This window comes from Canis lupus, chromosome 30 (genome assembly GCF_048164855.1).
Source record: "Canis lupus baileyi chromosome 30, mCanLup2.hap1, whole genome shotgun sequence".
Classification (NCBI taxonomy): domain Eukaryota; kingdom Metazoa; phylum Chordata; class Mammalia; order Carnivora; family Canidae; genus Canis; species Canis lupus.
The window spans coordinates 32,673,666-32,736,887 of record NC_132867.1 but is presented as its reverse complement, the minus strand read 5'-3'; the positions used below and the strand labels follow the sequence as shown (position 1 = coordinate 32,736,887).

The 63,222-nt window shown below is 39.7% G+C and overlaps 1 protein-coding gene across 2 annotated transcripts; it reads right to left on the bottom strand.

The window, feature by feature from the left end:
• Positions 1-19,505: 19,505 nt before the first annotated feature.
• SLC5A3 (solute carrier family 5 member 3) lies at positions 19,506-52,751 on the bottom strand. 2 transcript variants are annotated; one of them, XM_072806847.1, is made up of 2 exons: positions 52,251-52,751; positions 19,506-31,120 (listed from the first exon to the last, which is right to left on the bottom strand). In XM_072806847.1, exon 2 carries the CDS (start codon positions 30,780-30,782, stop codon positions 28,626-28,628), a length of 2,157 nt encoding a protein of 718 aa, XP_072662948.1. In that variant the 5' UTR covers positions 30,783-31,120; positions 52,251-52,751; the 3' UTR covers positions 19,506-28,625. The 2 variants fall into 2 exon arrangements, with proteins under 2 accessions (XP_072662948.1, XP_072662949.1); XM_072806848.1 differs by having other exon boundaries at positions 52,378-52,751.
• Between the last annotated feature and the right edge of the window lie 10,471 nt (positions 52,752-63,222).

Genomic DNA, 63,222 nt, shown 5'->3' with positions numbered 1-63,222 from the left:
TTTAAAGGAGCATCTACTCCTACTGCTCCCCTCTGCATATGTGACACCATCACCTTTTAGACTGAGAAATACAGTAGGAATCTTCTACAACACCAACCTTCCCTTTCTCAGAGCTGATGAAAGAATGAAGGTGAACATCTGAAGGTACAAAGTAGAGAAAAATCTATGGGCCCCCAGGAAACCAAAGCAAATCCAGAGCTGAGAATGAATTTCGGAACTTTTAAAACCTGCCCCCACCCCCTTCTTCCCCAACTCTGAGTCATGCTTCAACCGCTTCCAGACACTGCCTGGAAACAACAGGTGGTGAGTGAGGCCAGAGCCTCCATCTAGAAATCTGGTCCAGAAGACCCAAACTTCCTAACCACCCCAGCATGGCCCAAGGAGCAACAGGGGCATCTGGTTAATTCCTTTTTGGTCTAATTTCACATCACCTGGGGTACACCTTAACAAGTATTTGGAATATAACAAGTGTACTTGATTTTTTGGCATAGACTGGTCAGAGATTGATATAATAATAAATACCAGGTCCTAACACTCCCTCTGGGGAGGCTCCCCAGATAACTGTGAGGCAGCAGTATCTCTCCTATCTATCCACTTTTCTACACATCTTTATTTTGGGCCCCCTTAGCATGCATTTGGAGGAAGGTGGTGAGGATGCAGAGTGATAAAGGCAATCACCCAACAAGATGGGAAGTAACTGCCACAGACGCTTATCAGCCAGGCCAGGTAAGCCCAGCTGTGCTAGGCTCTTATACCTCTTTGGCTGGTTCCTACATGAGCAACATGCAGTCAAGTCCCTGATTCAACTGAAAACTCCTTGTGACCAAGACCACAATAATCACCAGAACCATCCTGATATCTAGGAATACTACCAGGATATACATTTCCTCCCTATTTAATGTAAGAGCAACAAATACATAATACCAACAGTACCACAATGCGATATGGGTTCTTGGAGGGCATCGAGTTCACTCGTTAGCCAGCTAAAAAAATTGGCTTTCACGTACCAACCTCCGGATTCAAATCAGCAGCTCACCAAAATTACAGATACAGGCCATGCCTCCAGGGATGTCCCAAGAGTTAAAAACTTTTGAATGCTAAATTCATAACAAACAATTCTACAGTTTCTTTTTAATCAGTTCGAAAAATTGAGCCTTTCCAGGGCCAAGCACATATCCACTTAATACATGTTTGTAACACCTTATGTGGTTACATGTGACGCACACACAGACCTAACCAAATGAACAAAAGCCTGGTACAAACATCACTGAGGGTAGTGACCTGAGGGCAAGACTGGCTGAAGTCAAGAGAGTATCAGACTACACTTCAGCTCCACACTACAGACAACTGACATACCACTCAATTTTTTTTTTAAGATTTTATTTATTCATGAGAAACACAGAGAGGAGAGAGAGAGAGGCAGAGACACAGGCAGAGAGAGAAGCAGGCTCCATGCAGGTAGCCTGATGTGGGACTCGATCCGGGGTCTCCAGGATCACACCCCGGGCTGAAGGAGGCGCTAGACCACTGAGCCACCTGGGCTGCCTCATACCACTCAATTTTTAATCTTTACCCAGGTAATGCCAAAATACATCAGCCCCTCCTCTCCTTTTACCAAAAGACACTGTGAAGAATATTAACGAGTGATACAAAAATAAGTTAAGGGTCATAAAAAGTTGATAAGCGAAGCCAACTTCTTACTAAAGGGCTCTTCCCATTAGCACACTAATGTATGCTGCACATCTCTAGAAGGGATCAGATTGTGTAAGGGACTTCACATGTAAATGCTCGCTCACTTGCTCTCGCTCACATATACACAACATTTTTTGATGGAGCATATCTGTATAACTAGTATTTCAGAGACTGCACTTTGGAAAACACTACCTTAGACAAATACATACCAGACATTGATTAATCCCAGAAAAGCAAGCTTAAACCATGAGCCTCCCCAACTGGGAGGGAGGTTCCGTATCTATGTACAACACACGAATATAGTACACTTTATGAATACTCCTCCTCCTTTGCTGAGGAGTCTGAAAGTAAAAGAGCCAGAAATAAAATTGTTAAATGTAAATGAACTAAGTGACAGCAAGAGTCCTTGGTGGGGCACATGCACCTTGTCAGGAATCAGAATGTAGGGCTAAGAGTTGTCAGAAGTTGTGGCTTAGTTCCAAAGGAGTTCCTCCACAATCTGAATGTATGCCATCCACAAGAGAAAAACAGCACCACCCAACCCCAGCACCACACACAGACGCCTGACAACTAAATTAGTTTGTACAGTGGTCCTCAGAACATGGTCCTCAGACAGCGGCATTAGTACTACCCAAGCACTTGCGAGAAGTGCCAACTCTAGAATGCTGGTCACACCAACCCTCAGTAAATCCTGCTTGGAAAGGGGGCAGAAGAAAGCACCCTTAGTGCACATCCCTGAAAGCACAGGCATGAGGGAATGGGCTTCTCTCCCTGCTCAGTGCTTTCCAACTGAGAACCCCACTAGTAATTCTTAGCTAAATTTTATATGCTCCACTCTAAACAAAAAGGCAAAAGCATTCATAGCCCTGCCGTTAGAATGAAGCCCCTTTGTGGTTAAGCTAAAAAAACAAAATGTTACACACACCATCTCCATCCCTCTCTGTGATGACTGTGGAAGAGGAATCGCCACTGTGCATTTCACGTTGCCTAGCAACACCGCAGGCACTCTCTTCAGAGGTGTTCTCAAGAAGCTGAACACTAGCACAAAACAAGGGGAAGCAATCAAAAGATGAGATCTGCAGTATGTGCCACCCCTTGGCAGAGGTTTCAATGCAGTAAGAAAACCTCGGTGTGAGGCATGACTGCATGCAGACCTCTCCTGTGGACTGCACTTGCACAAGACCACCAGTCCCACGTGGATAAAAGCAGCACCATCCAATGCTCTGTGCCGTCCACAGAGCACATCAAGATGATCTCATTTGATCCCCACGACAACGTAGAGGGAGAACGACCACCTGAGTTCAGTATCCAAGGAAGCGTCAATCAGAGAGGCTAAAGACCTGTTGAAAACCACACAGCTGGCAAGCACCAGAGGGAGAGCAGAGTCTTCCACTCTGGGGCTTTTCCACTATACTAATAACTGACTTCCATCTTCTCTATCACTACCTCTAGGAAACTCAATAGCAGATCTCTCCTCCAAACCCGAAACCCTGAGTGTAAAAAATAACATCACCAGAGGTCAGGTGACGTTCAGGTCAATTCAACAAGCAAACAGATATCAAAGAATTTCTATTAGGATAGTGATCAATCACTACAGAGTCAAATCTTTGATGTGTTTGAGGAAGTTGCTATATATACTTCTTGAGAAAGAAATCTCAGAGCAGATTATTGTGATTATTGTTTGGATCTCATAAAACCATTTCTTGATTGTGGGTCAGGCGCTGGTTATACTCTTTGCTCAAAAGAAGTACCTTTTGCTTGTTACCTGCGACCCACATTATTGACAAAGGATGCACTGAGTATGTGGACAGTGCATTGCTCACTGAGGCATTTTAAAGGCAAAGCTAGAGATGTCAGGGGAAAACAGTGCTTAGGTTGACAAGAAAAGTTTGCCACGCTCAGAAGCTTATAAACCTGTTGCTCCTTTCGTGATTTGTCCTCATACTCTGATTATGGTTCATTACCAGCCAGCTTTACCGTAGCTCACTTAAATGACAACGCCCCTAGAGGATGTCCCTGCACACCGTGAGGCACAACAGAGATCTCCTGAGAAATTACAATAATTTCTAAGATAAACTAACCAAAGACATTTTTCAAGATTTATGAAGTAACTTACCCTCCTCTAACGTGCCGCTGATTGTGGGCAGAAATCCTGTAAGGCAGAGCTCGGTCGCCAAGGTTTTCCAAGTGCCTCACTATCGCCCCTCTGTCCATCAGGGCTTCTAAGGTACGTTTCAAAGCAGCAGCAGTCTCTGGCTGTTTTTTTGTTTTCATTTTTAAAGAGAAGAAAAAAACAGAATCACTATATGAACTAGAACGATTAAGTCTGGTCAGTTCCAATCATAACAGCTCTACTGGTAGGGAAAAAAAGCAACAAAATAACTGTTTTGCTAACTTAAAATTTAAAGAGAGAGACATTTAGTGTAAGGATATGAGATAGCTCACAGATACGAAGGAAAATCTGAAGAACCAGGACTCGGAGAGTTCAGGAACCAGAGCAGCTCCAGGGATCTGGGAGGCAGGAACTAATAAATGGCTTCTTCAGAGCACCTTGGCCAGGATGAATCCACGCCAATCATTGTCAGTCCTTGTATCCCATGACTCAAAATCCAAATTCCAGGGCAAGAGCATCCCATCCTTTTGGCAGGATACTTTGATTGACCATCCCACCAGAACCATAGCCAGTGCGAAAAGGGGTTGTCCCCAAAGAAAAACAGGGAGATTATAACCAAAAGGGGAAAAGGATGACTAAGACCCAATCTCTGCTCTCTTGGAGCTTACAATCTAATAAAGGGATTAACACAAAAAGTCACATCAGAAGACCAGAGGGCAGAACACAGGAGTGACAGAGGGACTAGAGAGCTTGTGAAAGGCAGCACACTCAGCTGGGAAAATGACTGCATTAAAGAGAAGTTTGAGAGGAGCCCTCTGATGAGTGACAACAGGAGATGCAAAGAACCAATGGAACAGGATCTGAGTAAAGGAGGAAAGGCAAGAACTAGTACAAGTGCCTGGAGGAAATGACTAGAAGGAGTTCGACTGGATGAAGATCAGGACACAGGAGGGCTGAGAGGCAAAAGGTTGGGTGCAAGCATATAAAGACTAAATACTTGTTTAAAAAAAAAAAAGAACAGTATAAAATCCCACCACGCAGAGATAGAAAAGTTTGAACTTTGGTGAATTCCTTTCCAGATGTCTCTCTTTACATATGCACACAAAGATACTTTACAGGGTAAACCTGAAAGCAGCAAGTTAGATTATGTGGCAAACGAGGCGGAGATGTGGCCAAGGAGGGGCCCCAAAATCCAGTGGCTGAGAAAATGGTATGGTTACTAACAGCTAAAGGGAAATATGCAGGAGCTGGCTGGGGACAATTTTAAAGGATGAACTTCACATGCTGGTTCTGAGCTGCCCAGAGCTCCTCAAGGTTGACCTCTCAAGATGTAAACCTTAAGTTCAAAACAGCAGTGTGGGTTAAAACTGCCCATTTAAGAATCATCTGCACAGGAGGCTGTCCGAAGCCCCCCCTACTCCTACCCCAGGAGTAGGGGGACCATGGAGGGAGGGTGCAGGGGCAGAAGACATAAACAGAACCTTGGCGAGCACGACTGTGTGGGGGCTGACAAGGGAGTTCCAAGTCAGAGAAGCAAACGGCAAAGACAGTCCAGCAGCACAAGGAAAATCAGGCCCAGCTCATCCCAGAAACTAGAAGACTGAAGACTCCAGAAAGACAGGGTGGAGGATGAAAAGAAAGCAAATGTCACAGTATGGTGGTTGCACGGTCACACAGGACGGGGTAGAAACTAGATGGCAAGTTTCCAGGCAAGTTTCCAGGGTAGAGGTGGGACAGCAATGAAGAGAAAGAAAAAGCACCAAGGCCTGAGGGGCAAACTAATTTGAGCAGGATGTCTTAGGAGGCAGAGGACAGGAGCAAGTTGGTAGTTAAAGAGGAATGACCCAGGCAAGGGGATATAATGTAAGATGTTTTAAGTAACAACAATGGCAAGTCTGATTTACTGTGTAACTGCTGCGAGCCTGGTACTGGTCTAGTGTTTTATTGTTACACATTTAATCTTCACTGGGGAAAAAAAAGAGCAAAGGTTTACAGATTTGGAAATTGGGGCCTCTGGGACATGCCATGACTTTGAGAGGACAGGGGCGGGGCAGCTAGTACGCAGAAGAGCCTGATGCAAGGGAAGGAACACGGAGGGAAAAACCAGGGGTGGGGGGTAGGGGTGGGGGTGAGAGGGGAGGGTAGAAGTTGCCAGAGGACCCCTCAGCAAGGAAATGGGACACTTCTCAAAAACAGAACTGGAGGGATGCATGCAAAGAGATCACGGAGTGCTTGAGTAAACTTAAAGTTACCTTCCAGTGGCTCATTTCAGATCTAGTAAAAAGAATACTGGAGAATCATGTGAAGTGTGCACTCCAGTAATCAAAGAAAATATACCATTCCTATAAATTTTCTTTCCAGTGAATTCTGTCAAAATGCTATGAATGCACTATTAGTTTACGGTTTATAAATAAAAGTTTTACTTTCATCTCACACTGTAGCCCACTAGGGATTTTTTAGATTCCTACTGAAAATTATCTTTATGTATTTAACCAACTTTATGATAAAATAGAAATTTCCTGCCAACAATAAAAATAGGGGCCCAAATCACTTCACATCAACACTAACCAGATAAAAAGTTTATGGTAATTCTCCTTACAACTGTATACAAATGTCTTTTTATATAGTTCTAATCAACATGGAGACTAAATTCATATCACATTTCATTAGTTCACAGACATTTCCGTATTTCTGCAGAAGCCTCATTACTAACAGCAGGGTAATATTTCATTTCATTAATAATGCCATTTCTTGACCTGGTGTTGCACTAATTAACTTGTGGTAAAGCAGACAAACTGTCTTTCCAAATGAAGATGTGGGGAAGGTTTTTTAAAAAACCCAAACTTTGATGGATTACAGTCTTCTGATTAGCTATCCAAACCATAAATTTTAATTTCAGTTTTTCCAGATTAAAAAAGAATGTATCTCAATAACTCTTGTCTTTGTTTAAATTCCAACTAAAGTGCTTACAGTTTGAAAAATGGTGTGACCCCCCTCTGAAGAGCTTCTGAAGTAAAAACTTTCCTTCTTTCCAAAAAATGGGTAAAGCCACCTAACAAGAATGTAACTCTAGGAAAATATCAAACTACATTTTGCTTGACTTTAAAGGTCAAGATCAAATTGTAGACGGCTGCAAGGGCCACATTCATTTCACTGTAATTTCACAGAACCCAAAAGTTTTAAAAGATGGAGGAGCAGATATATTTCTTGTTTATTAGGGAAGCTTAACTTGTCCCATATACCTTACCTCATCACTCTACAGCATGGGTCTAGCAAATAAGGGCTCGTGAGCCATCTGCCTCAACACCTGTTTTTGCAAATAAAGTTTTATGTGAACAGAGCCAGCTCATGCATTTACATAGTGCCCATAGCTGCTTTCATGTTAAAGGCAGATCTATATCAGAAACTGTATGTCCTGCAAAGTCTAAGTTATTTACTGTCCAGCCAACCTCTGCTCTCCATTGTCATGGATTAAGGGAGACTGGTAAGGCTTCAATCCACTAACTGTAAAATGCACCACGAATAAAACCATGAGTCTGGGCAACTGAGGTCTGCAGACAGAGAATGCCTTCCTGGGATGGGTCAGCAGGTAGACACACATGGCACCAACCTAAGTGAACAACATCAGCCTGGTTGTTCAAATCGCCACAGGATTCACAGAAGGGACAACGGATTCACAGAAGTGACAACAGATTCACTATTCCAACCACAAGCTCCTAATCTCCTAATCAATCCAAGGTGCCAACTTCAACTCTAATCTGGTGAAACCTACAGCTCTATTAAAATAAAATTCTTAGGCTTCAAAACAAAATAAGACGTTCTCCTCAATCAAACCAGCACAATGTTCAATTCATAAGAATATATGGTCTACGGAAGTACATGATCTGGCTGTCATAACTCCCATTCACAAGGTCTCTGAACCATTCAGTCCCAACTATTCTAAGAAAGGTTGTGTGTTCTTCTCAGGCTTCTCCTGTCTCATCTGAAAGCAGTTCCCTAAGACTTTCCTCCAATCCACCATATGGCAAGGAAACACAATCTTGGCAAGGCACAGACGGAGGGACTGAAAACGTTTACTTGGAAAAACTATGGAAGAAACAATGAATGAATGTGAACAGGAATAGGAAAGCTGGGTTCCAGTCCCAGCTCATTCACAAACGAGCTACAACCCTGGATGAATTGTTAATATGTACACTCTTAAACCTGTGCTGCTGTTTTCTTGTGTGCAATATCATTGGTTCCCAACAAATTTTCTGCCTTTACAAACTTCGCATAGATAACATTTATATGTAATTCTCAAAATATCCTAGGGGCACACAAAGTTTGGAAAAATCTCCCTCTTTTCTCTTCTGCACCCCTCATCCTATTGTCTTCATCACCCAGAAGTGCTTAGACCACCCAGGTACTCTTGTCATTCTGTTTCTTTCTATACAGTATTCATGGCAATCTGTAAATACTCTTTCATCACTAGAATGTAAGTTGCAAAAGAGCAAGGACTTTTGTCCATCACAGACTCAACTATATTCCCAAAGTCTAAAACACTCCACATATCAGGGAGGCAGGCACTAAAAAGAGTAGTTAAATAAATTAATGTATCAATTCCACCTCCCTTGCTTGCTTATTGCTTTTCTTGAGGAATCTTAAATCTCCTAGGATCTCTACAATTTGAAGCGCCTTTCATACTAAATGTAGCTCACTGCCACTTAGTAACTGTAACACTAAAGCAAGCAAAAGGACAATACCAGTGTTTTCCTATTTATTTCCTATTAGTGTCAAAATGCTATTTATACTAATACTGTAGTTTTAAAAACTCCAGAATTCATCTCACAGAAGTGAAACTAAATATTCATGTATTTCAGATAGCAAGTTCAAACATATATACAAATATAAATATTAAACTTAGATTGTTCTAATTATTTGCTGATACGATAAAGTACTATCCAAAAAATTTTACACTAAATATACTTGAAAAAAATTCACACTGAATAAAACTACCAATCTTGGTCTTATTATTAATTACTGAAACTACTGATATTCAGGATGCTAAAGACGACTCAGGGAAAATCGAACAGCGAACTTCATATATTTGCAGGACTACTCTGAAAAAATAGGTACGTCATATTTTGATCAGACCTTGAGATTGAGACAGGAATCAAAGGGTAAAAGTTATGGAGAAACAGAGCCTCAATGTGTAAGCTGCACATTTCTGAAAATTCCAGCTATATGAATGAGTGAATGAGTGAGATGGGCTGCCACGTGAAGAAGCGAGCCTCCCTCCCAGTACTAGAAGTGCAAAGATAAAGGAGGACCATGGAACCAGTGCATTGGGTGGGAAGCTGGACTGGCTAACTTCTAAATTCCTTGGCAAGATTAAATTCCAATACTATTCTGGCACCACTCATCATTCTGAAGGACATTCTGAAGTGAAATTGGGTTTTTAGAAAAACTACAATTGCGTGGTGGTGAGAAATACACTGATGAGGCTCGGTGCTGTTGCCAGGCAAGGCTCAGTGCTGTTGCCTGGATTTATCTTAAGGTACCAGCTCTTTAGCCCATGACTGCTCCTGCAACAATTCTCTGACAGGGTCCCTAGGAAGCCCAGGCTCCTCAGACTACATTCTGAAAACTGCAGTTCTAGAGATTCTAATGGACAGTTCCTATACTAGAGACAAGAGCAAAAGGATAGGAAAGATAAAAGGAAGGACATCTCTACTTGCCTGCAAAATAAAATCCCCCTGCAGTAAGGTTACTTACGCTAAGAAGTCATGGGAGTACTATAAACACCACCACTGGTCAATAACCAACATTTTATCTAATTAAACATACATCCCAGAAGAGAAGCTTGTCAACAAAATTTTCTTGTAAATTAGACTCCGGCAACACTGAAAATTTTAAAGCCTGTGGCCCTCAGATGCACTCAACTATCGCTACAACACCTGCACAGTCCAGCAATTAAGAGTCACACAGAACACACACAGAACAGCATGCAGCACCTACCTACACCTCACCTTTTTCATTTCACAGGAGGTGTGTGTGTGTAACCCCCCAGGAGCAATGAGGAGTGAGGGAAGGCAGAGCCAGGTCAGAAAACTGTCAAGACCTGGGATAATGTAAATGTGAAAGCCTTCGTCCTTCTCTGCCACAACCTAATTCCAGAATTTATCTCCCTAAAATTTTTTCTTTGACATTTGCATCTTCAAATAGAATGTCCCTGGAAATTCGGCACTAAGATTCTGACAGCAATTGAAAAAGAAAATATGTGACCACCTTTCAACAGCAGAACAGGCTTTAAGGAAAGTCTGTCACTAATAGACCTTGGAAGAACAGAATGAACAACCAACCTATCTCTCAAAACATGTAAAGTGCCAGCAGCCCTGCCTAACAACATCTGCAAAGTCCAACTCTGAAAATGGTTCCAAGGGAACTGGTTTATAAAATATTTTTATGTTTGGAGAAACCCTTCTGGCCCACATTTTGAATCAGGAATTGCAGTCCTCCAGGTAATTACTAATTACTCCAGGGTTAAAAATTACTAAGCACAAAAGCTCTTTTAAAAATTAGTTAAGATTCAGTGAAGACAAATCCAGAACACTAAAAAAACAAAGTAAAGCTACATAAATGCATATTCAAAAATGACTACATAGTATATACTGTTGTATACTGTATAACTTTGGGTTAAGTGACCAGAACAGTAAATTTTATAGGCTTTTCAAAGGTCCAAGGTAGAAAATGCTTCTAGAAGCAGAACTGCACTGCTCTACTACTTTGTCCATCATATTTAGAAGATCATTTATAATAAATAGGGATTAACTGCTGAACAAAGCCTTAACAGGCTCTCAAAAGTGGGGAAGAGGGAAAAAGAGAAGGGAACCAATATCCATACAGTGTACTATGAAAGTAACAAATAGTAGAATGCATTGAACAACTTTTTTTATAAGCAACGGTCATGTGATCTGCACAAAGTACCTCAAATTTTTATAAGAATTTTAGATTAAAAACTGTACATTCACAGTTTAGAACGGTCACATGACCACTGAAAGTTAGAGCCCTAAGAGTGGCTAAAACGTAGAGCAAGTGAAAAGCACCCACGAATAGGATATTCAATTTACATGATCATCTTTATGAAATCACCTAGAAATCTTTAGTGGGAAACAATTTTAAAATAGTTTTAATGACACAAATCAGTTGTAAAAGAGGAAGCATATTCCCTGATGTCTGGAAAAGGAGGGAGAGCAAACAATGTACATACCATATTCTATGGGCATCAGAAATACAGGCTGAACCTGATGAAACTGCCATTTGAGGGGATCAAGTATAGTCATATACAGACCATGTCTTAAGGCTCCACCTAATTTTTTATCTGTAAACATTCTTCCCAAAGGCATCTTCGAGCCAAGTATTTCTTGGCTGCTTCTGGTGAAATGCACCTCCAAAAGGGCAGCCACAGAGATGCCACAAAGCCCCGGCCCTTTAAAAGTCTGAGATATAAACCTGAACACAGATATGTGTATATAAACTAATTAAAAAGGAAGTCAACACACAGACAAGACTGAAGCAAAAAGCATCAATGTTACAAGAACTCCAAAGAGCAGCTACTTGTGACCAGGAGGCTAGAAAGGGCGGATTACCGCCCCAGCTGGGGCAACAGGCTACCTCCTGTGCTTCTGTGGCTCAGTGCACCTCAGCGGACTCCGACCCTCCAACTCTGTCCCTGTGGGTCTTATCTTCCAGATCTGACCGGATTCTTTGTCAGGACCCTCTCTCCCCCTCCACTCCCTGCTCTCCAGCTCAGGGTCTCTGGGAGGGCTCATCCCCTCCAGGCTTCAGCTCACCAGCAGGTCTGGACTAACAGCAGGGAAGAAGAACAGAAGATTCGGATGGAGTTTATATTCGGGGCACAATCAATGGGCACTGTGTGTGGTACACACAGAAGCCATCGCTGGTGTCCATTCAAGGCGACTTTTTTTGCTTAGCACGTTAAGAGTTCAGTTTCCTCAAACCCTCAACTATATATATACTACTGGCAAAAATGTGAACTTTCTGGAGGACAAATGGCAGGATGTATTTGTTTCAAATGTGTATATCTTCAATCCCACAGCCACTCCTAAGAATTTACTCTGAGAAAACTGCCATACCCATGCACAAGAACTTAGCTATGAAAAAATCTCACCATAAAGTTATTAGGACAGTGAACAGAAATGTAGTTGTCCCTTAAGAGAAGACTGGCTCACTAAATTATTTTCCCTGAATAAACCAGTATGATACAGCCGTTTAGGAAAAAGGATGTTGATCCTTATATAAGACATAAAAACATTTTAATAAAATTAAAAATCAGCATGTAAGGCCAATCCCTATTTCTTTTTTGAAAGACCAAAAACAAAAACAAAAAGAAGTACTTATATACACATACATGGAGAAAAGGTTTGGATGAACATACAGCAAATTGTTACTGCTTTTCTCTAGCGGTAAGATGAGAGGACTACTCTTTTGTTTTTTTATACTGTGCTTTATTATCTGATATTTTATTTTATTTTATTATTTTATTTTACAATGAGCAATAAAAAGGTGTTTGAGAAACAAACTTCTGTTCGGGAAAATTCAGTTTTGATTTATTTAAAAAGGATTTCTTCCCCTAAGTCTATGCCAACTGCTTGCTGTCTTACTATGGATGCCATAATTTGCGAATTTTGTGCAGAAGTCCTAAACCCATGCCTCAAACATTTAGAACTAATTTGCTCCATATCCATACAGATTTTTAATAATATAATAATCAGACAGGTATCAATGGATAGCTTTCAGTGTTAGTGAACAGCCTCACCAGTTGTACTTCTAGCATCATGAGCTGTTACATTGGCTACTCTATTCCTTGGTAATCAGAAAAACCAGAAATCTGTGTCAGGAGCCTTGAGATCACTGGTTCTAGAATCAGAGCCAACCTAGGAGATGTAACAGGACAGGACCAAGTCTGGCCCTGAGAACACACTGGCCAATAAATCAAGGTTATGAGAAGAATAAGAGGAGCTTGGCCACGTTCTATGGCCACGGAGCCAAGACTGAGATTCTTGAGACCTGGGAAATCAAACACAAAAATGTATTCTTAATGAAAAAAAAAAAAAATGTATTCTTGGGGGCATGTGATGAAAATAAAAAGAACCCAGGGAAGGACTGAAGAAGAAAAAAAAAAAAAATCAGATGAGAAAGAGTCCAATGACCACGGAGTTCAGCACAGATTAATGTGTGCCAATAACAAAGGGCAAATAATATAGCAAAGAGTCAAATTTCATAGCATAGCTGAATTTGCCATTGTAAAGGCAGCAGGATGACCAGTCAACTTCAGCTGCAAAATGCAGTAGGCATCCAAAGGACCCCTGCAGCTAGCCCACAGTGAGACACTGATACGAGCCTCAGTATCAAAAGGTTATAAATGAATAAATTTAAAGAACTCACAGAGCAAGAAGAAAAGTCATGATAACCTGAGACACAGCTTTGTATGAATTTACTAGTTGTCAGTTACTTATGAGTCCACGTTAACAGGAATTCTGTGTAGTTCAACTGTAATGCAGTTTTGTTCCTTAACCAATTCACTTGCTTCCCAGGTCTCAAGTCAAAGAGTATCAGGTAGGTATTTATTTAGGGCCAAATCTAGAGGCTTCATTGTATACAACCATTTCTTCCATGATTTGGGTAAACCAAAGGAGAAGGGCAGCATCACCAAGACATCCTCTACAGCACACTGGAATCATCTGAGGAACTTTAAAAACGAGATGCCTCAGTCTCACCTCAGATACTCTGATTCAATTGGCCTGGGAATTTAAGAATCCTGGGCACTAGCGTTTTTTTAAAGCCCTCCAGGTGCAGACAAAGGTGAGAATCACATTCTAGTATGAAGTTGGCTGGCTTCTCATCATCTCAAAAATGAGTGATTTGAGCTGAACTGAAGTTTATAAAGGATTTTCAGCAATGATCTCCTACAACTCCAATAAACATAAAAGCTCTGCTTTTTTTCACAGTGATAATGGAGCTCTCCCTGAATGTGAAATGGAGAAATGACAACCCCAATAGGTGACTACTTGTGGTTACTACTACTTCAACAGCTGGAAACAATGCCAAAATTAAGACATTCGTGCTTGCTATTCTTTAGACACTTCAAAATCCACACTCTTACTGGGAGATTTCCACTTCTATCTTGCCCATCCCCCCTCCAGATGCACATACAGATGAATTAAAGATGGGAAACAGGAAGATTGGCAAGAGTCCTGGTTACTATAGCAGCAAGTAAATGAAATGCCAAAGCTCATGAAACTGATAGTGAGAGCAGGAATCAGGTATACATCTTCGAGCTACCTGTCTTGCTGACTGCCCTCCTTCATGCACGATTCAGTTCCCTGCCTTCGCCTTACATGCAGTTCAGCCTCTTTAGAAAGGAGGAGGCTGGGGGGGGGGGGGGGGAGGGGGGCACACTACCATGACACAGAGACCAGGGGAGGTAAGAACTGGCCAAAGATTTAGTGAGTAGAAGCAAAGGGGTTATTTTTTTTTTTTTTTAAATCCTATTTACGTCCTGTGAACCTTCTAAACATCACTGTATGGGTTTTTTTTTTTTTTTTTTTTTTTTTAAGAAACATGTTCATTGGCTAAAAAGGAATAGTTTTCAAAATATGTATCAATACACTCAGAAACTTGGGCTTTGGCAAGAGTCAGATTTGCATACCCTACTAAACAACAGACCAATAGCGTGTCCAGCAACCAGGCCATTGCAGTGGTACTTAATTCAAGTGGTGACAGGAAGGCACTTGAGGGATTGCACTCCTCTGAAAAGCAGGGAGGAGCAAAGTATAAAAGCACAGTGGAATTAAAGGAATAAAAACATCCTTCAAGATTCAGCTACTTCCTGGGAGAAGTGCACCTTTCCTTGCAATCCCAGGTCTAACCCTCTCATTCCACACACATCTTTTGAGTGTAATTACTTAAGGAGTGCATCCCCTTCCCTAACTAAGCTTCTTCAAGGTCTCATCTTACTCATCTTTACTAGGTGCTAGAGATGCAAAGAACCTGGCACACAGAATGTGCTCAATAAATGTTTGATGAATACGTAAGTCAAAGAACAAATGGAAAAATGAGAGATGAGAATTGCTAACTCAACTTAATTCACTGAAAAGGAAGAAAGATTAACCCAAGTCATAAAATTCAAGGAGAAATAAGATCTTCAACTGCAAAGAGGAAGACAGCACCATTTTGTTTTCAAAAGACAAAGATGCATAATAAAGCTGAGGCACATCCTGTTGGTTAAAAACAGATGCACAGTCAAGGAACTAGGAATAAACAGGTAAAAAGAAACAAAACAAAGACAGCCAGACTCATCAAGGCACTTCTAAACTTCTCGATTCTTGGGACATAATCAAGAATCAATGGACATTCTACTCCTAGTGTACAGGGAATATTATATATCCAAACTCAGACTTTGAAAAGCTTTGAGAATTTCTAGAGACTGAGTCAGCAAGTCATACCGTCTCTATGTACTATGTAGAGACAAAAGGATTATACGCAGTCTGCCAGGGGGGAGGCCAATGAAATTTCATAGTACAACTGGAAGGAGAGTGCAAGCAAAGAAATGGTAGTCCTCATTTTGTCATGTTTATTTCCCACCCCTACCCTCTAATCTCAGTGTGTACCCTGGAGTACTGTATCAACCTGGAGATCACATATAAAGGGATATCAACTGGCTCAAAGTTGTCCAGAAAAAAATAAGACTGACAGGTAAAGGGTCTGAAACCCAGGTCCTGGGCTGCACACTGAAGAGAATGGAGAAGATGAAGCCTGATTTTGAGACTTAAGTGTGTATTTAAATACTCAAAGAGAAGGAAAGATAACATTTCAGAGGCAAGACCTGAACTATCAAATTACAGAGGCAGACTGGAGGTAAGAAACCCCTTTAAAATCAGAACTTCCTGAAAACAAAATGCACATTCTGGGAGAAGGGACTGATATAGTTCCAGTTCCTTGTGGGTGGTGGTTACATGGGTGTTGGCTTCACATGTACAGCTGATTTCTATCATTTGTGGAACACATATATGCCAGCTCACCTACTAAGTTTGTTTGTAACCCCCAAATGACACTCCCCACCACTTCTGCGGTCATCTGAGGACATGAATGTATAGACATGGTAGAAAATGTGCCACCCCATACACACATTCCCAGCTGAGGTCCAACAGCCAAGGATCTGCCTTGTTTCAGATCTCCCATGATAAAGCAGGTGCCTTTTTTGCAGCCTAGATAGAGCAATGTTTTTGAACTTTTGTGTTTTTTGAGTGTATAAAATGCCCTCGAGTGAGGTGAAGCACCGTCTTAGTGTTCCTAAGTGCAAGTAGGATGTGATGTGTCCTACTTGCACTTACAAACGTATTAGATAAGCTTCATTCAGGGCAGGAGTTAGGATGCTATTATAGGCTTTGAGCTCAATGATTACGAATCAAAAATACATATTAAATATGATGTCTTTATGAGAAACACACATAACATGAAGTTATGTATCAGTCAATTAATTAAAATGTGGTGAGACCAGCCAGAGGTTCACAGAAACCTAACCATGTACTTCTTCCTCAAGGGGCAATGACTCCATATTCACTAATTCAGTGTTAGAGGCAACTTTACAGAATGTAATGTAACTACCAGAAATAACAGTAACTAATAATACCACTTTCACTATGCTGCACACCTGTTCATGCTTCATGGATGTTAAATTTCACATGCAAAAAAAGTTTTGATAAGTAAGCTTCATGTATTATACAGAAGATAAAATATGCAATTTCTAAGGTCCCTTTCGAAATGTTAACAAACACTAGCTTTGCACTTACAGAGATAAGCAGAATTTTAAAACTCAACTGTGCTTCTGGCTGTCAACATGCTCCTTCAGGGAAGGGCAGAAATAATGGGCTCTAAGCTCTGAATTTCAACTTTCAAATTTTAAGTGAAGAGGGGTTATCAGGACTTTCCAGATGTTGGAAGATTCAACACAAGCATCTAATCATGCTCCCTCCTAAAAACCTCCTAAAAACCTACTAGTAAAGAATTTTTTTTTTTAAAGGTACAAGTCTGAGTAAGATGAGAGAAAACAGCAATTCAATTTTAGAAGCAAGCAAGCAGATGGAAGAAAGAAGCAATATGGAAAACCGAGAATCAACCATACTTACACTGGAGAATTCCTCAAAAGATCTGAGAACTGGCAACACTGGGTACACCTCTGAAAGTGGGGGTGAAGTGAGAACCAGAATAAGGTTTGTCAAAAGTACAAGGAAAACTGGATTCCTAGATGTGAGTTTAGAAGTTTATCCTCTGGAGTGGACAAAACGGATAGAAACCTAGGGACTGAAGGACAAACACACAGCCTTAAGTGAGGGTTCCACACCAAAAAGAGATTAAGAAAAAAATGCATACTGAATGAGACCCTTGTGTTCCTTCTTCACTTACTTAGTTCCCAGAATAATGATCCAAGCCCTTTTATTCTCCAGTCAAAAACTCAAAGAATATTCTTCGGGGAATCTGACCTGTTCAAAAGATACCTCAGAGTCATCCAACAAACAGCCATTGAAGGCCAGCCAAACAATGAAGCTGACAAGCTCCACCCACACGTTCAGTAGTCCATCCTGTTAGATATAAGCTGACAACCAAAGATCAATATACATTTGAGAAAAGCCTTTATTGTGAGAGCCCAACACAGGAAAAACTGGAGTAAAACAACTGTTTTCTCTTCCTGCAGTGTTTATCTTGAGAGATGAAAAGATACAGCAGTCATAAAACAAGAGACTATAAGAAAAGAAAGATTGAGGGAACAAAGGATTACTGAAAAATTAAGTATCCGAGAAATTCTTTTCTAACAGAAAGATTGGGCAATAAAGTTTAGAAACACCTGCAGAAAGTGCAAAACAGACAAAGACAATTAAGAAAACTAAAAAACAAAAGCTGTATGAAATTAACTGACCCAAACCATGTGGTCTAGAAGTTGAACAAAAGGGGTTCCAGAAAGGAGAAAACAGGGAGAGTCATCATCCTAGAAATGAAAGATACAGGTTTGCCAAATTGAAAGAGCCCACTGAGGGCCAGGACAATGAAAGGAAAACTTTCAAGGCCTGTAATAATGAAATTTCAGAACACTTGAGACTAAAAGCTAGGAAAGAAATGGTCTTATGCTTACAAATCTCTGAAGAAAAACTTTCCAATCTACAATTCCATATTTGGCAAAACTTTTAAAAGGTATTTATGGACATGCAAAAACTTTAATTCTAAGGAGTTGGAGAATTGAAAAAAAAAGTTAATGTGTCAATATCATCCAATTTCTTGCAGCTGGAAGGGAGATGCATATAATAGGAGAAAGCTAAAATGAACTCTCTAGCACACTCATTTAGAATTTGGAGGCATCAGTAGGTATGTATGAATTTCCTACCTGTTTACTGAAAAGCACCTTGAAGAATGGGCACACCTAGCTCTGGTTTCTAAATCCTATTCCCTACTAAATGCCTCATCCTGATGAGGGCAGGGGAGGTACAAGCTAACTATGAAAACATCTCACTGTTTTGGGAAATAAGAAAGTGTGCATGATGGAAATGTGTCATGAAGGACACAAACTGGCCTGCAGAATGTCACTGGCTAAATCTGGAAACATTTGAGCAAATTAATGATAGTAATGGATTATAATCCACTAAATGAGTTCATACTGATAAATGGGGAAAGAGGGACAACTCTTTATTTCAGTATAGCAAAACAAAAACAAAACAGTTTTGCATAATCATAGTAATAACTGCTCAGGCAAGAAATACCTATGGATGCTGAAATCAGGGGTTCAAGCTTGATGAAGAATAAGTTATTTACATAATCTCCAATTATCTCCCCACAAATTACTTATTAGTGAAAGGAAAACCAGTACCCCTTGACAGTGGAGAAACCTGGCTGACATGATCTTAACCAAGTATCAAAGTTAGTGTCAACAATAATGGGACAACACAAACACAACATCACACACCTCCCAATGTGAATCTCTGAGGACATATTACTGCTTATGCTGTATTCCCACCAAAAACGCATAGTGTGAATCCAATCACAAGGAAAGAAACCCAGATTTGAGTACGGGCATTCAGAAAATGGCCTCTAACCTTCAATAATGTCAATTCAATGAAAGACAAAGAAAAACTGAGGAAAGCACTGCTGCTAATTAAAGGGGGGAGACCAAAAAGCTTCTGAACTTAAAAAAGAATTCCTATAAAAAGGTATTACGGGAACAGCAACATTTGAAGCAAGGCTTCAGATTAAAATACTGTATCATTGTTACTTCCCAGATTTTGATAATTATATTATGATTGCATGAGTGACTGTGCTTGTCTAATAGACTTCAAGGACTTAAGGCACAGAGGGGAATGAGGTCTGCAACTTAACACTCAAATGGTTCAGAAAAGTGTGTATGATGAGAGAGAATGACAAAGCAAATGTGGCAAAATGTGAACTACTGGTGAATCTGGATGAAAATGTTTCTGGAATTCTTCATACTATTCTCACAACTTTCTTGTGTGTTTGAAATTATTTCAAAATAGAAGTGATCAGAGAAAAGAGAAAAGTCAGTGAAGGACAGCCCCTTCACCTCTAGCACAAAACCTTATAAACTTTTTAGAGCAGACATATTCAAAACTGAAAATACTCAGTCACAGAAATGTAAATTTTTCATTTTATTCAAAGTTGGTACAGAAGTGCTAATAACATTTCCATAAAATAATTACTATACTTCAGTTACAGGACAAGATACCACAGAAAGGAATATACTTTGCAAGAAATGTAGGTTCATCTGAAGTTTCCAAATACTTTTTGAAGGCTAATGCAGCAGCTGGCAAAATAACACACAGTACACAAAGAACAGTGTATTTTACAGAGTCAGTAATGAAAACTGACAGCTCTTTAGCAGATTTGCTTCATTGTTTTTCCATTTTTTCAACAATAACACTTTTAAAAAACACATTAAACCAAGATCATACATGTCTACAATTTTAAAAATCAGATTGTATACAGTAAGTTAGAATAATAGTCAAGTTAGAATTGTCATGTATGGTTAACAATCCTAAATCTACAATTTCAATTGTATTCCTTTCAATACAGAAATAACCTGGTTTATACCAAATTCTACTTTCTGCTTGCAACTAAAATATTGTACAATGTGAAGATGGACCCCATCCATCAAATCTTTAAAAAAAAAAAAAAAAAAAAACCTGTGGACAATAAAGGGTACACCGAAAATCAGTTTACACTTCCAAAAACTCACCAATAACTCAACAGCTTCATTTATAATCACATTTGGTCTACAATGCATAACTGACAAAATGATAACATGTACACAATACACACCCCCAGTGCACAGACTGGTCTCTTAAAGAAAATAAGAACAAAGCATAATAGGGAGGACACTGGAAAAAAACGATTTTCAACGTAGACGACATCTCCTTAAAATGCAATACTTACATATCAAAAGTACTAGATAAAAGCAGCAGTATTCTGCTGACATTTGGCTTAAAAATAAAGAAATGAATGAAGCAATTTCACAGGTATTAGAAAAGGAATTGGTTTTCTTCTTGAAGAAGACTACTAACTTTTGCACAGCAACTATTTTTGATATCCACCTTATCAAAAAAAAAAAAAAAAAAGCACTGAGAAGCATAACATAGTTCATATGTGATTGCCAACATAGGTCTGGGCAACAGAAAATGGGATGTCCAAGCAAAGAATGGGTAGATCCCTGCTGTATTTCTGAACTCTGCTGGCAATCTATAAACCAAAGCAATATTGGTGGGGGAAAGCAGGGAACAGATTCCATATCATCATCTGACACTAATGTAATATGCCATTATTAACAAAAATAAAGCTTTTGCATTTCAACAACGCCACAGAAAAGTCCATGAGCAAAAGACTCGTTGATCTGTTTTTGCCACTCAAAAGTTAGAGATCTCAAAGTGAAATTAGAAAATTCTAATTATACATATTTACACTGCTAGGACTACTTTCACCTAGACTAATTAAAGCAATTTTCCATGGAATTATAAATGAAAGAAATTCTGCCAAAGGAATCTTCAAAAGCATTAAGTTTTTGCAAACGATTTTAAATTTAAAAGCAACATTTAAAAGTACAGACACATACTATATAGGACTAACAAGTTATAACTGCTTTGCCTTATCACACATTGCTAAGCCAAAGACGTTCCTCAGTTTTGTTTTGTTTTTTCCTGCATTTCTGGCACTCCTCTGCCCTCATCCCCCTGAAGCCTGAGGTTTCACATTCTAAAATACCGAGGGAAAACACCTGTTTTTTGCTGGAGGGGCAATCTTTCCCTCAAGGCATTCCGCTTAACCCTTCTAAAACATGTGACATTGGTCTACACCAGCTTTAATCTTCATTCCATATATTATCAGAGCTGACCAAGTCTTTCCTTAAGAAGATAAATACACAAAATAGAGGAGAGTGGGAACCTAAGTAGTCACTTCTCTCCCATTCTGAGAGTTACAGCTTTTGACCTATGGGCAAAATCCAAGACAAAGACTATTTATTCATTCTTGATAAACTGGGACTATTCAGGTAAAGAAAGCAAGGGATAAGACAAAGACAATACTGAGTGCAAGAAAACACATTCAGATTTCATCTAATCTAGTCATGAAGCAGGGAATGGGACAGGTAAAAGAATCCTTTAGACTCTTAGAACCACTGTGAAAAGCAAAGTAGCTCATTTGGCAGATCTGCCTCAGATTTAGTTTGATGCTCAGAACACTTGGATCAAATTCTGCTCTATTAAAATGAAGTGCAGTAAAGCACATGAAAAAGTTAGTAAGATATGTTCACCTCTTACAAACCTACGCAAAGATTAAAGACAAGTAGTATTTGCCCTGTTAAAAATGTAAAATTTCTTCATGTTTTCAGGGTACTACTGACAGCCGGTAAAATTTCCTACTAAAGATTTAAAATAAAAAATAGTAATAATAACAACATCAATGGCTCTACAGCTTAAAGCAAAAGTTTGTCAAACTGTTCCACCCACCAAAAGCCTAAAAGTCTGTCTCTGCTTTAGTTCCAGATTGTAGGAAAGAACCCATAGACCCCCATTTTCACTAATAAGCCCCAAATATAATTGCAATGTTCTTGTTCTTGTTCTTCTCTCCCTCAACCAAAGTAGTACAAACTTACTCAGATTATTACGTTTGAACCACTTATCATTTAGGACCACAACTCAAGATACCTCACTGTCTAGGGCTTTCCGTACTATAGTCCTCCACAACTCCCGAGGGCTGTACGACTGGCACTTGTGGGATACTGAGAAATACTGTTAGTCTTGTGCTTTCTACATGTGGAGATACACACCTGCATGTTTGAACATGATTTGTGCTTTCTATGGACTTTTACTTTAAGCTTTTTACCTATCATGGAATGTGAAGCTCTTGTCACATGTATGTTCTCAAATATGCCTATCAAACCTACATCAAAAAAACAATAGTTAAAATATACACACAGAATTAATAAGTAACCTTATAGTTTTAATTAAGGATATAAAACAAATATAGATGAATAAATAACATTTAAACTGCAACAGGAATTAGAGCTACCTGGTTTCCTTGAACCTAAATAAAGGCTGCGTATATAAAGTACGTAAATATAAATGTATTTTTTTGTATTTCCTTGACTAGTTATAACAAAATTTAAAAAGAGGAACTGTAACAAATAAGTATATTCTATCAAGAAAGGGAAATGTGTAAACTAGCAGAGTCAATATTGGCAAACAGAAGGCACTAATCAAAACACGTAAATTTCAGAAGCTGATTATATTATGAAATACCCTATATACTGGCCTTTGCCAATTTGGGATTTCAATAACAGCAATGAGCTTAATTTCAGTTTCCAACTATTATAACCAAGAGTGAGTTATTAAGGAACATTCATTCCACTTATAGAAGTCTAGGCTACAATGATATATTGAAAAATTATCCAGACTAGTTTGTCCAAAGGCAATAAAAAAAGTAAACACTCCTTCCTCCAGCAGCACTGGGGTACAAGGTGAATTTACCAAGATAAATATAAGTCTCCAATAAGGTTGTGGTTATCTACCGTCAACTTGTGCTGTTGAAGAAATGACTGAAATATGTATTTCCCTTATTGACAGAGTTCACTGATTGTAAACTATCTTAAACTTGGGATAGGGGTAGGAGAGGATGGAGTGGCTTCGTTATCATGGGCAACAATTAAGATCTAGTGCTTTTCTGAGAGCAAAGCTACTGTTCCTACACTACGAAAAATCTAAGACCACTGTGCTTTTGTCCTGACTCGCTCTTCATTTGCTTATTTGTTCTAGCATCCCTCTCTTCAAACATAGTATGAATCCAGGTAACCAAACCACACTGGAAAGTTGTTACATAAAATTATTGGTTTAAATCAACAGCTTCAGATTATGGTCCTCCCCTAAAAGGTAAAGTACCTGAAATTAAGTAACGGTACAGATACATCAAAGCTTTATTTCTGAGTAAAAGACAAACATATCCATGGCTAAGGCTGTTAAGTTACCAAGATAAACAGGGTGCTTAACCCAAAACAAAAAACTAAATCCTATCTTTTATACAGGATTTGAGATGGAAAACAGAAACATAAATTATATCAATTTTCACAACATTTCTTTAAAGGTGAATCAGTAGTTAAAAGCCTTATTTCCCAGCATTGGAAAGAAGCTTAAATAAAAATATTTATAGGACTGTGACTAATGGTGTGGGACTCAGTGCTGGCAAAGCCTATTAAGTAGTTTGAACCTTAGCTAAGTTCAATTCTAGGAGTGAAAGAAGTTGCATACCTAGTCTTCTAACAGAGGGGGGAGAGTCTGATAAAAAGCATACCAAATTAAGAGAAGTGACTTTAGTGGAGGAAAAGGGATTTGCAGCCCTGAGGTAAGCCAACCAAGTCTAACCAAGTATAAGTAATCAAAACTTCTTATATGATCCAGTTTCATACCTAACTAGTACAAAAGGGTTTCTCTATATGCCAACTAATTCCAACTTTTTACCCTTAACTACTGCACGAACAGGCTTTTTGGCATTAAAACCAACTCCATTCCTCTCTGCATTATGACACCACCATTTCAAAGGGACTGGTGTGAATTTTAACTATCACTGCCTCACTAATTTTTGAAGAAAGGGGTTTTTAGAATACAATAATGATGTATTATTAGGGCTTTTATTATTAGTGAACATTAGTCTGAGAAAATCATTCTTGAGAATTAACAGTTTAAGCTAATAGAAATTTAGTATATTTAAACACAACCATAGTTAATGAATCATTATTTGGATCCAAGTTTTCAAAACTGGGGCAAAGCAACACTTTTGCACATCATAGCAATAAGCCTGAAAGTGAGTTAAGCTGATAAAATATCAAAAGAGGAATTTGAGAAGTGTTAAAAGAACAGATAAAGAATTAAAGCAATGTAAGGGAAGACAAATAGAGGGAAAGACCAGTCTCTCTGAATGGTAGGTGAGTATACACACATATAGGAATATACCCTATTTGTAAAGTCTGCTCAAGCTAATGTCAACATCAAAATGACTTAATGCAACTTAACACTTTGTTAATGAGATACTGTATGAATACAGGCTTAAAAGCAGATTTTTCTACTAAAGTATTGCTATCAAATATCAGTCACTTTAACCTCAAAAATGTTTAAAAACTCATACTTCACAATATGTAATGTCAAACTAGGGTTTAACAGGCTAGATCTTATTTACTAGTGTCCTAATCTATATGGGGAAAAGTTTAAACTAGCTTGTAGCCAAAATGCTTCAAGTTCTAGAATTCTCTGAACAGAATTCTACATCTGCACATTTTAAGCTAATGTTTGTCCTTTGCCTAACTTGTTAAGTTTGTATCACCCAGGTATTTCTCAGCATCTCATTTAATAGTTTTTCTGACTTCTTGGAAAAATTTTGTCCTGGCAAGTCTCTTTGGTCACATGACGTAACAGGAATGGTCTACATACATTGCTCATCTAAACCTGGGGAATGGTGGTGAGGTGTCACTATTCCATATCCACATGGTCCTTTCCAGCCATCATACCTCAGATGAAAATGACACAGCAGAGTAAAAAATATATGGAAAGTAACTGGCCAAATACTGCCAACTGGGAATAACTGACCAGTCTAAACTTTTAAAAGCTACTGATATAGCCAGTCTGTAGGATGGTGAAGAATAAGAATAACCCATAGGTTGCACTAAATGATATTTGGAGAGGGGAAGATCCATGCACCCTTTCAGTACCAGAAGAAAGCAAGCAATGGACTGAGAAATGGAGACACTGAGAGATTCTCAGTGCCCTAGACAAGACCTTTCAGTCCCCCCACTCACAATCAGCCTCGGGTTAAAGACTGAGTGACAACCTCCTAATCAATTCTTAAAATGTGAAATTTCACATGTGATAGGTCTCTGCTAATTACTTGATGTGCTAAGACTATGACCCTGGCCAGCCTCTTTGTACAAAAACACAATGGATCCTTTGAGCCAAGTGAAAAGGAAGCCTTGGGAGAGGAGATCTGCTCAATTTAGGCCAAAGGACACAGTACCACCACTATTGCTTGATGTTTCCCTAATCTAAAGATAAGAGTAATAACCTCAACCAGGAAAAGAATGGCTATGGAAGAAGACTGGCTCAGCTATTTCAAAAGCCACTTACTATCTTGGGGCAAAAGGACATAATATTTTTGGAGCCAATAGTTCTTCTACATGCCAGAGTTATTAATAAGCTCTGCTCATCAGATCTTAAGACTGAGACTGCTTAAAAGGACAAAAATCTAAGAACTGGGGATACCATTAACAGCAGATCAGACAATACTTTTTCCCTACCTTTGAAGACTAGTGTCTTCACTTCATTTTGACTCTTAGGTAACTATTTTAGTCAATACCACTCTTATTCAATTCTGAACCTTAGCTTGAGCCAATACAAAAATATATACATATTAATGTCTACAGACAAAATGTCATCACTTAGGACTCATTTAGTTAGTGTAAAGTATGAACATTTTGCTAGCTTAATACAGACCATGTATCACTCCATGAACAATCATTCTAACGAAACATACTGAACAGTGGTCCCCTGAATGAAGTTGCAATCAGCAATTCACATACTTATTCAAGCACATTATCTATTACTGGAAAGCAATAAGAAGGGTAAGCTTCAGGGACTTGAGTCTCAACAGACTGATGTTTATACTGGCAAGAATAAACATCCTAATGGATATGCTAATAGTCATTCCTTATTTACAGACATGAGTACTCTAAACTTGACCTACTGCTATATACACACAAACAGACACAAGATGATGTATTTCATGTATCGTACTGAGACAGCAGCAAAGGGGGGGGTGGAGGTGAGGGATCCTAATACTCCAAACTATTAGGACTCAACATTAAATAAAAGGGAGAAAAATCCACATAAACACCACCTATTAATTTATGCTGTAAAAAAGAAGGGATTAAGAAGGCTGCCCAGCCAATGTGTCAATTTTCTTTGCTCAGTTATACAGCAATGTGTTCAAAGTCAAAGAAAATTTTAATTCTTACAACTTAATGCCAATTTGAAAAATCTAAGGTCCTATTATTTTCCCAAATACCGAAAGGTTGTCTCAAAGGAAAAATAGTTCCTTTGAGAAGAGGACAAACCATGAGTCCAGCTTTGGATACACGGTTTTCTGTTCTTCCCAATAGACTTTTTATAACCTTGGGACATGTCACAACCACAGCCTCCTCCATACAAGAAAAGGATGGTCCCTATTTATTTGGCCCCCAGCTTATAAACCTTAAGAATGAAACTGAGAAATAAATTCTACAAGGCACTCTAAGCTCTCAGAAATCATGCTATTCATACATGAATTATTTTTTCATCTACAGACTCAGTCTATCAGAAAGCCTCCTGGAGATGGGAAGACATTATGGTACCTGATTATTTCTAAAATCAACTTTGGACTAATCAAGCCCATCATAATGAAACTCATTTATAGAATACAAAAAATTTGTGAAGTCATTAGGACTGAGTTTTGATTCAAAATCTACAAAAGTATCTAAAAAAGTAATACTTTTCCCTAAAGAATACAAGCTTAATAAATTCATGCAATTTAAAAAGTATCAGAGATTACAGGAAAGTCAAAGAAAGTAGATACACAATTAAGTTTCCTTCATATGTTATGGAGGAAAAAGGACCATGTTGAGCACACAGACACAGAAATTTGTAATCTGTAGAGCTTTTCTCTAATATCTTTTGCATCCTGTCCTCAAGAAGGGGAATCAGCCTGTGAAAAAGATTCCCATCCGTGAAGGTTACAACACAGTGCCATGCCATGTGAAGACAGAATCCTCTAAGTACACAAGTCCTACGATATCCTCCACAAGACATACTACTAAACCCAGAAGTTCTTATTCATGACAGACACCTCTTTAACATGCTATCCATTCTACAGAAAGACTATACTGACAATCTACCAATGGCAAGGCATGCACTCTGAGTTTTCTGTTACTAATGTCCAGTTTGCACTGGAACCTCCTCATGCTCTAAGTCAATGTAACTTTTTAAGAATGTAGAGGCTGTGTACAGATGGCAAGTCTTTCAAAAAAAAGAAAAAAGTAAATCAGGAAAAAAAAAAACCATCAAGGATACGATATGATCTCAGAATTAAATTTTCCCTCCAAAAGCTTAACTTCAACATTGCATGATCTAATCAAGCAGGGCAACCCAGCACAAAAGGCAGTGACAATTTTCTTCAAATTTCTAGACATATCTTCCAACTGAATCCACTTGGAAAAGCATGTGGCTAATAAAAAATGCTACCAAATGACAAAAACAAAGAACAAAGCTAGACAATTAGTGGAGTATGAGTAGTCACCTGTTTAGCATAAGCTCATCAAACACTGCTTGAGGACTGCTAATTCCCAAACTATATAAATAACCTTAACTTGGTCAATTAATCTGGGGATCATCAGCAATGTTTACTTCATTTTCTCCCCTAACCATCTGACAATACAATCATGACATAACTTTATCAAGACAGACTTGGTGGTCATTTGAGTATCGTTCACTTAAACTCCGGTCAAAATTAGAAAAAAAAAAAAGAAAAAAAAGTAACTAGAACAAACTTTTTACCAACAGTCCATATATTGGTGGTACAAGAATAGCTACAGAAAAAAAAACATTCTTCTTCCTTTCTTTTGGCAATCAGAATCCATAGGCTCATGCTAGCAAAATGAACCTGGCAAACGAACTAACTTGTCCTGACACAAGTACCCCGTAAGCACATTAGATTTTCATTACACAACTGATTACACAATGTCTACAAATTCAGTTTTAAATGGTAGGAGGGATTACAGAGACAGAGAAAAAACTTTGAAATGAGCAAGTCTTCTACTTCAGGATAAGAAGGCCTACCAAGATTTGGCAGTGCAGACAGTATACCTTATTCATAATATCTTAGCATATATTCTGCTCTACATGTTCTATGAGAATAATTGGTCTCTCCTTACTTTGGTATGGAAAATTTTAAACCACATTTGCACAATTCAGTCTGTTAAACAAGTTTTACTTCATTTAGGTTGAAAATTTACTTTCGTCCATCTCTGGGAAAATAAAGTCTTGCAAATAGATGATTTTTCTGCTAAGTAAAATTTGGCTAAAACCTATAGCGTAAACAATGCCTGAGAGATGCAACAGTTACATAAGTTTTGTTTTGTTTTCCAAAGACCAGTATTTTCTTAAGTTAGTGTCTCATCATATCCTTAAAAAGTTCATAAGGAGAAATAAACAAACATGAAAATTCCAAGTGAACACACAGCAAAAAGTCCGATATTTAGTATTAGTTTAACTTGTGGAGGCTCTTCCAACATTTGTAAACAAACAGCCTCCTCCTCCATCAGGTCTCTGAGACTCCTCTTGCTGAGGCTCTTACTTTTAAAGCCACAGAACCAATCTATGAACTTCCAGTACCGGCCTCCATCCTCTGTTTCCTTCTTTCTCTCTTTCTCACCCATAAGAGCTGCTTGCCCATTGGAATAAGCATCTACTGGTGTTTCTGCCTCTGAATGCCCTAACGAAGCCACTGGATTGCCCTCTTCTCTGCAGGTCACCAACAGATTAACATCTTCTGGCTGAAGGCCCTTGATGCTATCTTCCGACTTCCCATTGGGAATGATGTGGTTGGTGGCCTCACTGTTCTCACTGCACCTCAGAATGCTCTTCTCTTGCATTTTGTAGGGTTCATCTTTCGGGGAGCAGCTTTCCTTCACCACCAGGCTCTTCTTAGACCAAAAGGTGGTGGTACGAATCTGTTCCTTTGTGGGAGGTGGTGTCAGAAGGCTAACAATTACTGTAATGAGTCCTGTGACCCAAAACAATGCTGTGGCCACATACATGTAATGGATGTCTTTGATGAAGCCTGGCCTGTTATCAGGTTGGTCACATTCTGGGGCACGGTATGCAAAGGCCAGTGTCAAACGGACTGCTCCAAGAACAAAGCCAGCCATTCCACCATAGAAAGCCCCTTGCTCATTACAGCGCTTCCAGAAAATTGCCAGAAGGAAAAGGGCCGCAACTGGGGGTGTCAGGTAATCAGCTACCTCCTGAATGTAAAGGTACATCTGGCCTCCTTGCATCTCCACGATGATTGGCACCCATGCAATGCTGATCACCACCATAAAAGCCACAAATATCCTCCCCACAATCATTAGTTCCCGGGAGCTCGCGCTCCGGCGGATGAGTTTGTACACGTCAAGGGTAAATATGGTACTGGCACTGTTAAAGATAGAGTCCAAGTCGCTCATCAGAGCTGCAATCATCACCGCCATCATTAAGCCACGGAGGCCCACAGGAACCAGCTTCATCACCAGGCGTGGGTAAGCAATATTAGAGCACCCAGCTCTGCTTCCACATACTTGCATGCAGTGCTCTGGGTTGATGCAAGCTATATCATCAGCAAACAGTATTCTGGAAATCATTCCTGGGACAACTATGATAAACATTGGCAGCAGCTTCAAGAAGCCAGCCATAAGAGTAGAGCCTTTGGCATGAGCAATGTTTTTAGCTGCTAAGACTCTCTGCACGATGACTTGGTCAGCACACCAGTACCATACTGAAGCTGGGGTCTGCCCAAGAACAAATCCAGGCCAAGGAACATCTTCATCTGTTGGATTCCGCAACATTTTCAGTGCATCTTTCTTAGGGTGGACATTACAAGAATTTGTGTTGGAAAGGTTGTATGTCAACAAGATGGAAGTAACATTGGGTGAGGCCAACATGTACCTTCTCTTAACTTCCTCAAACCCGCCAATCTCCATCATGCTAATTATCATAAGTGTGAGTGCCCCAACGATCATAAGCAGAGCCTGTAGAGTGTCTGTGTAGATCACTGCAACAAGGCCTCCGGTGACAGTCAGCAAAGCAGTCATGCCAATGAGCAGGATGACAGACACATAGAGGTTCCAACCCAAAGACTCCTGGATAAAGAGGGCACCCGAATACAGATCCACTGAGAGCTTGGTGAAGATATAGAGAATCAGAGACAAGGCTGCAAAATAGACCTGAATCCTATGGCCACCAAATCGCTTGGACAAGTATTCAGGCATGGTGTATACCCCTGACCGGATGTAAATCGGGATGAAAACCCATCCCAGAAGTTGCAAAAGCAGTAAGGCATTGAATTCCCATGCGCCCACTGCAAATCCACTTGCAGCTCCAGATCCTGCCAGCCCAATGAAGTGCTCACTCCCAATATTGCTCACAAACAGAGAGGCACCAATTGCTACCCAGGTCATAGAGCGCCCCGCCAGGAAGTATCCACTCACGGTGCTTCTATTAGATTTCCACATGGCAAAAAAACCAATGCACATGACCAGGATAAAATACAGGGCCACTATGGCAATGTCTGCTGTCTCCAGTACAGCCCTCATTTTGGTAACTTTGTGAATAAAAGTGTCCAATGACAGAAGTGTCCGACTTTTTATTTACTCATTAGTAACCCCAGCCAAGTCTGTAAACCATACGTGAACTGGACTACACAGAGCAACACAGCAGGTCAAAGTCTTTGTCCTTTGGTTTGCTGTCTTGATGGTGGTGGTTGTGATAAACTTTGAAGGAGACAGTTTAAATTTTCCTCCGCTTCTTAATTGGGATTGAGAACTTAGCTCGTACTCTTAATCCACTCTCCACAAGACCATCAGCATTTACTCAGGTGCTGGAGGAGAAATTCTGAGTTGCAGCTAAGTTAGTGAAGCCTACTGTACCAACCCTGCAAGGCAGCAAAGACAAAAGACAAAGATTGAATTAGAGGAGGGTCTCACCAAGTGATGAGGAAACTTTCAGTCTAGCAAAACGGCGCAATAAGACATTCTTTATAAAAAGAAAAAAAAAAAACTTTTAAAATATACTTCAGTTCCACAGGAAAGAGCAATCTATACTAGCACATCTGATATGTAAAGTCATGAGAATATTTATCATTTTGAACTAAGAACAAAAATTCATTGATCTCATAACTAAGTGACCTAACTTCTCTAGCAACTAAGAGCTGCCTACCATGACGTTGCCCTTTTTTCATCTTACTGTTGTCGTCTCAGATTGGAACAGACACCAAGATCCTAAAGCACCTTAAGGGAAGAGGTGGAAGGGACACTAATTTTTTATAAGGACACCACAATGAATCTTCAAATGCTATGAATCCTGAATAATGAACTTTATAGCCAGTTAGGGTCCTGGATGGAACAGGCAGGCAGACTGAAAATGTTACCATCTACACCCAAACACAAAATCAAGTATTACTTACTCTATGCAAAATTATTATAAAATTCTCCTAAATTCCTACTACAAATGTGTATGTGGTAGTTATCACCCAGTAGTGTAGAAATTGTGAGAGGACTCCTGCCCTAAAGGAAAACAAAACATTCCACACACACACACACACACACACACACACAAAACTAGGAACACACAACTTATAAAACCCTAAAATTTTATTGTTTCTCCTAGCTAGAAGACATCACAAGATTTTTGAAAAATGTTCAAAAATTTCTTTCCATTCCTTTCATCCGGCAATAATTCCAAGAGAATCTCTGAGCGAATAAAGGCACACGGGCACAAGGTTTGATTTTGTTGAATATTTTTCCCTTTTAATACTGCTTTCTTGTTGAAGGGTATAGAAAGCAAGAATAGGGAGGAGGAGAAAAGAATTTCTCAAAGACCGAAAAATATCTTCCAAACTTCATGAAACAAACATTTATCAACCATTAGATAATAAGTTCTCTTCAATTAAGTCAATCACATATTTTTCAGTCCTGGATTAAGGAAAAAAAAATCACTCTGCAAAACAGACATTTAAATCCACCTAAAATCAAATTTATGGATCAGATGGGTTTTCTCCTGAAAAAACAGACAAATTCTAACTCTACAAAGTTAATTATAATTATAGTTGAGATCAAAATGAAGAACATTTGTTATTCATCCTAATGCCTTCCACACATCAACTTCTAATGTGAGTCCTTTTGTGATAAAGCAACCTCAAAGTGAATTTTTTTCTACATTTGACAAAGTAGATAACTTTTTGATGAATCTCTGCATTTTCCTTTAAAAATCAGTACCAAACTTAAGTCCTATAAATGATACTAAAGGCACCGCTTTCCAAAACTGTTCAAAATAGACCACAGTATTAAAAACTTTTTTAAAAAATTTTTATTTATTCATGAGAAACACAGAGAGAGTGTCAGAAATACAGGCCAAGTTAGAGGCAGGCTCTTCACAGGGAACCCAATGCAGGACTCAATCCCAGAACCCTGGGATCACGACCTGAGCCAAAGGCAGACATTCAACCACTGAGCCACCCAAGTGCCCTGTATTAGAAACTTAAAAATACACCTCTCACTGGCCAGGAAAGGATCTGGAAACAATGGCTAAAGATAAACGTTCTATTGAATTAGGTTATTAGGTCTAACTCATAATGCTGCCTAGATAGAAATGTCTTAAACCCATCTTTATGCCTTTTTTTTTTAAAGCATACTGCACTATAATAATTATACTAAGAAAACTGATTACTATCTTTCCTCCTAAGAGTCTATAATGAGTGACATGAATAAAACTCCCACACAAAAGTATAAAATATACGAACAGTTGGGATTTGTATCACTTCCTACTTGCCAAATCTTCAAAGCTGGTCATATTTCTGTGACCACTATCCCCACCCCTAAAACTTTCTAAAGAAACACTTGGACATTATCTAGAAGGATCCCCTAAATTTTTAATAAAATATAATCAGATAACTAATATACATCAATTACCTAAAAGGTATCTTTAATGTTTCAGTATAAGGGGGCAAGTCCTTAATTAAAAAGAAAATAGCTGTTGGCAGTTATGAAATCCAGCCATTGAAGTAGCTCTCTCCCTGCCATTCATCATCCAAGCCACTTGTTTCAACTTCCACAGAAAAGCCTAATTCACCGGGCAAGACAGCCCTTTCAGGTGTTACTCTTCTTTATGGCAGCTGCTAACCAAAAATATGTTTCTCCCAAGAAGAGACCAACAAAACACTCGGTGCTTTTGTTGGGAGGGGGGGAGAAGGACGAGGAATCTGTGCAGCAACAGCCCCTACCAGCAGCTTCTTTGTTCAGAGAACCAAGTGCTCAAAAAGAAAACAAGCACCTTCTTAAATCACTAGCAAGCATTGCTAGTATCAGTAACATTGTTCTTCTTGTCAAATTGGATCTATACAAGCCAGATCTCTGAGCCATATTTTGTTTCCTGATGAATGAACCTTCAGACTGGTCTAAACCCTAACTTCTCTAGAACAGCAGGTCAGCTACAGAGAAAAGACATGCCCACAGGAGAGGTAGCAGGGAGTGGCCAAACACTAGCTCAAGGCTGACTTTCTCCATTCTGTCTGCCTGTGCTTCCTCAGACCATTCAGAAGCCACTGCCAACAGTCCCCATCTCACTGGATACCATACCAATTTGTGGGCAGGTTTAAGATTTTTCCAATTTAAACAAAAACCATCCAGAGACCAGCACCTGGTAAAGACTGGAAAAGGAAAAACAAAACCAAAAATAGGTCAATTTAGTTTATAGAAAGATATAAAATACTATAATACAACGCAGCTAAATTTCACATTCTAGCCATGAACAGAGATTGTCACAGCCTTTAGATAAATTATGCATTCCTTAAAAATGGTTCCAAATAAAATACACAATATAAGTTCTGCACATTTTTTCTTTCCTTTAAAGAAGTAAATATTTCTACAAAAATACAATGAACACTAACCAGAATGTCTTTATTTCAGAACAAATATACCTGAAAAAATTTTTTCATCAGCTAAAATGAAACTTCTTAATTTATGTTTCTGTATTACTAGGATAAGCTGTTACACAGGTCAGATAAAATCCTGTAAGTGAGAAATGTGAGACAAGTAAAACAGGTACAGGAATGATAAATATATGGGTTGGTTTCTTGGTAGTATATTTTTTTAAGAAAACAAATATTTCTATAATAAGAGTATTTTTTGTGGAATGTATAAAGTGGTCCCCTAGTGGTGATGGGCAGTATAATAAATTTTTCCAAATTGCAAAACAAAGGCATTTACTGTGAAACAGAGCAGAAGCTCCCCCAACCCCAAGAGAGGGCAGGCTTCCTTTTCAGAAAGTGTTTTGTTGACAGTTTTGCACAAAATTAGAATAAAATTTTGGTACTGTCTCATGTACCAGAATGAATTAAATGACAACTGAAGAAGTAATCCAAATAGAGAAGTATACCTAAGTATTTGCTGTGTTTGAACTAGAAAGAGGAAAATAGGTAACACCAAATTATATTACCTATGAATGCCCGTTTAGGTATTAAAATCAAAATATAATTAGTTATAGTAACCAAATCCAACATCTCTTTTCTATTATCTAGGATGAGCATATAATTTATCTTCCAAACTAGGAAATTACTCTGGGACAATCTGTAAACTCAAGGACATAGAGTCACTCTAGAAAGGGAGTCACCAATAAAAACCCACCAGGGAACAAGAGAAACAATTCCTAAAGCCAGCAGGGCCCCAAGTCATAACAACTTCAATGAGGCAAGGGGACTGACAAAGGACAGAAAACAGCAATACAAAAGTGGCCCAACAACAACCTTTTTAGCTTGGAGTCACTTTTAAAACCACACACTCAAAGGACAATCTGAACAGGCCAGCCCAGCACTATCAATAGTAGGCTTCCAAGGTCTTGCTTATATTCTGATCCAATGAAAAATGTTCACTGTACCAGCTAGTAACCTACGAATTATGGAACACATGGGCACCTTTGAAAACTTACATGTATGGGTGGCACCATCGAGAAAGCAGACAAGTTTTGAAGGGCTGGAGCCACATAAAATTGTCCAGTGCATAGACCAGGTACTTAGCACATGTTGCTTTACCTTCTACAACTTGTATGAATTAAAAGTTATGATTATCACCTCCTTTCAAATTAAACTGTCAACTATATCCCAAACTTGTTAGGTTTCTCACAAAAACTATATATAGATAAAAGAACTAAATAAAATATTAAATATTCAGTTCTCTCACAAGTATCTTAAGGAGACTCTCAACCATCTCATGAACAATTAGCTCCTAATTTACATCACTTCAAGTAAAATACCAAAAAGAAAACCCTAAACATAGACAAAATTCTACTTACAGACTTTTCATACGCATTTTCACTTTCGTCATCTTGACTCAAGGTTCAGTAAAGCAAATGCCACTAACAGAGTAGATTAATGGTGCATATATATGTGACCATCCTCAATCCAGGCTTACTTTAAAAATGTAGAAATAGAGTGGGAAATATCAGAAAGGGAGACATGAGAAACTCCTAACTCTGGGAAATGAACTAGGGGTGGTGGAAGGGGAGGTGGGTGGGGGGTGGGGGTGACTGGGTGACGGGCACTGAGGGGGGCATTTGATGGGATGAGCACTGGGTGTTATTCTATATGTTGGCAAATTGAACATATACCAATAATGGTAGTAGTTTATCAGTGGCACATAAAAGTGAAACAAGGGTTTCTAATACAACTCATATGAATTCCAGTCAGTTGTAAATCACAAGTGGAGCTAAAGATAACACTACATGTAATCATGATACAACAGTCCCTAAAACATGTAAGGAGTTTGCTCTTAAAACTTTCTTGCAAAATGTTTCTATTGTACCTACAACCTCAGCTATTCAAATTTCTGAAAGTATGTAAGAAATGCATGAAACCCTGATTGAACTAAATGGCATTTAAACCACCAGGGTGGGAGGCAAGGCAGGGTAGGCAGGGATCTGAGCCCCCCTCCAGCATCTCTCTACCAACCAGACCAGCTCTATTTTTAGCAAAGTACTGGGGAGAGATGGGGTTTAGGAGAATGGTTTCCCATGTAAGTAAACCATTTCTTCAAATAAAATGTTATTCACCTAAGAAAAATGAACTACCAAATTTATCATTTCACACATATACACACATCCCATTCATTTTAATCTGTTTCTATCAATATCAAAGTCTGGCTCACAATGTTTCGTGTTGTTTTTTTAAAGAAGTCTCAGAGAATGAAAACCTTTTAAGTATGAGGATAACTTTCAAACTACCACTGTTTTCAAGTTTTATGTGGATTATACTAGATCATGTACATGGAAAAACTCCAATAACCTTTTTGAGAGAAATGAAAATATGAAGAGAGAGCAGCAGTGTCTATGTTTGTTTATAGGAGACTGGGTGTCAAAGATAAGTGAGTTATAAATTATATATAAAGATTAAAAAAAAAAAAAGGCCTGACACTTACTGACCTAAGTCCTAACACCTTATAGATACTATAATAGGAGCACTGTGTGCATTAAGATACTCCTTAGAGTAATTATGGAATAAGTACAATTACTACGATCATTTTACAGATGAGAAAAGGAAACCAAGGAAGTAATGTAACTTGCCCCAGGACAGTTACTCATATTTACTTCAGCATCTGCACTTGCATCTATCGGTCTAAATGGTTTCTGCCCTTATAATCACTAGGCAATACTATCTTCAATGACAAGAACATGTCTTTACTAATAGAAAGAAATATAAATAATAACAATTAAAAAAATCCTGTATCATCCATGTTTAAAAATCTGTGCTTATAGAGAAAATACTTGAGATTTTTATATAACAAACTTTTACAAAACAGACTACAAGAGCACACAGGATAAAATGCAACTGAAGTATTTATGTATGATCATGTGTGAATGGATATATTAAGGAAAAACTAAAGATTCAAAACAAAAAGAGGTCCCTGGCATAGGCTTCTTAAGTAAGTAAACAAACAGCAGAGAAGCCTTGATGAATCAGTTTTGTAAGACCAGGGCTTATCCTGGTTCTCACAGTCCAAACCCAAGGCTTATGCCTTCATTCTCTGCAGTGTTAATTGTTCTTTCACCAGAGAATAAAAAAATCTATCCCTTCTACACCTGACTTTGTTACCATGGGCCACATGAATCTACCCAAGCCAGTCTTCCTTCACTTGCTAACTCCTCCATCCTCAAGACATTAGGCTAAAAGAATCAGCAATCTACAGATAAAAGAGTTTTCATAGTAAAATCTGTGGACCACGGTTCTGCTTGAATGAAGTGTTTGTGACCACCTATCGTTGCTTGGGAGTGTGAATAACTTGGCTCATATTCCTTAAACCTGTCTCACTCTCAGTCTTGCCCATCTCAAGGAAAGGCCAACTCCACTCTCACTACTGCTCAGGTCTCATCATATCAGTACTATAAGGCATTCCTGACAACTTGCTCATTGTCTCTCTCAAGCCACACACAATCAATCGATTAGTCTGCTGGATCTATCTCAAAACATGTATCTATACTCGGACCATTTGTCATTTCAACTGCTAGAACTCTGGTTGAAATCACCATCCCATCTGATCTAGTTTACCAACTGCCCTTACCTTAACCTGTCTCCAAGCTTTGGCCCTTGGTCTACTGCAGGGCATTAATTAACACAGCAAGCAGTCATCCTTTTATTTACAGTTCACGACACACCAAACATACCTCTGGCCCTTGACATTTGCTGTTCCCTATGCAAGGTACACTTAGCAACTCCCAGATTTTCACAACTTGCTCTCCTCTCATTTACAGCTTTACTCAAAAGTAACTCCACTAACCACCTCAGTCCTTCAACCTGCTTTACTTTTATTTACTTTATTTTAAAAGTAATCTCTACACCCAGCAGGGGGCTTGAACTCATGACCCTCGAGATCAAGAGTCAGATGGTCCACCAAATGATCCAGCCAGGCATTCCATTCTGCTTTATTTTTTTTTCCATAGCACTCAATACCTTCTAAGATACCAAAGAACTTATTTATGTTTATTATTTCCTCACCACCAGAATGTAACCTCCATAAGGGCAGAGATTCTTGTCTGTGCTGTTCAGTGATGTAAACTGTGTCCAGAGCAGCCTGGCACACCACAGGTAGGCAAATGTTTGTTAAATAAAATGTTAATGATAAAGTACCTAACCAAAAGTGTTAAACTTTCAATATCCTACATAATCCTCAAGAGTAGGTTTTGTTTTTGTTTTTAAGCAGTAAGTGATGACAGAGTAAAAGGCCAAAAGGGAGTACAGCACTTCCTCCCCTACCAAAGAGATCAGATCAGCTATCACAAACAGTTTGGAGAGTGTATGGAATGACAAGGCAAATCAAACAAGGCAAGAAGCCCTTTGTTCAGACAGAAATCTCAATGGGCCATGATGTAGTAAAAAATTGTTATCTGGAGCCACTATCTCATCCTACCCACTCATCATAAGAGTGGTCTACTTATTTCACTGTACTAACTCCACTGCAGAAGTCCTCTAGATACTACCCCTGCAATATCAATATCCACCTCATAGTGTGCAATGATTCCCAAGTGCTTCTTCTACTATGGTTGTTTCCATACAAAAGGCAGGTCAGTGTGGGGAAGGAGAATTTTCCTTCAGCCTACTCTTCTCTACAAGCCCAACCCTCTTGCTGATCTCCGCTTATGAAGACTATATATCCCACCTCTACCTCCCATTACACTTGAAGCATTAAATGTTCCACAATACTGAGCAAGATACTTTAAGAACTACCATTTACCAACACCAGGCACCATTTCTACACTACATGTACCAGCTCATCCAATCTTCACAAAACCCCAAGAGATAAGCATAATAATAATCCCTAATTTATAAATGAGAAAATTGAGGACATTTTTGTCCTTTCTAAATTGAGGACTTGATCACTAAGAAAGTCCAGAAATATCCTCTGTGAAGATGAAAAATATATTCTTTTACAACACTCCCCAAGATACACATAAAAATGTAGGAAAAAAATACAAGTCAGAAAAAAAAATCTCATTGATAAAGAAGAAATAACGCAATTAGAAAACTACCCTATGTGGTCCCTAATGAATCATCAAAGTTGAACCTTATCTCTAGTCATGAGAAAGTAACTACACAAATCCAGGCAATGACTACAATGGATGCTAGAATCCTCAGGTGACAGGCTGATGGAGAACTTTAAAATGGATGGATGAGACTGACAGTATCTGCACCCACCAAGAATGAATCGTCTCTAAAAGACAGACATACGTGCATCCTGATGTGATGCTACACCCTGAATACTTATGTGCTCTTGTAAAACAAAACCTGAAAACTAATCAAATTTCTACCCGCCAGTTTACAGAAAATATCCGGATTAGATAAACACATAAGACACTAGGAAAAGATAAACCAAATTCAGAAAGTAAGGAAGGGTGGGGAATCAGTTACATTTAAGACTCAAGGGGCCATCAAGTAAATGCAGCCTGTGGATCTTGTCTGGATTCAGATCAAATAACTCAACTAGGGAGAAACATTTGAGACAATTCAGAATTTGAACATGGGGATGTTAAGGAATTCATCTGGTATCATAAAGGCACTGTGGTTGAGTTTTGTTTTTCTTTAAAGCCCTTACCTTTTGGATATGTACCAAATATTCACAGGTAAAATTTTATTATCTGCACTTTGCTTTAAAGCACTCCAGCAATAACAGATTCAGAATCATCAACAGATGCTAAAGCCAGTGGAAGACAAGAAAAGAACACTCAGTCTCAACTTTGTCACTCTATAAATCACCAATTACAAAAAGAGAAAAGGTATGTTTACAATGGAACAATCTGGTAGATAACACCTAAACCAAATGACTACTTAACATCAATAGTGAGACAAACAGTTACGCTTTCTCATCATTCAATACACGGCCATCCCTAGTTAATAACAATGTCAACAATGTTTAGCCTATCTCAAATCATGAGAAAATCAACTAGACAAATCCAATTGAGGGATTCTGCAGACCACTGGGCCTGGACTCTTCAAAGTGCTACTGTTGTTAATGACAAAGACCTGAGAATTGTTCTAGATCAAGGAGACTAAACAAACAAATGCATGATCCTTGACTGAATACTGTATTAAAAAGCTAAAGGATATTAACGGAGTAACAGAATAAATTTGAACATGTATGTATTGAATATTTTATAATAGCACTGTATCAATGTCAGAACTGAGTAATGGTTATGTTGTGGTTGTGAAGAAAACTGCCCTTATTCCTAAAAATGGCATGTCAAGATGTTTGCGTCTCTCAAATGATGCAGATTGAAAAAAAAAAAAAAGAGCAAATATGGTAAGTTCTAACAATCAATGATCTAGGTGAAAAAGCATGCAGGGGTTAACTGAACTGGTCTTGTAACTTTTCTAAAGAAAATATAAAATACTTTATAAAAGAAAAAACGAAGGGCAGGGGTGGGAAGGCAGGTGGAGTGTAGATGAGGCAAGATTGGTAAATGTTGATTGGTTGTTGAAGCTGGGTGATGGGCACAGTATGGAGATTCATTAAACTATTTCCTTTTACGTGTGCCCAAGTCTGCATCTTAATTCTCACTTCTAGAAAATGGGGGAAAACAGGTTACCTCAAGGCAACATCTATATTACTAAATAAAAAAGCTCCATGGGAAAAAAATTAAGCATTAAACAATTGTTATCCACTGTCAATTCTTTCAGGAAAGGCTCAATTGAAGATGACCTATAAAACAAACCAAAGCCTGCTGAACTGAACTCAAGCTAACACTGACTCCAAGATCCCTGCACTTTTTCCTGCTGTTCTGTCCCAGGTTAATGGCAATGGCCTCACTTAAGTCCTTCACTTAAGTCTCTGCCTCACCTGAGCACTCTAACAAAAATGAAATTTGCCACATTTGTCTCTCATCACACTTTCTTCAGCGTTTGCTCGTTTTGTCTCCCTTACTAGAATGTAAGCAAGCTCCAGGAAAACTGGAGCTTTGTCTTACAGTTTAGCACTATATTCCCATAGAACATGATAATGTTAGTACCCTGTAGGCACTCAAAATAGATGTGAAATATTTCCTTTAAACTAAAGGGAGTTTAACCACACTACCAGTATGTTGTACACTCTTTTTACAGATAAAGTGATGAAAAGCAGAGTTTCCAGGTTGAGACTGCCCTTAGAATGCTGGCCCAGCCATTTACTGAGCTGTGGGACCCTGGACACCTTTCTGCTTCAGTTTTTCCACTTGTAAAATGGAGATCACACCACCTAACCCTTAAGATGACTAAGTATTCAAAGGGAAAATACATACACACATACACACACACACACACTGCTTAAACTACTAAGAATTAAGTAGTATAAAACAAGGTTTAAATGTAGAACATCCAACCATGTCAACTTTGTGGTTCACCTTCATGTTTCCTGTGTTCATCCTACTTGGTTCCAGTCTTATGTTCCTGGAAAAATCATTCCTAGAAGAACAGATGCCAAAAAGTTTTTTGTTTTTCCATGTGACTGGGGCCAGAAAATGTAAACACCAGCCTTCTTGCAGACCAGATTCTAATTCTCCCAGGAGGCCAAGTCATAAATAGAAGATCCTGAAAGTCAGATGTTTCCTCAAGCAGATGTACGTGGTTGGAAAACTTTTAAACTTTCTAATTTTCCTCAAGGTTTAGGGAATATAAGATTTCCAAGAAGCAAAAAATAAGACCACAAACAGGAAAACTTGATCTGTATTTGGAAGAACTGGCAGAAATTATGGCCTGAATTGAACATAAAAAGTAAACATAAAACTGAGGTATGGGGTTACAGGTTACCAATGCAGCTAGACTTTTCTCTAATATTTCAAAGATAGGACAAATAGTCTAAAACTCCATAGAAAACAGGATCACAACTGTTTTCCGTGAATGTTAGAAGATTGGAAGATCCTGATGTTGCAGCTTTCAATTATTTCATTCTAATCAGATAAAATAATAAAAAAATATTTTTGTCAGAAAGACGTTTTTCTTCACCTCAACCTTCTTAAACTGAATCTGCAAAACCTCCTGGCCCTCAGTCCACACAACAGGAATGGTTTTTCTGAGAGTGGTATAGTGCTACTACAGACTCAAGACCATCCCTGATGGAAATCTGGTTTCAAAACAAAATTGCTTTCTCATATAATTGCTAACAAAACAGAAGGCAAATACTATGCCAGTAAAAGAATGAAAATCAAAACAACATACCAGTGGGTCATATATTTACTTAAGAGCTTCAACCAAATTTTAAAACAACACTTAAGTACACCTTTTCTATATGTAACAGATACCTGGCAGATCCTACTCTCAAATTTAGTCTTTCATTCAGCAACAGAAACTCACCTGGTCTCTGAATCAGACCCAGAACTGCATGAGGTTTTATATTCATAATTTGCCTAACTGAAGCAGACTGCACATGGGTTCCCACAAGGACCTTCCCAGTACCTGAAATCCAAGTGCTGCTAAGGTCTTGAGTGAGACCTTACTGTGTGAAAAGTGAGAAATTTCCCATACTGGACTACATCCACAGCAATCTGGCTATGATAGCTGCACTTAGCTTTCCTCACTTGACAAAATTCAAGCATTTTAACGGTAAGGGTAGTTGTCAACAAGAATGTTATAAAACTAAAGTCCAAACAAACAATACCAACATTTATTTCTTGGCTGTAGGGCAGAAGAAGCAAGCAAATGCCAGTTTACAAGTACTGAGGGCTCCAGGTTGAGGTTTAAGATTTTGTTAAGTCCAAACTTTCACTTGCAATTCCTTTTTTAAGTTTTCACTCATAACCACCACTCCTTAAGTGTTCCAAACGTGGATACGGATTCCCTTTATCAGAATGCTGCAATCACAGTTAAAATGATTGGGAGCAGAGGGTGGGGGAAGCAACACAAATCAATTATACCCTGGACTTGAAAGGTAGGAAAGAACAAATTGAACCTGAGATATATATATGCATTTTTTTTTAATTGGTGATTTGCTGTTATGTATATGAAGTGAGAATGGGGAAATGAGAAAGACAAAAAAGAAAAGTCATGGTAATTAATAGCTGGGTTTCCACTCTATGGAAACATGAAGCTTGATCAAAAACAAAAACATTGTATCATCCCCCTTGTTCTATACTCTGACTAAAGAGCACCTACATTTTTTCATGGATCTGTTCCAAGGATCATGGGTCATATAAGCTAATGTGAACTTCAAAAAATTTCATTTTCTAGACAAGTACTCTTGCTCAGAACAGTATTTCAAACTCTTAAGAGGCTAGTACTATGGGTATAAAGCAAATTGCACTAATGCATGCTTAAAATAAGCATCACCCAGACATTAAAAAAAAAAAAGTGGACTATGAATACTAATTTCTGACAGTTTACAGTAAGTCATACTTCAGTCCTCATGCTATTCTCTTAAGTCTGTACATGCACTTTAGCCTACATGGACATGCATAAATAACCCAGCAGTCCAAAACTAAAAACCACTATTACTTTTAAGAATGGAATGTGTTTGCCATTAACTATCAGTCCTATTGTAAACCAATGGCCAATTAACAAAATGGGTTTTATCAACATGTGAGCAGCAATTTCTGAAACCGAAGTGCTAAAAAAAGGTCTAAAAGCTATCATGGACATCTTTAAAAAATGTCTAAAGCCAATTATCTAAGTCAGAAATCAGGTGGTAGCGTATCTGACCAACAGATAGATTTCATTTGGTCTATATGCTTAAATACTTTTGAGTGAGTTGCCAACATCTTAAAAATTGGATTTCCTGAAAAATCTGGATCTCTGGCTACTAACAGTAGGAAAGAAAAGGACGAGGGGGTAAAACCAGGCCCACACTCCCAGGCAACAGACTGGGTTAGTCAGCACCAGCACCACCAGCACACACATGCTCCCCACCCAATGGCTCTTTCATCTCGCCATCAGCCCACCCACCCCTTTGCAGTCATGAATTAAAACACTCCAAACTATGACAAAGTATAACCTCCACTGAGGACAACCATTTATACTTACCTAGTTTTAAAATATAGTAGTTAAAAAAGAATTCAGCACACATCCTGGCTATTCTTCAGGCAACTTTGTTAGATAGCTTTTATTAACTCATGAATACATTTACAATTTATATCACCATCTCCCAAACAGAATGAAAAGGACTTCAGTTACCAGCATTACTATTCCTCTTGGTCAGATTGTTTCTTCCTTTATATACTCTCTCTCTCTCTCTCTCTCACACACACACACACACACACACACACACACTTTTCTCAAGTCTGCTTCCAGAGGTGCCCAATACCTTATAGCATCCCCATTACACAACTTCAGAGTAAAATAAAAAAATCAGGTACAAAGTCACAAATTAAGTCTGAAATAAAGATGGATTTAGAAGACTGATAATTAAGTAAATATTTTTAAAAAGCACATTCTCTCATAGAAGGTCGTATCTTGGACTTGTTAGACTACAAGTATTTCTGGCTCATAACAATTACTAAAAAAAAATTAATGAAATATATACATTCCAGCAACATGTGGTATAAAATACTATTTTAATTCCTTTATAAAAATAAAATCTGTACCAATAAGAATGAACAAATTATTCAAATCACCAATTAAAATATGTGGTTTTATAATACGCTGCTGTATCAAAAATAGAAAGTAGAATACTAACTGAAAATACCATGTAGTGGCAGAAATCAATTAGGCTACCATCTCTCTGCTCTGTTTTTCCTTCTGAAAAGAGGTCATCCTTACAGCTTTAGCAATTTGCCTATTAGCAATCAAACATTTACTAAATAAAATTAAAATACTAAGTTTCCCCCTACACTTGCCTCAAATCACCTTATTAACAGCCTAAAGTAATTATTCTCTTGAGAGTTTCCCATTCTTCACTCTTCCCAACTTTTCACCTAAAACACACGTTGAGTCTAACTACTAAAGTATTAGTTATATTAAGGTTGGATGAGAGAGATAAATACAAAGATGCAAATTTAGTTCTTGATGAGGAGTCTCAGTGCAGGGCCTGGCAAAGGCCAGCAGCTGTCACTAAATGACAGACATCACAAAGAGATCATTCTAAGCTGGTGGAGTCCATGGGAACCCTCATATACATATTACATCTCGTAGATGCAAAAGTTTGCCCTTGCTTAATTAGCATGCAAGCTATTATGTACTATGACTCATGTTCACAAATTCAAAAACTTATTGAGCAACTACTACATTCCAGGTTTGACTAACCCTCAGATTTTGATAAAACTTACATATAAAAAAAAAAAATTACCTTTTGGAGTCTCTTCATCATTAAAGCGGTAATAATGGAAAACTAGGCAATAAAAGTTCAATAACTTGCCTGATAACACAAAACTACTTTCGTGTCACACTGAACACCTATTGCATCCAAGGTCATGTTACCACTTTATCTTCAGACTCTCCAACTTAAGGATCACTCCCATTTTACAGCGAGGAAATGAAGATCCAAAAAGGTTAAGATCCCTAGGAGGCAGGAGCCAGGAACCAAAAGCAGGTCGATCTGTCTCTAGCTCTTTCTAGTTTCCCAGTGCCAGTTTTGTTTATTCCGACATAACACAACCAGTATCTTCATTGAGGATCTTATGTTCTTCTATTTATTTAGAAAACAAAAATCAGAGCACTTACTAAAGCAGAAGCTTTCATAACCTAAACAATCAAATCCAAAAATAATAGGTAAAAAATGGATTAAAGCTAAAGTAGGAAATCAAAATACGTACCTTAAACATTTTATTTAAGTTTAACACATAAATGTACATTCATTTGCCAATTTTAATAGGGGGTGAAAGCACTTTGGAGAATGGAATCGATGAGGAGGAGCTCCTTGCTGATTGAAGTTTCTTCTGCTTGATCTAAACCACACCTATAAATGCATCATCTACAATTTCCATTTTGTTTCATTACAAGAGGAAAGCTTTATGAAATCCTTATAAAGCATCTACATACAGAATCCTTCATGACTAATGTTCCTCTTCCTCCCAAACTTGGTAGATATTGCAGCCATGTCTAATGCTACAACCATTATTGTAGTAACTCACCTTTATCAAGTCTTTCCAAAGAATCCAACTTGGTTTTCAGGGAAAAAAAGATTTGCACTCATTTCATCAGTGTACATGATACATTATTATTATTATAAAATCAAGATTACTTGCCATGAAATAGTAAACCAATACAGGAAACCAATACAACTTCTAGTAAGCATACACCTCACCCAGTACAAGCCAAGTGCACCGGCTTGGAAACAACTTACTAACACAAGAGGTCAGCGTATTTATCACCCATAACTGTTTTAGAGAGTAGGAACCCTCATAAATTAGCTAAGTGAACATGGACAAGTGCAATGCAGAGCAGAGTTCAGAAATGAAACAGGCTTAGCCCTCAAGAATTTGTAATCTAGCAAAGGAGATGAACATTCACCAATTAACTACAATACAAAAGTGATCCATGTGATAAGACATAGGAAAACACCATGCAAATCCAAAGGAAAAATTATATTCTACTCCTAACAGTGTAGGTGCTCAACACTTTTTTTTAGCATACTGAGATAGACTTGAGGCAAATTTTCATGTAGACCATGGGTAACATGAGAGGAGGGCATTCCAAGAAAAGCAGTATGACACAGGCACCAAGAAAATGAAAGGCAATGGTATTTATTTATGGGGATCTGCAACAAGTTTGTTTACTGGGTACATGGAAAGGAGAATGAAAGAAATTGAGAGATGAAGTTAAAAAAAAGTTGGGGTCCTATCAAAGGTGGCCTAAGATGCCAGACTTCACTCGGAATGTCTTTGTGAAAACAGTAGGTGTGCTGGAATTTAGCAACAATGTTGACACGATCAACTATTACAGAAAGGTAATAAAGCAATCAGAAAGCCGTCACTATACAATTTTGTATTACTTCCTTGCTAAAAATGAATCTCAATTGTCTTAACTTGTCTTTAAGTATCTCAAGAACAACTAGTTTTGCACTCTAGGAAGCATACTGACTACAGGCATTAACTATCCTCCCCTCAGCAGTGCGTTAGAGAGACCAGCGAAGAAACTGCAAGAATCAAACTAGAAATATTAGTGGTTCAACTAGAGCAGAAAAGACGACATGGGATTGGGAGTACAGGAATATAAAGAGTTGAATTTTGTTCAGCCACAAATGATAGAAGACAGAAAAGCCATAAACAGAATCAAGTTTTAGGGCAGGCAACTCAAGTTTGAACCATACTGAGTTTGCAGTGCCAAGGGGATATCCAGGAGGCTATAACCAGCACACAGAAGAGTACAAAAGCTAAGAGTTCTTAGCTTACAAAAAAAAAAAAAAAAAAAAAGGCAAATCATCCATATGATGGTGAAAGGTATAATAATACAAGGAAGGAAAGAATCAAAGCAGAAATGTCAGAAAACAGCACCATAAGACACTAAGAGAAATACTGAAACTATGAAATTATGTGTCTGCATATTCTAAATCAAGGGTCAGCAAATTTCTTCTGCAAAGGACAAGAGAACAAATATAAACAAATGAACAGGGTTATGTTCCAATACACCTACATTTATGGACTCTGAAACTTGAATTTCCTAGAATTTTCACATCATAAATTATCCTTTTGATTTTTCTCTCCAACTACTTAAAAATGTAAAATCCCTTCTTAGCTCACAAGCCATAAAATACAGGTGGCAGGTTTAAATTGGCCTGTGAGCCACCATTTGTCAACTCCTGCTGTAACATCGAACAACGGTAAGAGAACTGGATTAACTGTCCTTTTCCAAACTTCTGAAGGCAGTTTTTCCTTTAAATATATTAATAACTTACCAGATGTTCATTAGTTTGAATGATTTCCTTAAATTTGACTAATTGCTTAAATTTGATTCTGCTAAGAGATAACTACATGTGTTGACAATAATCCCCATTGGTTAAGAATATTGCCTTCCACTAAAAAGAGGTATTACCTTGAACGGGAAAAAAATACACTTGTACTACAAATACAGCAAAGGTACTGGATGAAAATGATTACCTTAGCGTTTGTCCCTCACTGCTTTCAAACTCTTAGTTTTCTTTAAAGTGACTGTAATCTAAAGATGAGAAGATTCAGTAACAGTCTGCATATAAATTCCTAAATTTTATAAAACCTATAAACATCAGTAATCAACGTAGGGGTCATGAATAACAATTAAAGGGGAAAAAAAATCAGTGCAGAATGTCAACTTCTGACAAGCAGTCTTAATAAATACAAACCATGTTTGGTGAGGAAGGACTCCTTACCCCCAAGCCACTCCTTGTACCTTAGCTGTAGCTCAGGGGCAGGAACAGGACTCCTTCTTCAATCACTTGCTGCGGCAATGAGCTGTAACCCAAAAAAACTGTAATACCAAATGAGAGTATAACATTGCCCACAAGGCTCAAGTCTTTCATTACTGGATAACTATTTTAAGTTGTCTGGCTTCAAGCAGACAAAACACAAAGGGTGATTATTAAAGATACAAGCTAAGTCATTCAAGGAGGGCCCATGAGAAGAAAAGGACTAACTTAGCCATCTGACAGCTAGAACAAAGAGGTTTCCTTTTGGACTTTTGTTGGCTACCACCTGAGCGCAGAAATGTCACTGTTTCCTCATTATCAAATGTTGCCAACAAGCCAAGCTGCAATGGACCTAGGTCTGGCTAGTCCAATACTTGAGTTCATCTATGTCTCCAAAAGGTATCTAAACTGTAAACATTTTGTAGGTATTACTTTCAGAAGATCCTACCCTGGATACAATTCTAGAATACAAAACTGCCAGCTTTTTCCAATCAAAAAGGCTTGAGTAAAGACAAGACTCCTCACCATACAGTCTGAAAACATTTCTACATTTCAAGAACTGGAATCTCACTACACTTTTATTTCTAAACTTAGGTTATAAATTAAACTCAGATTACAACATAAAACTATACCTATAAAGAACTATTTCAATGAGTGATTTTAAAATTTAAAACAGAATATGCTTTTCAACAAAATTTAAAATGAAGAGTAGTAAACATAAAATAACTGGTAAACTGTTTTAATGAAAAACTCAAGATTTCCAAAGTAGCCATCTGTTCTTTTATTCCTATTATGGATGTATACATAAGATATATAAATGGTACTTTATCATATACACTTGAGTTTATTTAGTAATTAAGCTAGTTATTACTTTAACCATTAATCTTTAACTCCTCATGTAAAAATTCCTGAGTACCAATGAGAAAATTCAGGAAAACATTTTTGCCCAAGGCTTTCACAACTCTAAAATATGCTAACTCTGGGCAAACATACTAAGACATGATAATTAAAATGTTCCTAATCTTAAAAAGTTCCTAAACTAAGTAACTACAGAATATAAATGTTCTGTATAACTTTTTTTTCACCTCAAAATTCCTCTTCCTGAACCCATCCTAAAAGTAAAAATTTTACACAGTTTACACAGCTTTTCCTGGGCTTCTCTACACAGTATGTGGCTTTATCATTCATGAATTGGCAATTCTGTCTCCTGCCTAACTGAAATTAAATACCAATGTTTAAAATCTAATTTCAAGGTGAAATGAAAGCACATCAGCCACTTTCTCAGACTCTCCAGAGAAGGGTCCTCAAAAATCAGCGTCAGACCTTACCCACCAATGCAGGACCCTTCCTCTCTCTACTTGAATGTTTCCACTGCAAGAGGCCAAGGTGGAGGTGAACAAAAGAACTCTCCATCTCACAGAAAGTTTGTGTCTTTTTCAGTTGTTAGAAAACTCCTCCCATGCTATCTGATACAGGTGTAACACAAATAAAACCTTTTTATCCTAGAGACCCTTCTACAAATATGATCAAAGACTGGACTAAGCAACAACCCTTTTAACTGGCTGTAGTTATCACCTTCGAAGGCCTGGTTTCACAATATCGTTTATTTACCATGTCCAATTTCTGAATTTAGCCACACTTTTACCTACTTTTCATATTAAATTAAATGTTGGGAAAAAACAAAAATAAAGCATTTTTTAAAACACAATACATTAAGGCAAAATTCCGGCTAAATGGCACCTGTAAATAAATTTCTTCTTGGGAAGACTGGTAACTACATTCATAAATGCATAAACTTGCAAGTGTGACAAAAGCAGACTCCTTTAACTCCCAGTTGCAACTGAGAAAAACACAGCACTGGAAATTCTAAGTGATGGATCAACACAAAATTGTACAGTTCAAGGATTCATTCTGTATACTACACCCTTAAATCTTTCAACGGGAACCCCCACAGGTGACTGTGCTACAACACAGGGGGTATCCCATACAAAACCTGCTGAAAGCTTCAACAGTTTCTGCATTTTCAGCTTAAAAATTCTTATATGCTCATTTTTAAGGACCCCAGCTAAGGGTCAAAGGAAATAAAATTGGGGGAGGGGGAATAATAACACACTCCAAAGAGACCAGGAATGCTCCAAACAAAAAATGCTGGAAAAACTAAGCTACATCAGTCTCAACTTCAAGTCTGTTGTTTAGTTGTCAACGTAAGCCTACTTCCTCAATTCCAAGACCCCTTAATGATTGGTTGGGGGCTAAGCTGGAGTTAAACCATCACACTGAAGGGGGATACATCTCAGGATCTAAAAATATGAAAAACATGCCACTAGGAATTGAGGGGTCACTACAGGCCTCCTGCAGCCGAAACAAACTGCCAGAGACTAGAACTAGGGTTCCCCAGGCCTGCCAAAGGTCTAGGAGCCCACAAGTGGCATTTTGCATCACATACACCTTCTTCATTCATTCCCCCCCAAGTATGGATCTTATCTTAAGAATCTAATTTTCCTAAGTTGAAAGCAAAATTGTCCAAAACTTGAAGTCTGTTATACATTTACAACCTACTCCAAAACTATTTTATTAACAGAAAAAAAAAAGAAATTTCTGCAGTTGTTTAATCTGACTTTATTCAGGTCAAGAACTCTGTAACACAACTTCACCATTGTTACAATGTCCTATCTGTACCCACGGAGGCCACCTCCTCCAGGGAAGAGTTCACCTTCATTATCTGTTAATGGACTTGCACCACATTCCCCCCCCCCCCCCCCCCGGGATTTCAAGGCAAGTATCAAATTATCCTCACCAAACTATACGCTACGTGTCTTACCTGAACTAGAATAAAAAATGTTTGCACCACATACAGGAGCATACAAAAAAAAAAAAAAAACAAACAAACAAAAACAGGATACGAAGGAGTACAAGTAACACGGTAATGCAAGTACAGTTAAACTAATCTGCTTGAAGCCAGTTAACTAACCTATGTATTTGGCAGTTATGCTAAAAACAAAGAGTGCGGAGTTTTCATTTCAAAGGTTTATGCAAGGAACAACTATCACGCCTATACTCTACTACTACTAGTCTGTCTGGTCCCCAAAACAAGGTAAAATAAATTTCAATAACCACGTTTCCCAGGCTCTATGGTATCGCCTAAAAGCCACAGGTTAAAGGGAGGGCTTAACCAGTTCCTACATAATTAAAAACGCTTCCTTTTTAATAATGTGCTTCTGGTTTTTCCTTGTTCCCTACTCTCCCTACGCAATAATATCTTAGCGTGGAGGGCTTAGAGCCAGAAAGGGGGAATCCTCCGGAGGCTAAACAATACAATCTTCTCTTCTCCCAGATTCTGGGAGCACAAGCTCGGGACACAATGGCACAGCCTCTCTAGCCCTGATCAAGAGGCACTGGTGTCCTTTCCCACTCTAATGTGCGGAGACTACAGAACAGTTGCCTCAAGCTCCGTGATCACCGGTTTTTCTGTAAGGTCGGACCGTGATCCCAAGGCTTAAATTTAAGTTCAACCAAACTTCAGTGAATAGGTATTGACCCTAAGCGTGCGTGATTCTGGCGCTGGAGGACGCTCTGCTTCCCAAGTTGAGACGTGAGAGAGTTTTTATTATTATTATTTTTTATTATACGGGAGTGGGGAGGGGGAGCGGGGGAATAGAGGGGGTGGGGGTGGAGCACAGACCACACTCTACGTTACCGAATTCACGGGAAGGATGGGGATTTCGGCGAAGGCTTGTGGAGTACCTGACCCAGAACAGAGGACGAAGAGCCGCCTCCGGGCCGCGGGGCCCTGTCCTCGGCCTCACCATCACTTGCAACGAACGGGCTCGCAGGTTCGCTTAGCATCCCTCCAAAACCTGAAGTCCCCTACCTCAAGATCAATCAAAAAGCAGGGGGAGCCAAAGTTTCTTCCGGAAGGCGCAAAAAAAGGCCACAACTTGGATGAATGAAACTGGGCTAAGGGCACCCGGAGCAGGATTTTCGCTCTAGTCAGAAAAAGAGAAGTCAAAGATTTTCTTTTTTTTTTTTTTTCTTTTCTTTTTCTTTTTTTTTTTTTTCAAAAAAAAAAAAAAAAACGTGAGGTCGGTTATAAGCGCCCGTGGTCCAGAAAACTGCACAAACACGCTGTGGAGAACACGTTTTATTGAGCGCGGACGGCTCCGGGGCGGCCGGCGGGCGCTAGAGTGGAGGCGGAGCGGGCGGAGCGGCGGCGGCGGCGGCGGCGGTGGCGGTGGCGGCGGCGGCGGCGGCGGGGCCGGCGACGAGGCAGCTTCGCGACGGCGGGAGCGGGGCCGGGCGCTCGCGCGTGTCCTCCCGCGGACCTTCAGGGGCTCCCGCGGCCGCCCCGCCCCCCGCCCGCCCCGCCGGCCGGCCGCGTGCGAGGCACACCCTCCCGCGGCCGCGCTCCCGCGCGGGCACACCCCCGCCTCCCGCGCGCACGCGGCCTCGCGCGCCGGCCGGCCCACGCGCGCCCCCCTCAGCGCGGACGCCCGCCGCCCGCCGCCCGCCGCCCGCCCGCGGCCCCGGCCGCCCCCCGCCCGGCCGCGCGGGGAGAGCGGGGGGCGACGGCCTAGCGGCTGAGGGCGGGGGCGGGGGCGGGGGCGGGGGCGGCGGCGGCCGCGCGGGAAGGCGGGCTGTGTGTGGGGGGAAGGTCACTTACCCGCTGCATGGCTTTCAGGATCAAAGCCAGCTCGTAGCGGGGCATGCCCGGAGGCTCGGCGCGCGGCTCCGGACCGAGCCGGCTCCCGGGACGCAGGAGGGGCGGGGACCGCGGGGGGCCTGACGCGCTGCTGGGCCGGAAGGCTCCCGGGCGGCGAAAGCACGCTCCGGCCGAGCGAGCCCGGGCTTTAAGGCTCTGGCAGCTGCGCAGACGCCCGGCCACGCCCCCCTGCGCGCCCCGCCCCCTCGCGCCGCGCCCCGCCCCCTCCTTAAGGCGGCCGCGCCGCGCCCCCTCGGCAGTCCGCTTCCCCCTCCGCGGGGGGCACCCCTGGCCCCGCAGCCGCCGCGCGGGCGCGGGCGCGGGCGCGGGGGCGGCGGCGGCGCCGCGGGCTCGGCCGGGAGGGGGCCAGCGCGGGCCGCACTCCGCCTCCGACCCTGCCGCCGCCGCCGTTCCAGCTACCTACGGTTCTCGAACCAGCTGGAACTTTCCACGCCTTCCGTCTCCTCCCGGGCGGCGGGCTAGCGGGCGCCCTCGTGTGCGTGTGCGTGTGCGCGTGCGCCGAACGGTGCGGTCTGGTCCGGGCGCGCGCCCCTCGCCCGCGGCTTCCCCGCGCGGGGGGACCCTGGAAGGCGGCCGCCGCTGCTCCGGGCGGGGTCGCGGCCGGGCCTGGGCTCTCCCCGCCCGCCGTTGCGCAGGGGAGTTCCAGAACGTTCCGGCCGGGGACTGCGCTTCCGCGCGCGGAGGGATGCTCCGGGCTACCTTGCCCCTCCGCGCCCCCTGCCCACCGCCGTGCACGGGCGGCCGCAGACGCGGATTCCCGGGGCCCCTTCCCCGGCGAGGCGGGCGCAGGGCGCGAGGTCGGGTCAGCCCCCGTCGCTCGCCGGCCGCCTGACCTTGGCGGGCTCCTGCAGAAAGGGGAGGTGAAGGGCACCTACTTCCCAGGGCCGCGATGCCTTTGAGTGAGCTGATGCACGTAAGCTGCGGAGAACGATGCCTGCACAGACCCGGGCGCGACACAGGCATCTGTTGTTGTGTGAGCCCGGCCTGCCCCACGTGTAGTTGCCAAGGGCAGGCTAATACTTTGGCTCAAACCGATATTCTTTAAATGTTTGCTCAGCGTTCATTTAGAGGACCAGCTGCGAACTTGGAAAGCCCTTTTAGTAACCGTCTGGGAGCATGAGCGTGCCCTGGAGGGAGGAGAGTCTCGTGGTACGTTCCCTTTACCCCCCAAAGAGGCACACAGGGCTCACCTTTCCCTCCAGCCATTGGCTCTACTTTTCCTGGCAGGCGTTGAACAAAATGCTTTTTTTTTTCCCCCAGTTCCACTGCTTAGAGACTGAGCCCCTTGCAGCTGTCGCCCCCGAATACTGTGCTTGCCCCCATTAGAAAGGGCTGTAGGTGAAATGTCTGTATTTAAAGTGCTTTGATGCTAATAGGTAAAACTTACTGAGCACTTAGACTTGTGTATCAGGCACTGCACTAAGGTTTTCACATGCCCCTCCTAAAATTCTTACTTTGTGAGGCACATACTATTATTAACCCCCCACTTTAAGGATTCAAAAATACAGGAACACAAAGGTTATGCAACTAGGCCCAGGTCAAACAGTAATAGAAAATTTGGAACAAGACTATAGGAAGGCTGAGCCCATACCTAGTCCAGCCTCTGGTTACCTCGCAGCACGCAGATGAAGATGCCAATGATATTATTCAGATTTACCACGTGTTCCATGTAAAACAAGAATGGAGTCTCTTTGTCACCTTATCCAGACACTTTAGTATCTCTCAGATCTTATCTCTCTCCCCCATCAAAATTAAGATGATTTTTGAACACATCTATTCTGTGATATCTGGGTTTTAACATTTTCTGTTCTTGGACTTCACAACTCATACTCTTCCAAAGAAAAACTACACAGGTATTAATACAAATTACTTGGTTAGTGTTGACTCATTTCACTTTTGGGTAAAAAAAAAAAAAAAAAAAAAATAGAATAATATAAATAAATAACAGAAGAAAGCAAAGACTTTCTGAACCATAGGTGGGTTACAGGTTTTCTAGGATGGTCCCTACTTCAACTGTCCCTCCTGTTATCAGCCACGTGTTCCAGTTTGGGAATGATAAAATATGGACTCCGAGGAAATATACCAGGCCAAAGACCAAGTCAATACCACCAGGTGACTTCAACTCTTAGCATTCCCCCTCGGAAGTCCCATACTTTTTCCCTACTACCCAGGGATGAGTGAAGGGTCTAGCTCTTTGACAGTCTAGCATGTTGATAGTATAAGGAAATTAGTCTGATTGCACAATGCCCCAACATAGCACCCCCAACCATCCCAATCTGGTGGCTGCCCAGGGGGCTCACTCCATTCCTTCTGAAAGAGAGAGAAAGGGCAACTACCCTGATTTTCCCTCTTCAACTTTTTTATTTATTTGTTTGTTTTAAGGATTTTATTTATTTATTCATGAGAGACAGCGAGAGAGAGAGAGAGAGAGAGAGAGGCAGAGACACAGGCAGAGGGAGAAGCAGGCTCCATGCAGGGAGCGGGATGCGGGACTCGATTCAGGGCCTCCAGAATCACACCCCTGGCTGAAGGTGTCGCTAAACCGCTGAGACCTCTGGGCTACCCAACTTTTTTTTTAAAGCACAGCACCAGAATGCTCATGGGCTCATTAAAAAATGATAAAATCACAAGGAATGCTGATGCAAATTTAGTGTCCTCCTACATAACTATAAATTTAAATTCACCAGATTTTTTGAATTATATACTATGTATATAAGTCAGCATTTAGAATTAAGAAATATTACTGTAGTATTTAATGTATTAAAATTACTCCAGTACTTAGGAATAAGCTTACCCAAGGACACAAAAGATCTGTACCCTAAAGACTATAAAACACTAGTAAAATAAATTAAAGCAGTCACAAATGAAAAGATATCCATGTTCATGGATTAGATGAAGTAATGTTAAAATGCCCAGACCACCCAAAGTGATTTACAGATTAAGTGCAATCCCTATCAAAATCCCAATGTAAATTCTTAGAGAAATAGGGGGAAAAAACCTTAAAAATGAATACAGAATCACAAAAGAATATTGAAAGCAATTCTCCACAAGAAGAATGAAGACAATATATATTCTAATTTCAAACTATATTACAAAGCTATACCAATCAAAACAGTAGTATAATGGCATAAAAACAGATATATAGACCAATGGAACGGAACAGAGAAGCCAGAAATATGCATATACGGTCAACCAATGGTCAACTGATCTTCAACAAAGGCCCAAGAATACACAATGGGAAAAAGGCAGTCATTTCACTACAGCATTGGGAAAACTGGATATCCACATGCAAAAGAGTGAAATCATATCCTTATTTTATACCACACACAAAAATCAACTCAAAATTGGAATGCCTGGGTGGCTCAGTTGGTAAAGGGTCTGACTTCATTTGGGCTCAGGTCATGGTCTCAGGGTGGTAATATCGAGCTCTGTCAGGCTCCATGCTCAGCAGGGAGTCTGCCCAAGATTTTCTCTCTTCCTCTCCTTCTCCCTCTCCTCTTGCTCTTGTGTAGGCTCTCTCTCTCTCTCTCTAAAATAAATAAATATTTTTTCTACCTTTATCTTTTGATTGATTTAATATTTTATTTAAATTCAATTTGTCAACATAAAGTATAACACCCAGTGCTCATCACATCCTGTGCCCTCCTTAATGCCCGTCACCCAGTTACCCCATCACCCCCAACCTCCCCTTCTGCAATCCTTTTTTATTTTCCAGAGTTAAGAGTCTCTCATGGTTTGTCTTCCTCTCTAATTATTTCCCACTCAGTTTCCCTCCTTTCCCTTATGGTCCCTTTCACTATTTCTTATATTCCACATATGAGTGAGACCATATGATAATTGTCTTTCTCTGACTGACTTATTTCACTCAGCAGAATACCCTCCAGTTGCATCCATGTCAAAGTAAATGGTAGGTATTCATCCTTTCTGATGGCTGAGTAATATACCACATCTTCTTTATCCATTCATCTGTCAAAGGACATCGTGGTTCCTTCCACAATTTGGCTATTGTGGTCGTTGCTGCTGCGAACATTGGGGTGCAGGTGTCCCGTCGTTTTACTACCTCTGTATCTGTGGGGTAAATACCCAGTAGTGCAATTGCTGGCTCATAGAGTAGCTTAAAATCAATATATCTTTAAGAAAATCAACTCAGACTTAAACATAATACTTGAAACCATTAAGCTCCTTGAAGAAAACACAGGGAAAAAACTTCTTGGTGTTGGCCTTGGTAATGATTTCTTGGCTATGATACTAAAAGCACAGGTGACAATTGCAAAAATAGGCAAATGGGATTGCACCAAACAGAAAAGCTTCTGTACAGCAAAGGAAATAACAAAATGAAAAGGCAATCTATAGAGTGGGAGAAAATATTTACAAACTATATGTCTGATAAGGGGTTAATATCCAAAACACATAGGAGCTCATAAAATTTTATTTAAAAAGCAACAACCACAAATAATTATCTGATTTAAAAATGGGCAAAGAGTATATAGAGGACTACCAGGTACACAAAATATGCTTAATATCACTAATCATTTGGAAAATGCAAATTAGAACTACCTTGAGGGGGCACCTGGGTGGCTCAATCAGGTAAGCATCTGCCTTTGGCTCAGGTCATGACCTCAGGGTCCTGGGATCAAGCCCTGTGTCAGTCTCCATTCTCAGCGGAGTCTGATTCTCACTCTCCATCTGTCCCTCCCCCTATTCATTCTCTCTCTCTCTCTCCAAATAAATAAATAAAATCTTTAAAACAATAAAAAACTACAACAAGATATCACCTCAAACCTGTCAGAATGGTGTCAAGAGTTAAAAAGTATAGTGGAAAACAGTATGGAGACTCCGGAAGAAATTAGAACTACCATTCGATCCAGGAATCCCTATTATGGAGATATCTATCTATCTATCTATCTATCTATCTATCTATCTATCTTTGGAAATCAGATCTTGAAGAGCTATCTGCACTCCCATGTTCATTGCAGCATTAATCACAATAGCAAGAATATGACAAAAGCTAAATGTTTATGGGCATATAAAGAAAATGTGGTGCAATGAAATGCTAGTTAGACTTTAAAAAGAAGGAAATCTTGCCATTTGAGATAAACTGGAGGACAGATACAGACACAAAAGGATAGATACTATATAATCACTTACATGACACATCTAAATATTCAAACCCATAGAAGCAGAAAGTAAAATGGTGGTTGATAGGACCCGGGAGAAGGAGGCAATGGACAATGGGGTGGTATCAGTGAAAGAGTCCAAAATTTCAATTATACAAGAAAAAAATTATTCTGTAACATAGTGTCTCCAAAACATTTAATGTGGTATATGTCAAAGATTTGATTAACCAGAAATCTTGATTCATTTTCGAGTATGATTTTATGAGAGGCAATAGAAAAGAAAAAATAAGTTGAAATCCAGTCCTATTTCAAGAAAGTAATGTCAGTGTATGCCCTGGGGCAGCTTAATCATCTTTACCTTCTTATTTTATATTACTGTATGATAAGGCTTTACCTTGAGCTCACAGAAGGTCGTTATTTCTCAAAGATATGTCAAAGACAGGCCTTGTGCATCTAAAGACAGCTCTCAAAAAAGTGAAGAAATGGAAATGTTTTCAATGAATGGAGAAAGTAATCCCACAGTCCAACCAAGTCATATTTTCAGCTGTCAATCACCACGCCCCTCAGCCTATCATCCTCCCCCTGAGGAAAGTACACCACCATTTCTCTGCCCGACGGCTCAACTTATGACCCAGACCCAAGTCACACATTTCAAACTTACTTTGTTTTTAAATGTTTTAACTCACTGGTGTTTCTAAACCCCTTGCACACACTGTCACCCACCCTCTTAGTGCCTCGCTGGGTCATCTCCCATGTGCTGATGGCTGTGTGCCTTGCAGAATGAAACAATAGTGTGCAACATACATATATTATTAGTGGGACATTCATGTCACATGTCAATAATGCTGGAGGTGTTAAACAGCTTTATGTTCTTTCTCCACAAGCACAAAATCCAGAGCACACATGGAAGAATTTTAGATTTAGTAAAAGGAACAAAAGCCATGAGCTGGAGAGGGTGCAAGAGAATGAAGCAGTGTCTGAACGGGTCTTCAGGGGGTAAGGCTTCCTGCCAGAGGAGCATCTGGTAAAATAAACCAGGGGCACCATCACTCAGGGTGAGGCCTGAGAGGTACAGGAGCCCAGCCTGCTCAGCACGCAGCAGTTTTCAGGCTGGACATGAAAGGGCAGTATGTGATCAGACCTGAATGGATTTGAAAGAGTCAAGTTCATGAGCTGGGTCAAGCTCGGAGGGCATGGCACAGGTGCTGGCGGGAATCATAGGAAGGAGTGTTAGGGGATAGAATCTGTAGGATCTGGTGAGTGATTGGATACGTGAGGGGCAGCTCATGAGGCCAGTGTCACCAACGGACCCTGGGTTTCTGTTCAATAAACATTCTGGACTGACTTGCCTTTGTTTTGGTCATGCCTCCATGTGGCATTTCCTCAGCTTCTAATTCATAAAGCTTATATTACAATTCAATTTATTAGTATTTTTGTCTCTCTGGATGTCTTACGTCTGTAAATCTTCATAGCAAGATTCAAATCTTCTGAAGAACTGAGATGCTATCTTTTATTTATCTAAGCAGTCTCCATATTCAGGCTTTCAGCCAAAAGAAAGAAAGTGGTAGTCCTAAAGCCTACGCAGATCCACCACCCAATTGATCTGGCCACCCAAGAACTATTGGAAGTTGGGGGGTCATGACACCACCAGTCAACAATTTCTGGTAAGAAGGTCAATAGACCACTATTATCTCAAAGTCCACCCTCCATGAGGATCATCTCACAGGTGTTGCTAGGGTTCTGTTGACTCGTGTTGGGGAGAATGCCCTCATTATAATGAGAAGGGATTACATAGATTTGGTACAAGGAGCAAAGACCTATAATCTAGGCACTAGATTATATCCAATAGTTATGCAGCCCCCCCATTGACTCCAGGTCAAAACAGAGTTGTGCCCTTGATCTGAACTTCATTGGACTTTCCTTTTGCTATAAAGGCAGATGACAGGCAGGTAAGAACATGTGGGAGAGAGAGAAAATTCCAATGGAGAACATATTCAGGAAGTAAATGATCTTTTGCAATGAAGGACGTATCTGGTAGGAAGTCTAACCCCTCAAAAGCAGCTCTGAGGAAGAGTTTATAACTTTAGAATGTATCTCAAATCAGGATACAATGTTTTAATATTAGATAATATCTATTTTTCCAAATTGCCCATATTTTTAAAAATCAACTTACTGGCAATAATAATAGCAGCTATTTATGCTGCCAAAAAGAAAAAAATCCTTACATGCAATTAAAATTACAAGATAATTGGGGGCTTTCAGGTGATACCTCCTACAATAAATCATCTTGAACTTTCAGCCTCCAGTTACCACAACCTTAGGAGAACATTTAGGGAATATCTTGGGAATTTAGCTCCCAACTTGAATAAAGAAGTCCACAACTGAGCTTAATACTAAATACATAATTACTAAGAAAATTATAAATAATCCTATTTTGGAGAACCTCCTGTTGTTAATGGTTCAGTGATTAAGACATGGTCAAGTTCGTAGATGCAGAAAGGAGAGCAATTGGTATGCCGGTGAGGAAGGCCATCTTCAGGCCTGGGATTCAGCACTACTTAACTTGACTCCAGCTGCAAGCCCACAGCTTTTATCCTTGACAGGCATTTCCTCCAAGAAATCTCTTACATGTCTGATCCTATCTTTCTATCTGCTTCTTAGAGAGCTAGAACTGAAAAGCGTCATCTCCATTTTATCTTGTGGCCCTAACAATACCTAAATTCTCAAAAAAGAAACTCTTGTGCCCTCAGTGCCAAACAGGGGGACAGATACCTGATAGATGCTGAGCAAACATACATGCATACATACATACATACATACATACATACATAAGATGTTCACTCCGTATGAATGTGTTTTTAGTGTCATCTTGAAGGCAGAAGAAAACTGTTTGGCCCAACTCTCTTCTTTCCATGGGCCTAGCCACAGGCTGTGCTTCCTACTGAAAAGGTGTGGCTGGTGTACAATGATGGACAAAGGAACTAAGATTTCACTTTTTTTCCATGAGGGAACAGCCACGTCTCCCATTAGGTCATTGGCTTAGGAACACACTCACTGGCTCCTCATTCTGTAGTTCAGAAGCTTCTGACCACAACCCCAACCTACCAGACTTGTGAAAATTCTGGTCACTGCCAGTGGCAAGGAGAAGGGGCCCATGATAAGTGGCCTCTAAGATGGGCTCTAATGATCCCCAACTACTGGCATTACACTTTGTATAATTCCCTGTCCTCCAGTGTGAGCCAGGCTTAAAGACCAATGAGTAACTGAATACAGCAGAAGTGATAGGATGTAACTTTTGAGTTGACATTATAAAAAGACTGGGGCTTCTTTTTAATAGTCTCATTTGTAGAGTGGAGAAGACACTGGGTTGAGAGTCAGAAGACCTGAGTGTAATCTTTGTCCTGAGGGCACTGAGCAAGTCATTTTCATCTCTTTATGTCTTGGGTTCTTTATTCATTAAATGGGTTAGATAATTTCTAACTAATGACCATGATTGTTTTATATAAGGAATAAAAGCCAACTTTTACTGAGTGTTGCTTTATGTATCTTTAGTATCAGTGTGCTCTATGCTCACAGCAGTTCTATGTGTGATGACTTATCATCTTCATTTCATACAATGGAATAGTATTCAGCAATAAAAAGAAGTAAACTATCGACATGTTTGGCAACGTGGATGAACCTCAATTATGCTCAATTATCCGCCTGAAAAAAAAAAAAACCCACATACTTAATGATTCCATTTATATAAAATTCTGGAAAATTCAAACTACAGTAACACAAAACAAATCAGTGGCTGCTTGAGGTAGAAATGAAGAAGGGGGATTATAAAGGGATGTGAGGAAACATTTAGGGATGATGGATATTTTTAATAACTTGATTAAAGCAATAATTTCATGGATGCATACATATGTCAAAACATCAAATTATATACTTTAAGTATGTGCAATTTATTAGGTATCAATTATAGCTCAAAAAAGCTGTAAAAAATATAAATCATTCACATCATTTTTATACTTAGGAAAGTCATTTTCTGTCATTGTTCTGATATATTTCTATTCACATCTTCCCTATTTCCCCTTCCCCAAATTCCTGAATAAGAGGTCAAGACCATGCTCACCTCTGAGCAATTAAGGAAAAAAATGTCCATGTGGAAAGAATTTTAAGTTTTGCAAGAGATGCAAAGATGGATAAGAAATAGTCCATGTCTTTAGGAAGTTATAATCTACATAGGCAAGGATGATGTAAGTATGTTTATTCTTTTAATTTTTTTAATATAAGTATGTTTAAAACTAAATAGTCTAACAGAGTTTAAGTATCAATCCTAAAAAATAGAAAGTATATAAAAGGAGAGTGATTAACTGCCTAATGAGTACAGGCAAAAATTTCCAAAGACACATGACTTTGGGCTGGGATGGCTTGGGAATGTTTCATGTAGGATGTGGGATTTGAGCTGGAATGTGAAGAATGGATAACATTTAGATAGACGGGAGGAGAAAAGAGGATAAACACAAGATGTTTTGGTGGGGTCAGAGGATGGTGACATTGAGTGAATAAATTTGACAGGAGGAAAGGTGTCTGTAGAAGACTCACAGGGCTTAACCCTACAAAAATGATACCAGAGTTGGAGAGTCTTGAGTACCAGGTAGAGAGTCTAAACTCCTGGCCTTTATTTCATTTTAATAACAAGAAGTTAAGGAGCCTTTCACTGTTGGAATCATTCAGTAGAGAGTGTCTGAGCACATATGAGGGATATGGAAAGGAGATAATCTCTCTGAAAGGACAAGTCCCTCCCAATCCCCAGACACTGGTCACAGGTTCATGGGCTTTGAAAGCATCATGAGAGGTAGCACTGGAATTCTGTCTGATTGTATCTGGGTTC

What these genes read in the sequence shown, in the direction of transcription:
- SLC5A3 (XM_072806847.1), bottom strand. Translation starts at nt 30,782, where the DNA reads ATGAGGGCTGTACTGGAGACAGCAGACATTGCCATAGTGGCCCTGTAT.